Source organism: Dioscorea cayenensis, unplaced genomic scaffold, assembly GCF_009730915.1.
Source record: "Dioscorea cayenensis subsp. rotundata cultivar TDr96_F1 unplaced genomic scaffold, TDr96_F1_v2_PseudoChromosome.rev07_lg8_w22 25.fasta BLBR01000566.1, whole genome shotgun sequence".
In the NCBI taxonomy this organism is placed as follows: domain Eukaryota; kingdom Viridiplantae; phylum Streptophyta; class Magnoliopsida; order Dioscoreales; family Dioscoreaceae; genus Dioscorea; species Dioscorea cayenensis.
In genome coordinates this window covers 17,434-89,513 of record NW_024086957.1, presented here as the reverse complement: position 1 = coordinate 89,513, position 72,080 = coordinate 17,434, and the positions used below count along the sequence as shown (strand labels likewise).

Sequence of the window (72,080 nt, the reverse complement as noted above, 5' to 3'; positions counted from 1 at the left end):
GAGACAATTAATTATATATAAAAATTTTGTTTTTAGAGATATATCACCAATTTTTCGGTGTGAAACTTTCCAATAATAAATATTCATACAAAATTCCTCTACAAACTTATATAAATATACTCAACATTTTTCCACAAATAATATACATAAAAACCAAACAAAACTAAACTCAAGCAATATATTTCACTCAGAACAACAAACTCACAAACTAATCAAACCCTCACATAAAAAAAAATTAAGGGTGCTCAACAATCCTTCAAAAACAAAAACAAAAACAAAAACAACTAATGACTCACTTTCTAAATAATACAGAGTCTGTGTTCACTCCTTTCCCACATCAATATCAGTGGTAAAGAGTGAAAAATAACTTATCCATATTTCTCAAAAAAAAAAAACCATCTCCACAATAGAGAGTTGAATGTTGAAGACTCTTCCACTCGGCTTCTTAATATTACTAAAATAAAAAAAATAAAAATAAAAACCCTAGCCATGCAAAACAATATAAATTAGAATGATACATTATGGAAGGCAAACAAGAAGAAGAGCTCAAGATCAGGAGGAGTAAAGAAGATGGGTCTTTGAGAAGAACACAAGAGACTACTACTACTACACACTACTCTTGAGCCTTCTTTTTCTTTAGTGTTGGAGGGAGGGCAATGAATGTTCTCTGGTATTTTAAACCTCTTTCCTTTGGGAGTAGAAAACTTAGTGGTCATTGATGATGCTTTCATACTCTTCTTCTCCTTTTTCTTTTCTTCTTCAAATGTTTCACTAGATATCTTGGAGCTTTCACTGTCATTAATGGCTTGAAACTCTTCAACTCTTTCCACTGCCATAACTCTTCTAACACTGCACTTCTTGCACTGTGCTTCCCTTCTCTCTTTTTTGCAAGATGGTGTCATGATTTTTAGCACACTCAAATAATAATAATAATAATAATAATAATAATAATAAAGAGAGAGATATTAAATGGTTGGTTGGGTAATAAATAAAGCATTTTCATTGATGAAAACACCATAAAGGTTTTTAGTCCACCTTGAGACTAAAAACAGTGGAGAATGAAGAGAAAAAGAGGAAGAATATTGAAAACAAGGAGAAGAAGTACAAAGATGCCAAAGGAGGTGGCTAGAAAAGGAAACCCTAGTTTGAAGCCTAGGGAAGGATCCAATGTTTTGCATTGTATGTATGGAGTGTGTTTTTTTATGGAGATATTTTTTTAGGTTAGAGAAAAGAGGAAGGGAAGGAGTTATATAAGTACTTGGTTAGGGTTTAGGGTTTAGAGACACCTCCAGTGAGCTTAACAGCCTTTGACTCATCCGTTGGGTTTCTTGGTCTTTTCATTGCTATAGGTGTATATATCCATATATGATATATATATATATATTTGATTTGGTGATTAGGGTTAGGGTTTTTTTTCCATATAATATTGGCATGATGATTAGTGTTATTATGTGTGTCTGCATGGCAAAAAAAAAATAATATTATATGATATATATATAGATATATATATTGAGCGTGATCCTCTCACGCGGGTTGTCGGGGCCGAGGGCCGGACTCACGTTCAGCTGAAAAATCGGGAACCGCTGTATGGGCCGTGCCCGGGATATCCCGATTGACCCGGATATTAAAAAGCCGGTGTTAGCCGGTGACTCGAGCGGTTCAATCGGGAACCGTTGACCCGACCGGGTCAATCGAGTCATAATGTTTAATACAATATTTAATAATTTATTATTATTTTCTCATTAGAAACCATAAAATCGTGTATATTTTTTAATATTAATTTATAATTTATAATCAATAAATAGAATTACAATATATATATATATATATATCATAAACATACCAACAAAAATTAACATTTAAAAATAAAATATATTAATGTGTTATGTAAATACTTTCTAAAAATTTAATTTATTAAGAAAATAAAACAATAAATGAGTGTAATTTTATTATAAAAATATAAAATTAAAGTATTCTAATTAAATAAAAAATATAAGAAAATTTAAAACAAAATAAAAACTCAATTGAGATATAAGAATTAGTGAATTAATTTTTATTTATTTTAACAAAATCAACCAATAAACAAATAAATAAATAAATAACACCGAGAGAAGTTCGATAATTATATATTAATATATTAAATTTGTAAATATTTAAAAAATGTAAAAATAAATGACATAATTAGAAAATTCTACTGTATATAAGGTCATTTATCAATTTAAATATCAAATTTGAGTAGGTTTTATAATATAATTATGGGTTTAATATTATATTTGCTCATTATTAATTATTATAATATTTTTTATATTTAATTATTGACCCCGGTTCAACCCCGGTTCGACTCGGTCGAACCCATTGACCCCTGACCCCTGGGCTTAGCCGGGTCATTGCCCGGGCCGGGTCTGACAACCTTGCTCTACCCACGTTCATAGATTTTTTTTTTAATATGTGAACGTTGCTCTGGACCGTTGGATTTCAATGCAATGATCCAACACTGTTCATTGAACAGTAACACTGTACTTATGAACATTTGCACAATGAAAAATGGAATGTGCAGTGTTTTAATCTGGACCATCCAATCAATCTCAGCACAGTAACTGGAATAATCTCAGATCGTACTAATCAACTCAACTAACCCATAATTAGCTCTCATTGTAACAAGTTAAGGATTATTGTGCTTACTTTGTGAACGTCCACAGAGTTACTTTTCTCATATATATTTATTTTGCATTTAGAGTTAAAGAAGTTAACTTTTTTCAATTAAATAAAACTATGAATTTTGGAATTTCTGGTATGAAATCAATCACTTAAGATATTAATATTGTCTTAATATAAAAATAATTTTAATTGATTTTTATATTTTCTTGAAAGTGAGAATTAATAATTTTCTTATAAATCTTATATATATATATATATATATATACACATATATATATATTTAACATTGCCATGGAGAGCATGAATAGATGTACTGTTTTACTAGTATTTGTCATAAAAAGTAAAATTATTAAGCTAAGGAATTGAAAAAAAAAATAAAAAACTTTGAGAAAAATTCTTTAAAAATATAAAATTACAAAAATGCCCTTATTTGATTAAGAAAAATTGAGATTTGGCATGGTGTGCAAAAGGTGATTATTGCATGACAATATTTAAAAAATAAATAAATATAAAGATATTGATGATAATATTTAAAAAAATAATAAAAAATATAGATGATAATATTTAAAAAATATTAATAAGACAATAGTGAGGAAACAGACATTGATGTCCTTTTAAATTGAGCTTCTTTTCTTTTTCTTTGATGAGATCACTGGGTCACTATGCTTTGTTCTTCCCCAACATCCATAAGAGAATCCAATGGAAGAGCACGTGCGGATCATGTGATGCAGAGTATAATTTGGAAATATAAAATTATTTTCATGTAAAATATGAATAATTAATACGCAAAAATACAAATATTTATATATATATTTTTTAAATAATAGGTCAGAGACTCAGAGTACGTATACAATGTAAAGATATTTATTTATTTCTTTGGGTTTAAGGATATTAAGGAGGTATATAGTTGAGAAACCAAAAATTTAATTCATCAAAATTGTTTTATTAATTTTTGTAGTTTAACTTCCGTGATTATTATGGTATAATTTAAGTTTTAAATTTTCTAAATTTAACATTGTGACAGTGTTATCATATCTTTAATTTTTCCTAAATTTTTTATAAAATAACTTATTTAATATTTATTAATATCTTTACTTAATTCATTATTATTATTATTATTATTATTATTATTATTTGACAAAAGGCTATAAGAAGGAACATGTCCCCGGAACTTTGGACTCAATCTATTCTCATGTTAACTTGAAATAATTTATTCATTGTTTATGTTTGAATAAAATAAGATTTTATTTCTGAATAAATATAAACCTATGATAAATTTAGGATAACTTTATTTCACTATATGTTTATGTTTTAATCTTTAAATTCAATGGAAGTATATAAAAGAGAGGAAGAATTATACTCAGTGAAGTGATGAAAATTATTATTGTTTGGAAAAAATAACTCACATATCCTTTATTATTTTTCTAAAAGATTAATGCATTCATTTGATTTTTTATTTTTTAATTCTTAATTTTTGAATTGTTCAAAAGTTGTGGTTTTCTTAGTGAGTTCTACCCAAATTTGGGTTGAGAATCTTGAGATTGAGCTCACCAATACACCAATGCAAGAAGAGAAATAATAATAATAATAATAATAATAATAATAATAATAATAATAATAATAATAACATAATAATAATAATAATAATAACAATAACAAATAAATAAATAAATAAATAAATAAATAAAATAAATATATGTTTTGCAAACGTGCAAACGGCAAAGGGTGGATAAGAATAAAGGAAGAAGAAAAATTATCTTCTCTATTAATTTTTTAAAATGATAGAATACAAAGTTCATTCTATACTTATATTTATATAATTACAAGCATACACTAATTATACAACTACCAAAACTAAGTAATACAATCAATCTCCTCCGATAATTATTTCTAAAATTAATTCTGCATTATTTACTTTTCAAATTTACTACTACGTGTTTTGAAATAAATTAAATTAGTATTATTTTAGTGTTAAAAATAAGTATTTTTAACTCAGACATATTATTTAATATTTCAAAAAATACAAGGATTTTTTAAATACTTAAAAATTTAGCAGTGACAAGGACAATTAAATTATGAGTCCAAACCATACTTCCAAATATTGAGGGTATAATGTGAGTTTACAATGAAACATAATAAGATCAAGGCTAATAGTTTAGCATTACTACTTCATTGTTTTGTGTACCGGCATGCACGTGTGCACTTTCTAGTCTCATTTGTTGGTACTTAATTGGATATAGTGCTGCATAGTGCATGCAATGAATTGTCTTCGCAGTTGTTATTACTAAACAAAGGTGAGTCATTTCACATCACATTGTACGTTGATCTCAAAGCTTGAGCTTAAGGAGATTATCAAAACTAATTTATATATACTTCATGCGTGATGACAAAAATGGGAAAAAAATATGAATTTGACAAAAATATGTTCTTTAGATTTTTTTTTTTTAGGGGTTTTTAATCAACCTTCTGAGTGATATAAAAAGAATAAAAAGAGGGAAATTCAATATTTTGAATGGCACAAACTAGTGAAAATATCAGAGGATTAAAAAAAAAAAATGGTTGAATTTTGAGAGTCCATGTGAAAGTGTAAAGCTGTCAATGTTTATATAGTCTAATGGTAAAGGGCGAGAGTCTTATATAAGAGATTAGGAGGTCGAATATCTTATCATGCATGATGAGTAATGTAAATAATGATTTAATTCAATAGTGGGGGATTTTTAAGGTGTGGGTCCCTTATGTGGGTATGAGTTTGTGACAAAAATTCTGTATTTACTTGGTGAGAGCACATAGGGGTAAATGATCATATTTTTAATTTTTGAAATATTTTTTAAAAATTGCCGTGTGGGACTTTTAAGTATCTTGAGTTCAAATTTAAATAAATATGACCTAGTATGAGTAAGAGTTTGCAACTCAAAACCCCACATCATTCCGAGTATTTATCACTTGTTTTTTTTTTAAATGAATAAATCACATACATTAAAAATTGAAAACAGTTTTTTTTAACATTTCTAAAAAAGAAAAAAACAAATTTCATTGAGGCCCCTGTTAAAATTCAATGCTCATTTTATTTTTTGTTTTTTGTAATTAAAAAATATTTTTGTAATGAGCAATTGCGTGCAATTTAAGCTTACATGTTTAGCTGAGTTATGTATTGAGTTCTACCCAAAGTTTGGGTTGAGCTTGAGCTTACCAGTACACCTGCATTGCAAAAACGATAATAAAAACAAATAAATATTTTTTGAGAAAATCTACAATGAATCAGTGTAATATATGATAAGGATGAATAAAAATTAAAAAAAATTATTTTCACTATTAAGGGTCAGTAATGAAATGATTGTCATTCCAAAATTGATGCGCACCCTTGTTTGGGTGTGCATCAATGGTATTGGAGGAGGCATGGGAAGGCATGGAGGATGGAATCAATTTGTACGGTTGGAAAATTCACACTCCTTTCAGAAAACCAAAAGATTGCTCATTCCTAATATATAAAATAACTATTTTATCCTTGCTTTATACTTTTTGCACCAACCATCACATGTTTAATATTATTTATCTATATTTAATATTTATTTTAAATCGTTGGTTAAACTAATATCTTTATTTATTTAGAAATATTTTTAAAAATAAAATTAGTTATTTATTATAACTAAATACTAGCTAATTAATAATATTAACAAAGATTTAGAGATTACCAAGTAGACGGGTGAGATGTTAAAGTAAAATATTAATTTCTAATAATTAATTAATTTAAATTATTTAATATTTAAAAAAAAATTACACTTAAAAAATTCATTAGATGTATAATATTTATTTGTATAAAAAAACATATGATTCATTTGTTATATTTTATGTGTTTTAATTATCGTAATTAAATTAATTATTGTGTTTAATTATAAGAACCTAAATTCTAACAACACCGATGCCAGGTTAAGAACCCCATTATTAAATATATATATATATAATCAACTTTTGAGATTTGGTAACTTATTAGAGTTAAATATTTACTTATAATAATTAATTTACGTTAATATTTAAATATTTTAAAAAATATAATTGTCACAACTCATTAATTCTGCCCAATATAAAAAGGTAGTTTATTGGGCAGAATAATCATTTTATCATATTTTTCTTTTTTCACTTTTCTCATTTCCAATAAACTAACTCTTCAATCCTTTCAACCAAATATAGTTTTCATTCTCATTACATTTCCAATCCCCCTCATTGTCATTACTGTTCCACTCCTTGCAACCAAACGGCCCCTAATTTTCTAGAACGATGGAATGCAAGATACATCCTATACTAATATTTATGAAATTATTATAAGAATCCATCAAATATAAACCTACAAAACAAAATAATAGAATCAATCTCATAATTGTCTCCAGAAATAATTCTACAGTACTACTTTCTAAATATACTTCATCATGTTTTCAAATAAATTAAATCAATATTATTTTAGAGTTAACTTTTGTATTTTAAACTCAGATTTATTCGGATATTTCGAAAGACACAAGGACTTTTTAAGTACTAAAAAATTTGAAAGTCACTGAGTATTATTATTTGACTCTAGTTGACAACAATTAAATTATGAGTCCAAACCTATTTATGAATAAAGAGGGTATAATGAGAGTTTATAACCAAACATATATAATAAGATCAATGCAATAATAGTTTAGCATTAGTATTTCATTGTTTTGTGCACCGGCATGCACGTTTGCATTTCTTGTCTCATGTGTTGGTACTTAATTGAATATCGAGTCGCATGCAATGAATTGTCTTCACACTTGGTATTACCAAACAAAGGCAAGTCATTTGACATTGTTGTTATTCTCTTAACTAGTTTTTACTTTATAATATTTATGCATAGAAAAATCCATATTCTTTTATTTTCAATCACTATAAATTTTTTATTTTTTTGAGGTAAGGCGACAAGCGCCAACCCTCAGGGACGTACGTGGGGCAGGGGTATCACTGCCACGTCCTCACCTTCTGAAAAGCGGGGAGCGCGGTTCATGGGAATCGAACTCGCGCCTCCCCAACCAATCACTATAATTTAGAAGTAGTCTTTGTACATATATTATAAATTTTGCTGATTTTTTTTTTTTTTGGTTTAGCACCCATTTACCTTTTAGTATGAATAACGAAGGCTTTATTCTAATTGTTTTTCTTATAAATATGATTTTTTTTTATGGCTATAAAATTAGGGGATGAATATCACTTGATTTGTTTTCATATTTAAAATTTCATAATCATATTTATTTTTTTTTATAGTTTGAGCTTGATCTCGACTCAAGCTTGAGGTTAAGGAGATTATCAAAACTAATTTATATATACTCCATGTGTGATGGAAAAAAATGGAAAAGTATATAAATATGAATTTTCACCAAAAAAAAAAAATGTTCTTTAGAGAATTTTTTAAGGTTTTTTAATGAATCTTTTGAGTGATATAAAAAGACAAAAAGCAAATTCAATACTTTAGATGGCGCACACAAATAAAAACATCTTTGAAAAAAAAAATGGAGTTAGAATCTTGAGAAAAGAAAAACACCACTAATCATATGTGTGAAGAAATAAACCTGTCAATGTTAATATAACTCAATGGTAAAGTGCAGGAGCCCATATAAGCAGTGATAGAGTTAGGGGTAGGAGCCTATATAGCCATGGCCATCACCCTTTTTTTTTCCTCTCTTATAATTTTTTTTATTGGAAATATTAATTTTATTTTTTGCAAATTAATGCATAATATAGTTAGTGCATTTGTATGTAATACATGAATTATACATGTATGTATGAGTTAATTTTTTTTTTGGTAAATCACTAAAGTTTGATCAAATATCATTTTGATCACTGAAGTTTGATTTGTTTCTAAATGCTCACTAAAGATACTAATTATTTCAACTGCAGGTCATCGAAGGGATTACCGGCTTCATTAGCTGACGTGGACACATGGAAAAGTCCAGTCAACGCACCGGGGCCACATCAACTGTGCCACATCACCTTCATCATCATTAAAATAGAATCTCTTGTCTAGGCTTCTTTCACTTTGTTTTCATCGCCCGAGTAGCACAACGAGTGAGCGCAGTTGTCTGGAGGGAAAGCAAATTAGTGTTGAAGGCGAAAAGGAGCTTGGATGTTTTAAGAATGTCGGTGAGTTGGGGGATTCGACAAGATGGTGAAGAAGGTCTGGAATATTGTAAGTGCCTTCAATTTCGGTGAAGCCCTGAACCTTGGATCTATTGCCAAGGTGTAGATTTAGCTTTTAGATCAATGTTAGAGTTTTACTGATTTATTTCAATTACTTTATATGTTATCATGTTAATTTACAAAGAGACTTGTCCATTATTCTTTTTTTATTGTTGAGCTGTGAAGAATGATTTTTTTCTTCACATAGTGAGATAAGGGCTTCTTCCTCTCAGATTGAGTTTTAGACTGGAGCTTCATTATTTTGATTATTGTGATGGTAGATTTCTTTGGTGGTTTGTTTGGAAAAGTTTGTTTGTTTGTTTGTTTTTTCTTTTTTTATTCTTTTTTTTTTTGTGTTCTTCTTTGTTCTTTTGTATAGAGTAGAGCAAAAACTAGATAAAGGCTCCATCTATGTTTGGTGGACTATGGAGGATGGAAGGTGGTTGTTCAATTTTTAAATTGGAGATTGGTGATTATGATGTTGTTGGAGAACTTCTATTTATGCTTATGCTTACTTTGTATGCCTTGAAACCCTCTGTAATGGATGAGGATTTGTTTTGTTTGTTTGCTTTCATTGCCTTGGGTATACATATTTGAAAGTCAAGCATTTTATGGGTCCTCACTCAATTCAATTGTGCAATTTGATTATGTTTCCTTATTGTTTAGGTTTTTTTCTTCAGGTTGAGGTTGAACTACCAATAACCTAAAATTGGAAGTTGAGAAGATACAGGATTTGACTTTATTTCTTATTGATCAGTTTTTCTTCTTCATGTAATCATATGAACAGCTTTGAATACTGGACACAGATCTCTCCTAGAATATATTCTAAAAAGGTGTTTAGTTCATATACCAGCAATTTATTCCTCTTGAAATTTACAAAGAGACTTGTCCATTATTTTTTTGATTGTTGAGTTGAAAAGAAAGGACTATGACGAATGGTTTTTGTCTTCTAAGCTTAATGGGGTTCGAGTTGCATGCCCACTGAAATTGAGATTATGTAGATGATTTTGGTAGTTTTTTTTATTTTTCTTTTCACATCTTTATTATTTTGAATCACTCTCCAATCCATTAGAGATACTATTTTTGTACATTTTGTATGGGTGTATTTTTTATTGAATGATTTTGAATTGTGCTGAAGCTTAACTTGAATAATCATTCAATAAAAATTAAAGTAACACTTTCATAATGTTTATCTATATTGAATTCAATTATCTCAAGTAATTTGTACAAGCCTATTAGTTGCCTTAATATGATCAGGCTTATTTATGATTAGGCTTCTCATTGACTGCAATTTTTTTTGTTAAACCTTATTCAAGTCAAGAAATTTAATTTTGTATGGGTGTAATTTTATTGAATGGTTATGAATTGTGCTGAAACTTGTTAGTGTTAATCATTTGTATATTATGAAGTGTGGTGAAGCATATTTATGTTAATAATTGCCTTAGTATGATTAATTATAGTATTCATTGGCTTAGTATCATAGTACTAATTCTATGGGTTTAGCAAACTATAATTGCCGACTTTAGAGCAACCTGAGCTATGAGTTAATGAGGTTGTTGAGCCCTAACACTTGTCCTAAAAATGTTCGGTTTCTAAATGATTTTTTGGAATTCCTAATAGAGTTGGTGTTAATTTAGTAGCATAGCTTTTTGGATTTTCTAAATGTTTTAAGTCTGGCTTTGTTGAATCAAATTTTAGTACCCAATGCAAAACTATTCACTATATGTATGCAGTATATGGTAAGTGGTGTACAAGAATTAGTAGGATATGTAGATCATGTATGTGCAGATCAAATATCAAGCTTAAATTACTCAGCATAGCCAGAGAATTTAATATGGAGGTGGAAAGGTGCATTATATAGTATATGGATGGCCATAGTGCAAACAATGGCCTAAAAGAGATCGTAACTGACCTAGATGCCTTGACAATGGCTGATTTTGTTGACTCTAGCAGAGAGATTTTAGTATGTATCAAGACTACTAGAATACATGTGGTTCATGAAGATGTTGCAGGTGGCATTACTGATCATCAGACTATCTCACAAGCAATTGGGATTGAAGACTCCTAGGGAGAGTCAGATGCTCCTGAAGAAGATGATTTGGAGGACATTCTCATTGGGTGTAATAGTATGGGAAAAACATGGAAGAAGTTGAGACATTTAACTTAGAATACAGCTTTGGTAGGGAGTCAGATGATGATGGCAAAAATGAGTGTGACAGTTCACATGCCTTAGTAACTGTGGAAGGAGAAGCCCCCCCAAGTTGACTTTGATGGGAAAATCTTGTCTGATCATGGAGAATCTAATAAGTTACATTCTTGCTCTTCAACAGATTTAGAAGAAATTAAGCCCTTTAGACCAAAATTCTCAGAGTTTAATGAAGACATTGATATGGGTGACCCTTAGCTTCAGATAGGTTACATTCTTGCTCTTCAACAGATTCAGAAGAAATTAAGCCCTCTAGACCAAAATTCTCAGAGTTTAATAAAGACATTGATATGGGTGACCCTCAGCTTCAGATAGGTATGAAGTTTAGGGATTTTCAACAATTCAAAGTAGCTATGAAAAATTATGGCATAATGAACATATATGTGATGAACTTTAGGCCAAATGATAGCACAAGATGCAAAGCTATATGCACAAGAGGGCACCCTTTTTATTTGTAGGCTTCCCTTATGACTAGGGGTGTTAGTACAGTGCAAATCAAATCGGGGCACCTTAAACATGAATGTGCAAAGGAACACAAGAATAGACATGTGAATGCAATGTGGATAGCTAGAAAATACATGGAACAGTTCAGGCCAGACCCTTCTTGGAAGCTCAGTGGAATAATGCAAGCTGTTAAGTTAAATCAAAATGTTGAGATCAACTGACTAATAGAGTACAGTGCAAAATCAATTGCTTTGAGGTAAGTTTTTACAATTGTTGTTATGTTTTGGGTTATTTTCTACAGGAAAAATTATTTATATTTAGTAATGAAACTAATGTTTTTTCTCTTTGTTGTATTTGTGTTATTTTTCTCAATAAAGGGAAATAGATGGGGATGAAGCAACACAGATGGTCAGTGTGCATAACTATAGGCTAGAGTTTCTCAAGACCTACCCAAAATCAACTGTCAAGTTCAGATGTAAGGATGGAATTTTTGAAGCTATGTACGTGTGCCTTGCACCACTCAGGGCAGGTTTCTTATCTGGGTGTAGGAGGGTTATCTGTGTTGATGGGTGTTTCCTTAAAGGAGCATACGGAGGCCAACTTTTATCAGCTATAGGTGTGGGTTCAAACAATTGTAGTTTCCCAATAGCTTAGGCTGTTGTTAACAAAGAAAATAGATACAACTGGTCCTGGTTCCTGCTGTTATTAGGTGAAGATCTAAAGATTGAAAACAACCATGGTTGGGCATTTGTCAGTGACATGCAAAAGGTATGTTAGTCTTTGATTTGGTTTTAACATATAATTAGTTGAATTAAATTGGTTGACATTCTGATATTGAATGATTGCATTACATTTTCTGTATCTTATTCTGCTTTTGAAAATAACCATTTCATTAGATTGGTTGATGTTCTGAATAAGAGTATGAGTTAGGTTATGCATCTCCTGCTTGATTTCGTAGATCAGATTTGGTTGTGCTGAATAAGATTTCCTGCTTAATTTTTTTTCCTGCTTGTTCATGGAGTTTAGATTTTTCTAGTTCAAATTCAGATTGAACAATGGTGTTGTAGTTCAGATTGAGCAATGGTTTTGTATTACAAATTCAAATTGAGCAATGGTTTTGTAGTCCAAATTAAAACTGTGTTAATTTTTTCCCCCTACTTGTTCATGGAGTTCAAATTTTTCTAGTAAAATTAATACCATTACAGGTCAGATTTAATCATGTTCTATTGTGTTCAGATTGGGCAATGGTTTTGTAATTCAAATTAAAACTGTGTTAATTTTTTCTCTGCTTGTTCATGGAGTTCAGATTTTCTAGTGAAATTAATACCATATCAAGTAAGATTTAATCATGTTTTGTTGTATTCAAACTGGGTAATGGTTTTGTATTTCAAATTAAAATTGTGTTAATTTTTTTTCCTGCATGTTCATGGAATTTAGATTTTTCTAGTGAAATTAATACTATAATAGGTCAAATTTAATCATGTTCTACTGTGTTCAGGTTGGGCAATGGCTTTATAGTTCAAATTAAAACCCTTCATTTTACTTATTTTGTTCAAAAATTTTTCTTTTCCTTCGTGATTTTGTAGTTCAGACTTTTGTAGTCAGATTAATACCATAGCATGTTAGATTTAATCATGTTCTACCGTGTTCAAATTGGGCAATGGTTTTGTAGTTCAAATTAACACTCTTCAGTTTATGTATCTTGTTCTAATATTGAAAACAACCATTTCATTTTTTGCTTGAATTGTAATGTTCACCTTCTGACCTTGTTTTTTTTCCCTTGACTTGTCCTTTATGTGGTGATGGGTGATGGTGTGCCCATCAATTATTAATCTATAGGGTTTACTCAATGCAATTGATGACCTATTTCTTATTAGTGAACATAGGTTCTGTGTGAGACACTTTCAAACCAATTTTATGATAAAATTCATGGGAAAGGGACTTAAGGACCAGATGTTTCTTTGTGCCAAAGCAACCTACCAAACTGCAATTTGATAGAGCAATGAACATCATCAAAGGAATGTCTATAGGGGCATACCAGCATATGAAGAACATAGCTTCCCAACATTGGTCTAGGGCATATTTTCAAACACAGTACAAATGTGATATTCTATTGAATAACCTGTGTGAGGGTGATAAAAGGTATAGTGTCTATGAATGAAATAATTAGGACTCAGTTGATGATTAGGATACAAAAAGAAGAGATTCAATGAAGTATTGCACAACCCAACATTGTCCAAGATTACTTAAAAAAAATTGGAGACATTCAAACAAATGAGTAAGTTCTGCACACCAATTTGGTCAAGGGGGAGGCTAAATATCAGGTCAAAGGCACTGATGGGCAATTTGTTGTTGATAAGAAAAAAGGGAGATGTTCTTGTAGGGTTTGCCAGTTAATAAGACTACCATGCAATCAAGTAGTGACAGTTATATATTACAAAAATGAGAGACTTGAAACCTATATCCATCAATGCTATAGTGTGAGCACATACCTACCAACATATGGGCACACCTTAAACCCAACCCATGGCGGGGATCAATGGCCCAAGAGTGACCAAGGGCCCATGATACCACCATTGGTAGTCAACAAGAAGAAGGGCAGGAGGACATTGTTGAGAAGAAGAGAATTTGGTGAAGAAGTGAGAGGCTTCACAAATGGGAAGGTGAGCAAAAAAGGAGGCCATGTTAGATGTAGCTTGTGTGGTGAGAAAGGTCACAATAGAAGATTTCATTCTAATCAGGTCAACTTTCCATCTAAATGAATCCAATTATTTAAATTATTATACACTGTTTACATCATCATTTCAATTTGCAGGCTAAAATTGGTAATACAACTGGGAGTTAAGTTGGGGCCGACATTGTCCAACTGCCAACAAACATACATGTAAAGTTAATTAATTTAATTTATGTTTTCTTTGAACTTGTGTTATTATATTTATTTACCCTATGGCAAGGTAATAATGAAAGTGCAACTGCAGAAATGAGCCAAACTCCAATTGAAAGAGTTGAATCAATGCAGGCAAGTCACCTACGTGGATCACGAGACCCTTTGTCACAAGTGAGGCATCTGATAATTGTTTCTGATTTTGCTCCTCACATTGTACAATTTCACATAAATTGATATCAAATTTTGTTGTAGGTGATTTCCACACCTGAGCTTCATGGGAGGACAATGGTTGAGGGTGACAACATGGACAAAGGGAAAAAATTGGCCACTAAGGGAGATAAAGGGGCTACAACCAGGGACAGGTCAAGGACCCAAATTGACTGACAAGGGCATTGATGGAGGGCCTTAAAAAAAATAGGGTATGGTTTCAATGAGGAGGACAGATGGGATGAAGGAACATAATGAAAGTTTTATATTTTTGTTTGGAAAAGTTTTGTAATAGCCAACACTTTAATTAATTCCCAAGTGCATTTTGAGTTTATGTACTTAAATGAAAGTCATTGAAGTAACTAATCTGATATAAATTTTGTACGCAGATGATCTTTGTGTTACAATTCAAATCAATGTATAAGTTATCAGTATTTGATCATTGAATTTTGTTTTTGGTTCCACCTTATCTGAGATGTGAATGTCAATGTATAGTTAGCATGAGTAGAATTTTTCTTAATTGAAATTAACAAGAGCAAAATGTTTCTCAGTTGATGTTCAGAAACTTCCACTGTCTTATGTTTGATCAGAATTTTTCATACAGAAAACTGTGATATGTTTGATTAGCCTTTTTCCTGCAGGAAATTAATCTTTCAGTTGTAATATATAATTTCAAGCACTTAATTAAATTATGTTAACATGATTTGATTGTAAACTTCTTCTTATCAGATAATTTTTGCAGGACTTCTAAAGGTTAAATTCTATCAAATTGGACTGGTTCCAACGAGTGAATCCACAACGAACACCAGCATAACCTAACAATGGTGCTTGAATTCAAATATACAAAGACCTTCCATGCATTAAGGATTCCAAGGACTGGTATAAAAGAACAATAAAAAACTGAGAAATTCTGGCCAACCCTAGGGCTTCAAACATTTTGTACCCTTAAGCAAGCTTACATGGTATTGTTGGAAGGTTTTGGGAAGCTATGGCCAAGGTTACCAAAGCATCTCTAAGATATCCGTGATGGCCACACACCATAAATCCAGCCCAAGGTTCTCGCTCAGCGGATCAGTTGATCGAGGAAGACAAAGGAGGTGACCTGGCAACTTACACTGACATGTGACACCACTCAATACAAGTGGCGTGGCACCGATGTGTTGATAGGACTTTTCCCGATATTCACGTCAGTTAATGAAGCCGGTATTCCTTCGGATGACCTATAATTGAAATAATTAGTAACTTCAAAGAGCATTTAAAAATAAATTAAACTTCAGTGATCAAAATGATATTTGACCAAACTTTAATGATTTTCCAAAAAAACATTAACCTGTATGTATAATTGAAAAAAAGGGATTTTATGTACTTTTCAATGATAGGGAAAAATACACATCTTTCTAAATTCAAACGTATTAAATTAAAAAACAATGAAAAAAAGGCTTTCTTTTTCAAAGCATACCTTATCTTAAAAATAAAAAATTTAATTCAACTTTGCTAGAATTAAGAAAGAAGTAGGACATGACAAAAAATGTAGAGAGAATAGCAATACGGTGGCAAGTTGTCTAGTCCTAGAAAAAGAAAAAGAAAAATAAGTACATCAACTTTCAATATCGGTAAGTACTCTAACCCTAGGAAAAGAAAAGAAAAAATAAGCACATTAATTATCAATTGATAGGTTTGTGTTTTTTTTTTCATCACTTTTTAGTTTAGGATTTTGAGTTAATGAAAAGATATGGATACAAAACATTAAATATGTACTCTATTGATCTGAAAAAACCTGATGGAGCTATTGGTTTGGAAAATCTACCAAAACTAGAGTGGCTAGATGAAATGATAGCCAGGAAAATGAAGAAATATTAGATATAAATGAGAAGGTTGATGATGGTTCTACGGATGATATTTAGGTGTTGTTTGGATCAGCTTATTGCTGATCCAAAAGCACTTATTTTATAAGTTAAAGTGCTTATGAGGTTTAATATTGTGTTTGGATGGCCTTTTTTGAATAAGCTGAAGCTATGAAATAAGCCCAAATACAACTTATTTTATAAGCTGCCAAAGACCAGCTTATGGAAATAAGCTGTTTTTGATAAGCTATTTGGTTAAGTGCATTTACGAAAATGCCCTCAATCAAACCAAAAAATTACTAGCTTTTGTATTACCCTAACTTCCTATCATCCCCATCTCAAAACAGCCTATCCATCACCATTTTCACTCCGATATGCCAATCCTCATCATCTCATCTCCTCTACCGATCCTCGCCATCTCATCTCCTCTGCCGATCCTTGCCATCTCATCTCCTCTGCCGCTATCTTATCAATTTGGTATGAATCTGTTTCTTTGAAAATGTATGGTATTGAGATCTGAAGTTTCCTTGGTTTCATTCTCTTCACTACCTACTCTTCATGCAAAAATTATTCAATACTATGATGAGATCTGAAGTTTTATAATGGATCATGTGAAAATACAAGTGAAGAAAGGAAATCAGAAGGAACTCACATTATATTATGTTTTTATTATCATATTTGATGTAAAAAAGTATGCTTTGCTGTTATATTTATATATTTAGAGCTGTAGAATACAAGCATTCATGTTTTTCCTTTAAACAAGGTCTTGTAATTCTGGGCCTAACATGAATATTTTTTTTTACTTTAGGAGGCTGGTCTAAATAATGACCCCCAAAGTTTAGTGGTCACTAATGAATTTGACCTCAAAATAATTGATAAAGACAATTTTATACTATCAATACCAATTTGTGATCAACATTTTTTTTTTTATGTTTAATTCACAAAAGCTTCAACTGTTACACTTAGAACTAGTTTCTCTGATTTCAAACATGGAAACAGTGTCTAATCATACATGTTACCTTTTCTTTTTATGAGTGTATAATAATCATAACTACACTGTTCTTTTTCTTTCTTTGTTTTTTTCTAAAATTATCTTGTAGCTATTAATAAACCAGTGGTTCTTTGTCCACATTGAAATTTTTTATTTTTTCTTCTGATGATGTTAATAAACCAGTGGGGAAACTCCTTTTGATGGAATAGTAGACAATTGCTTACTTCTTTAAGTTTTTAATGTTTTGTTTTATTTGATTTTTATCTCTTTCTTTTACTGTTGTATATCATCCAATGCTTATGATGTCCAGATTCGAATTGAACTTCAGATTTTTTAATGTTTTTTCTTAAATCCTCAAAATGTTTGATATCAATTTAATACGTGAATAATGGAAAGAAAAGTTCAACTCACACGGATTTCACAATATCAATATAAACAAATATATGGTCTAACAATAAGGCTAAAAATAAGAAAAGAATCAGTCTTGTATCTATAATGTACATCACTTTCCTATGCTTCTAAAATACAATTATATTTTACCAAGAATACAAACTATAAACATATTCCCCAGACCCTTGTTAAATATGTTTGCTAACTAGTTGTGCATAGGTGGGAACACAAGCTAGGTGGATGTTATTTTTTTGAATCTTGTAATGCACAAGATGACAATCAATGTCTATATGTTTTGTGTGTCTATGGAAAACTGAATAGGTGACTTCTAAACCAACTTACATGATAATAATAAGACACACCACTCATCACCGCAACAGCTAACTGCTGAAATTGTCTGCATTATCAACAACAACAACAACAACAATAATAATAATAATAATAATAATAATAATAATAATAATACACTACAAATTGTTTTAATTAATTTTTTTTAATTAAGAATATATTCTAAAATTATCTTGCAGCTATTAATAAACCTTGATATTCTGCTGCTTGTTCTGACAGCCTTACTGAAAGAAAATCACAGTGCATCTTTAAAGCTCCCCGTCAGCATTGCTTCTCATCGCCAGGTACTCATCTCCCTCTCTAAAATAGTCAATTTTTGTCTGGTTTTTCTAATAGCAGTAAAACCATATTGGACATGATTCTGTAGATTACTGCTGAATTCTTAGCCTTGATAATCAATCCATGTTTTTCCTTTTTAATGTTTATTTGCAGTAAAACTGTAAATGAAACATGATTGCCTGCTGTCTGTGAATGATGTTTGGTGGCCTCTTATTAAAAGCTAATGGCGTTAATTATATGAAGACTTTAGATTTGATTTATGTGTGCATTTTTAAGTACTGAAATTTTTTAGATTCCATTTGATATTTTTATTTCAGCTTTCTGGCTCTTGAACTGATTGTTTTGGGTCAGAATTGGTTTAGATAAATTATTTAGTGCATGTTATTATTTTAGTGCAATATATGAAGTTAATGTTAAAGAATGAGAAAAGAACATCTTCCTTGACTGGTCACATGTGGGTAACTGAGATACTGAATGGATCCGCAAATCGGTTCTTCGAGCTATTCCGTATGCAAAAGTCTGTATTTAGGTGTTTGGTGAATGAGCTCACTCAAAAGTATGGTCTACAACATACAAGAAATGTCACCGCTGAAGAAGCAGTACTAATATTCTTATACACAATTGGACAAGGAGTTACTTGTAGAAATGTGGAAGAGAGGTTTCAACATTCTGGAGAGACAGTGCATCGACAGTTTCATCGAGTGTTGAAAGCTGTGCACAAACTTGGAAATGATATCATTAGACCAGTAGACAGGAATTTCAGAGATGTGGAGGAGCACATCTGGGGTGATGATCGATATTGGCCTTACTTCAAAGATTGCATTGGAGCAATAGATGGAACACATGTGGCAATTCATGTCCTCGCTGATAAACAAATCCCATTCATGAATAAGAAAGGGTATACATCAACCAATATTTTAGCTGTATTTGACTTCAATATGTGTTTCACATATGCACTTATTGGTTGGGAGGGATCGGCTCACGACACACGTATTCTTCTTGATGTTTTACGAAATCCATCCATGAAGTTTCCTCAACCACCAGAAGGTTCGTAATTGCCTAAATTAAATTTTAATTTGTACTTCTACTTTCTTATTTTGTATTTATATTTTTTGTAGGAAAATATTACCTTGTGGATTCCGGGTATCCTACCATGAAAGGGTTTCTAGGGCCATATAAGAGTGCAAGATATCACATTCCACAATTTAAGATGTCTCGTGCTTTTAGGTATCCTAATGATGTATTCAACTATCATCACTCTAGTCTGCGGAGTGTTATTTAAAGAACATTTGGGGTTTGTAAGGCAAGATGGCGGATCCTACAAAATATGACCACTTACACAACGAAGGTACAATTTCAAATTATATGGGCATGTTTTGCCCTACATAATTATATTCGAAGAATGGGAAACAATGATTTAGATGCTCTTGAGGGCCTTGAAGACATTAACCAATTCCAAAAAAGAGAATTGGGCTTTGAGGATGATGGTGAAAGTTCATGGCAACAACTAACCAATGAAGACACCGAACAAATGATCAGAGTTAGAAACACTATTTGGAATCAACTCTCCAATCAAGGTACAAGTTGATTTTGGAATGTTTGTAAAAATGTTGTTATGGCTATTGTGGGTGTTAAAAAACCATATGTATTGTTGTTATTAATTGTTGTATTGGTTGTTGTAGTTGTTAGAGCATATTAATATGGTTGTTGTTATTATAGTATAATATGCAATCTACTTGTAAGATGTTAATGTGATTTTTATTGTACTAGAAATTAACAATATTGTTCCTCGATTGTAGAAGAAGAACAACAACAAAACAACAACATTATTCCTCCATTGTAGAAGAAGAGCCAACTTAGTGTGCAGCTGCAAAGAAAAGAGCCAACTTTGGTGAAATTTAAGCAAAGAACAAATAGCAAACTGCTAATTACTCATCAAATCTCCTCTGAACATCTAATTAGAGATTCAAAGCCTCTTTAATTTCCATGGCACTGCAATTTGTGAACTTTTGATTATTAAAAGAATATAAAAAGAAAGAAGGAAATGACTTGCATGATCTAATCATTAAAAAACTTCAAATTAAGATCTACCATTGTGGGTTGAGGTGCTGCAAATCATTCATGGAAGCTCTTATCGCAGATTTGCTAACAATGGTCTATGAAACAATGAGTATATACAACCGCTAGGTGATATGTGAATTGAGAAATAAGTAAATCTCAAGATTCTCAACCAATTCACAGACGCTCGAAAACAAATGTGTAGTTTTCCTTCAAATGATGTGCCTTATTCCCTCCTGTTAAACAATTAAGCTATAATCAATGGTTCATAACATCTTCTTCTTCATTCATGTCAACAGTATCCTCTGAAACATCAAACTTATTGACTGTTGCACGAAAATATAAAACATCAGTCCTTTATCATGCTTCAATATTTATCAGAAAATTTTGGAGGTCCTTTTCTGGAAGGGGCATAGTTTTACACTACTATATCTGGTATGTACTCTGCAATTCTGTGTTTCTGCAAGTCATAGTAATTACATTTTGTTCTCAATTACTAATTCCATGCAGAGTTCTATAGTTTTATTAAAAACACCTCCAAATTAATGGTTCTTGATATGATAAACAGTCAGCATCGGAACTCATAAACTTTTACGTTCCCTGTTGTACTGTTGGAGCTTCTGTATGTAATCAGATGATAAGATGCTAGAAATTAGTAGACTCTACACCTCCCAGATGATTTATTGCTTCAATGAACTTCTAGTGAAAATCCCGAGTCAATCTAATTCTTGTTTTATTTGCAGTAGATTTGCCCTGTGAATTGCTTGAAAAATTAATCAAAGCATCTTGTTGAATCTGTAAGTTTGTTTGGTTCACTCTAAATATTTAAACAAATTTGAAATAAAACCAAGGATGATTTCTTGCCCCCTCCACTTGCATACTTAGTACAAAGAACCAAAGCTCATTTTTCTGCAGAGTTTTTCTGAATTGTACTTGTCTTTAGGAATGGGGGTGGGGCGGGGAATCCCCGTTCCCCGTGGGGCCCCGCCCCGACAGGGCGGGGATTCCCCGAAACGTCCCCCCGCGGGGCGGGGAGCGGGCAAAAAGTCCTCCCCGCCTAGCGGGGCGGGGCGGGGGCGGGGAATGGTCTCCCCGCCCCGCTCCCCGCGGGGCACGGGGCCCTGTGCCCCGCGGGGATTCCCCAAAAAATATAATATATATTTTTAATATATTTATTAAAGATTATTTCAACATTAACATAATATTATATATATATATAATCAATAAATATTTATTTATTAATATTTTTAGTTATTATTATGGAACTCACAATTATTTCATACAACTTATTAACTATTGAAATTTATATATTTCATTAAAACATATTTATTTAATAAAAATCTTAAATTATTTTTAATAAAAATTATTATATAATATATCGACAAAAATTTAAATTCAAACTTCAAATTTTTCAAATTTCTAATATTCACAAAAAAACTAATTATTTATTTAATTTAAATGAATTGGATAATTAGGTAATTGTCTAGATTTTTTTATTCAAATATCCATGTGTTGCTACATATAAGAGAGTGCTGACATATTATTAGATCTTCATTTTTTTTTTTATTAATTATTGGATTCTAAAGTTATATTCTCTGAAACTATCTCACATGATGAAATTACGGATGTGAGAATTAAGATAATTTTATAGAGAATGTGTGTTCATATCAACCTGTTAAATTAACTTTATATATATTTTCAGATGTCGGGTTTTTCATAAAAATATAACAAATATTGTAATTTTACTTTTGCACGAAATGTGATTATAGCAAAAATTTTGTTCACTATAAAATTTTTCACTACAAAACGCCAAACGACCAACCAACCATTTGATGGCAAATCTCATGTATAATAATCCATCATTAAATATTTTTTAATTGTTTCTGATTTAAGTGATTTTATCTTTAAAATCCAAAAATCACGTACCTTCTCCTCTCCAAAATCATCCAACAAAACATCTAATCGATTTAAATATATCAATTGAATAGATACTTATAAAATTATTATTTGTATACATCACATTAATGAGAAAAAGAATGAATGGTCTGACTGTAAACAAACATGACTTTTAAGATATATACCTACAGTTTTTCATATAAATAATTTGGAGAAAGAACAAAGAAGAAACAAATTGATGGAAGCATGAAATTATTGTGCTAGTTTTGCATTATGAATTTTATTTAATGGATTTGTAATTTTAATTTAGTTTTAAACTTTATGTTATTTGTACCTTAATGTTGTTATTTCATCAAACATTATATTATGACTTGTTAGGAGAAATATTTTGTGTGAATTTTTATTTTATATATGATGTACGTATGTTGTAAAAAAAAAAACTTTGGTTGAGAATTTTTATTTTATTTCATCATACATTATATTTTTTATTTTCAATTGTATATAACATCTTTAGCATGTGTAACATAAATGCATTAGAAATATTATAGTTATTTATAGAAAATTTTTATATTAATGTTTTGGGCAGTGGGAATTCCTCGTGGGGTGGGGATCTCCACGGGGGAGTGAGCGGGGGAGGATTTTTTTCCCCATGGAAATTTTAGCGGGAATCCCTCGCCTGTGGAGAGTGGGGATGGGGGACGGGGATCCCATTCCCCGCCCGCCCCGCCCCACCCCCATTCCTACTTGTCTTTGTTATGAAAACCACATAACACAGTCAAATAGCAGAAAAGTTGGTACATATAGATTATTATAATTCAGAAATTATTATCAGCGTCATTTTATGCATTTATACTACTAATATTTATTTGGTATTTTATGAGATGAGATGACAATAGATATATAAAATATGTTAATACGTACATAGGTGGTCTTGTACGCACTAAAATAACTGCTTGGCCGGTTATAAGAGAATTGAGTAATTAATTCTTGGCATCTTAAATAAATCAGGTCTTGGTTCAATATGGTGAATTCATATATCACAATTTCTCCCTCCATTTACTATCCAAAGAGACGAGAGAAGGTCAAGCACTAGGATGGAGTAAACTGTAAATAAAAAAAGCATAGCATCATTAATCTAATCTCAACTAAATAACATATGGTGACATTGTTTACGAATTGACTTGCATGAGATGCATGTATATGTAAAGCAGATGTGATATATGATATCGGACTTGTATAACAAATGGTTTATCTAATAAAAAAAATTAATTGGCGTGCAGTAAAACTTTTATTGTGCATGCAGTGTATATTCAGAAAACTGTTGATTCATAAACCCTCCAAGAGTGAACATCCAAAACAATCACCAATTGAAAATAGAAAATGATTGAAACAAGAAAGAGAGTTTAAATTGATGTTCAACTGAAAATATAATGCAATCCTGCAGAAAACTCCAATTGAGTGAAGATTATAATATATATAAATATCTAGGTTCCAAAAGTCCTTTTGAATTATACGAAAGATGAAACAAGAATGAGTTCAATACATTGTTCTCTAGTTCATCTTTTTCAGCCAATGAGAACATGAGAAGCCATGTTAGAAATACTTCAACTTAACTCGCTGAAATTCATCGAGTGAGCTTCAATCACAAAAAATAATGCTAAAATTCAGAGAATAAATTTTTTTTAAAGAACTTGCCAATCATCATTTGCATACACAAATCATAGTAAAACGTAACTGTATGTGATCTATCAAATTATTTAACAATCAATCTGCAATTTTTTGCTTTTCAGTACAAAGTCATTTGCGGTGTCATTTTCAATCTGTTTGCTGTGTTTCAGAAATAATGATCCTTCACAGCACTGCTTTATCTTCATTTCATAATCGACTGACATTTTATGAAGAATGTTTGTTAATCTGTCCTTTTATATTGCTCAAAAGACAAATCTCCGTCAAGAGTTATTGGTTGCTCATCTGAAAGTAGGATATCGAAATTCAATGGCTCAACAAGATTAATATTTGTTTTCAGTTGTTGTTCAAACATCTGCTGGAGTTTCTTTCCCTGTGCTTCAATCCTCATCTGCAGATATTTTCTGAATCTGTTAACCCAAGTGAAAGCAGAAGAAAAACTTGATGAGCTTCTGCAAAAAAAAGTTTTCAACCATTGTGAAACTTCAGGCAAAAAGAACAAATAGCAAACCTCCAACTGCTCAAGAAGACTCCTTTGAACATCTAATTGAAGTCTCAAAGCCTCTGTAATTTCCATGGCACTGCAATGTTCAGTATCCCTTTCGGAGTTGCTTCTGCATATAATCAACTAATTAGTTGCTGGAAATTAGGAGTTAAGCTCTGCAAAAAAAAAATTCAGTCCACATACTCTCTGCACCTCCAAGGCGATTAACCGCTTCAACAAACTTCTCATGAAGATCCTGAGCCCATTGAATTCTTGTTTTATTGGTGTTTGATTTTCCTGGTGAAACCTTTTCCTGTTGAATCTGCAAGTTGATTCATTTAATCTATATTCAAACAAATTTAAAACAAAGCATGCATGAATTCTTACCCCCATCATTTGCATACTTTGTCCAACTGATTGAAGCTCATTTTCTGCAGTATTTCTGAATTGAACTCTGTCTATGTTTTGAGAAACTGCAGAACAATCGAATTGAGGAAGAGTATCAGTTAGGGAACGAGCTCCTCTGAGTCGATTATCAAACCAAGGAAATCCCATCAAAAGCTCAGTAGCATAAAAAGAAGCAGGATTTGATCTAATAGAACTAGGAGGAAATGAATCAGAAATACATGGCTGAAAAAGATGCTGCTGATTCATTTCTTCTCGTTGAACCAAAACTCTCAATTGAACATCCAAAAGAATCATCATTCAATGATTTCTGTTGATGCTCATGGCAAACAATCTTCTGAGCGTTCATTGTAAACAAACTCAAAGAAATCCAATCATATGAATACAGAAAAGATTGAAACAGGAATTAATGAACTCAAAGAAGACTCAAGAACAAGCTCAAGTAGATATTCCATTAATGCAAATCCTTGAGAAGATAAAGATCAAAGATTCCAAAAGGCTGCATAAGAATATAAGAAAGATAGAAACAAAGAATGATTTCAAAAAGAACACAATAAGAGAGCTCAAGTTGATGGCATTATTGAAAGTTTCAAACTATAAAGAAAGCTACCAAACAGTGCAACTGGTTTCATCTTTTTATAGTTTGGAGGGCTCTAAACCTCCATTGGCAATCACTAGAAACATTGAACAAGATCCAAGCTTGTCAAAACAACAAAATCATTGAGAGGATGAGCTTCTTTGGGTCCATCACCAACAATAAATAAATATATGAAAGCTCACTTCTTGTGCTTTTCAAAACTTCTTAATTAGTTGTCAATCAGTGTTTCTTTTACATGCATACCCTTGTGAATTTATATAATAAAGATATAAATCAATATCACTATAAATTATCTTTTTTTTTACAAATGTCACAAGTGCGTATACACTCAAAGATGTGAACACAGTTGAAAATTAAATATCCATAGACCCCCTCACCCTCACCCAACGAAATTAGGTGTGGATTGCAACTTGCAAGTACACACCCATAACTAAGTACCCATTGTCATCAATATTTATTTATTTATTTATTTATTTATTTTTTATTTTTATTTTATTTTTTTGAAAAGGTGGATAAACCACTTCTATTAAACGAAAAAAAACATACAGGAGAAACCACAAACAGGCAAAGAGCCAGATACAAAACCACTGAAGTCACAAGAAGTGAAACAAGAGCAACAAAACTAACCACCCGAGGATACAAGATCATCCTCCAACCCAGATAGATGTAACCCCTACTCCGTGCTCCGGTCTGGTGCCTCCTCGGCAGTACTGACCCCACTGTCCCTATGGCTCCTAGACTCAAGAAACTCTAGACTGCGCCTGACAGTGGCCATGGTGTCTTCTAAACCCTCCTTAGCGCTATTTGCAATTGCATCGAACCACGATAGAAGCATACGATTAATACTAAGAAGAATGCAGTGAGCAGGCATAAATTTAGCATTAAAGATTCTATCATTGCGTGCAATCCAAATATTCCAGACAATCACCTTGATCACTAAATCCACCGCTACCCGAATATTGGGTCTCACAGAGCCTCTCCACTCCAGCCACAGACCACGCATCGACCTCGGGGGATCCGGAAAGCACAACATCCTGCAGTAAAAGCCCCACACCTCCTGCACAAATGAGCAATTAAGGAATAGGTGATCCACTGATTCTGTATTCGCGTGGCACATAATACAAGTAGCAGTCGGTAATTTGTTGCATCGCCTAAGCTCCAAGTTTTCCATCATTAGGATCTTGTTTTTCCAAGCCAACCAGTTGAAGATGTTAATCTTCTTAGGGCATTTACTCTTCCAAAAGAATTTTGCAATCTCACACCTCGCACCCCCATCATTAAGAAAGTTGTAGAGTGACTTAACCGAGAACACCCCGTTACCATTAAGCGACCATCTCTTCTTATCCCTCACATTATTTCCAATAGTCCGCCATCTATCCCTGATTTGAATTACTTCTGCATCATCACAGAAAGGATACTCCTCCAGCAGGTAAGCCACATCCTTGAAGGTAGAATCATGTTGACCACTGCATCGGTAGAGATCATGCCACACATATATAGGAGCTCTGCCGTTGAGCCACTTGTCTTTCCAGAATAAGGTATCAGCCCCAGGGTTGATATCACTTGATACACAACACCTTAAGACCGGAAATACACTTATGACCCCTCGCCAGAAGAAAGACATCCTTCCCCTCCTTTTAGGAAATAAATCCCAACTCCTACTACCATAATTAAACTGGATCACCTCAGCCCCTCCCCACTCATGGTTATTGACCAACTTCCACCACCACTTGCCCAAAAGCACCTGGTTGAAGTTATGAAGGTCAAGAATCCCCCAGCCTCATTTCTCACTGGCACGACACAGCAATTTCCAGCTAACAAGTCGACAACCGGGTTTGTCGATGTCCGGCCCCAACCATAAAAAATCCCTTCTAATACGATAAATTTCTTTGACTACCCAAGCAGGCAGGCGGTAGATGGACATCCAGTAAGTAGGGACCGCAGATAATACAGAGTTTAACAATGTGATGCGCCCACCAATGGATAAGTGTCTACTATTCCAAGAAGTCAAACACTGACGCACTTTAGCAATAAGATCCTCCCAATCCTGCTTACGAGGCCTTCCCCCTGAAATCGGAATACCCAAATATAGAATCGGTAACAATTCCACCTCACAATTCATGGTCACTGTCGCCGCCTCCTCAGGAGTCACCCCTTTTCTCACTGAGTACAAGCGCGTCTTGGAGAAGTTAACCTGAAGCCCAGACATACCATCGAATAGGTATAGGATCAGCTTGATAATTCTGAGATCCTCCAGACCACTCGAAGTAAAAATCAGGAGATCATCAGCATAGTGAAGATTACACCTATTTTTAAAAGGCCCAAGCGCCACCCATACCAATACCCTGGATTCTAGGGCATGCTCGAAACATCGTGCTAAGGGCGTCGATTACCAAGATGAAGAGCAAAGGTGAAAAGCGGATCTCCCTGCCCCAGGCCCCGAAGGTAGCGAATGTAACCATTAGTGGACCCATTAACCAACACATTAGCTTTAGTAGAATGAAAAATGCGCTCCATCCACTCCATCCACTTGGGACCGAAACCCCTCACTTGGAGCAAGTCCAATAAAAATTCCCAGTCCACAAGGTCAAAAGCCTTTGCAAAGTCCACTTTCACAATGTACCCCGGTAGCCTTCTATTATTCAAGCTAAAAATCAATTCTTCAGCAACCGCCACATTATCAAGGATACACCTTCCTTTCAGGAACGCAGATTGGGAATTATCCACCAGATCATTCATAACCTTACTCAGCCTAGAAGCCAGTATCTTGGATACAATTTTGAGAGATGAATTAATTAGGTTGATAGGCCTGTAGTCGCCCGGGGATTCTGGTGACGCCACCTTGGGAATGAGAACGATGTTTGCCCAGTTGATCCTCTCCAGATTCGCTCTACCCGAATAGAAATCCTCACATAGCTTGAAAATATCCTCATTGATCGTGTCCCAAAATTTCTTAAAGAAAAAGATTGGAAAACCATCCGGCCCAGGGGCTTTGTCTCCCCCTAAGCTGAACACCGCCTCTTTAACCTCCATCATGGTAAAAGGTCTATCCAACCCAGTTAGATCCACCTGACGCTTGTTAGCCAGCAGCTTAGAGAAGTCCACCTTGAATCTCGACGTACGCTTACTTCCGAATTGCTGCTTAAAACGAGAGACAAACACCCGTCCCACCTCTTTAGGCTCCGAAATAAGACTCCCCTCATGATGAAACCCAGAAATCAGATTTCGACACTTCCTCCCATTAGCCACAGTGTGGAAGAATTTAGTATTACCGTCTCCTTCCTTCAACCACTGAAGCCTAGACCTTTGACGCCAATAAATTTCCTCTTGCTTGCGAATGTCCTCTAAAGATTTAAGGAGTTGGCTCTCTTGGTCTAGCTCAGTAGGAAGCAATCTCCTGCTTTCTTTGACTATATCTAACCTCTCCACCTCTTGGAGAAAGTTTAACTTTTTAAGATTGATCGAGCCAAAACTGACTTTAGCCCATCGACGCAGAAACTCCCTAAGGCCAGCCAGCTTCTTGGCTACCACAAAAGCCCCACATCCCACCGGTCGCATCTCGTTCCACCATTGCTGCACAATATCCATAAACCCCTCCTCCGTAAACCATACTAACTCAAACCTGAAATTTCGTGGAATAAAACAATGTCTCCCCACTTCCAGCCGAATGGGGACGTGGTCCGACCCTAGCCTAGGAAAGCTATTTTGAACCATATGTGGGAAACACTCAGCCCAGGCAAGATTCACGAAAAATCTGTCCAATTTCACCCAAATTGGATCTACCTGCCCGTTAGTTCAGAAAAATCTCCTTCCAACCGCCGGCGGTTCACAGAGATGGAGGTCTTGGAGAAAAAGATTAGCGGACCGAATTTCCAAGAGATTCGGTGCCCCCGAAGGTTTGTCCTCAATAGAAAAGATGGCGTTGAAATCCCCACAAATGACCCATGGAATTAGAGGGTCGCCTCCACAACCTCTTAACTCCTCCCAGAACCCCTGTTTTTGGTCGCGTGCAATAGGCCCGTACATCGAAGTGCATCTCCAATGGAAATTGTCTCTTTTGTCGTGAAACTCCAGTGTGATACTAAAGTCCCCCACCTTTTCAAGCTTCCTAACAAGGTTCACGCCATTCCAGCCTACAATCATCCCTCCTGAAGTCCCTTTAGCTGGGGCGACCGCAAATTGGTCCAGCCTAGATACTCCACTCTCCCTCCAAAGCGCTTGAGAAACTGACTCCAGCTTGGACTCTTGCAAGCAACAAACCTCAGCGTGGTGGAGACATAGAAAATCTTTAACAAGGAATCTTTTGGCGGGCCTCCCCAGGCCCCTCACATTCCAGGTGATAATATTCATAAACACTGTTCTGCTTCGCGGACCTCCGAAGAGGTCTCTGCCTGACTGACCCTGAGTTAGTACGAGCTAACTCTAGCAACCGCAGACTATTCAAGCTAACACTAGCAGAATCGGTGAAATCAATACCACAAGCATTGCAATATTTAACCAGTTGTGCATTAGTCCAATCAGAAATAAGAAGAGGAGTGGACGGCGTACCTTTCGACGCCACTTTTTGCAAGGACTTCTTCTTCGTTGATCTCGGTGGTTCAGGAATGAATCCTGCTTCGGCATTAAATCTGGATGACGGCTTCTTTTGTCTCTCGCTTCTTCTTGATACCATAGGGGGGTCCTTGCCACCAACCGATCTGCTCTCCTGCAATCCCGGTAACAGTTCCCGGAGATTCTGTTCAAATTCTGAGACTGATTCACCGAGTCTTCTCCCCCTTCGGAGGTCAATTTCTCCGCCAGTTTCGAATCCCCCTTTCCCTCCGACTGATAGCCTCCCAGCTCCAGTTCACTTGGTCCACAACCCTTGTCTCCCCTCAGGCCGACCGGAAATAGGGCCCATACCCCCTTCGAAAATTTCCAAGTAAAACCTGGAGGTGGGGCCACCTCTGGTTGCACCGAGAAGTCACCAAGATTAACCTGTTACGGGATATCGAGATCAGCAAAACGATCCCCCACCCATGCATTTAAAACAGGCTTATAACAATCCACCCTTGACTTTGAGCCCACATCACGGCCCACCAACAATTCGGCCTTGCAAGGAGGGCCCAACAAGCCCCTATCCACTTCACACAAAAGGAGTGGATCACCCAGCCCACCAGCCATTCCAACCAACCCACCACCTTGATCCAGGCCCAACACCTGGCCCACCTCATCAGCAATTGGATCTGAGCCCACCATGAACAACTCAGATCTGGACCCACTACCTGACTCAATGAGATGAATCCACATAGTCCCGTTTACCTTAACGTGATCTAGCAGCCCTTTCTGAACCACGTCAGCCTTAGTCAGGGCGTCAACCTCATCCGCTCCAAACGAATCCACGTCTTCCACGACCGCGACAACCTCGTCCACAACATCCTCGTCCGCGACAACCTCGACCGTCCTCCGCTTGCCACGTGTCGCTACCCGATCGGAGACAACAGACGGTGGATGCCTCACCCTCCATTCGACACGTGCCTCCATCGAGCCACTCCCCTTCACTAACTCACGTCCCTTTAGCCCCTCATGCTCGGAGACCCGAGCCCCACCCGTCCTCTGGCAGTGACCAACGGTCCGTCCCTCGTCTGCCGGTCGTCGGAGATCTTCCCCCGCAAGCCACTACTAGGGTTATGGCGAGGTTCCTCTCCACGGGAGCATTGCTCAACTAGCGAAGTACCACCAGGACCTTCTCCGCGGGAGCCACGCTCAACCGACGGAGATCTTCTGCACGACGTTGCAGTATCACGACACCACCAGCGTGACGTGGCCTTCCAGCCTGCTTCGACCATCCCTCGAGCTCTCCTCCAAGGTAGCCCGCCTTCCCTCGTCTTTACCGGGCCGATCAGCTGAAACAGAGACTGCCAGCGACTTGCCTTTATCGACCGCCACGCCCCGGAGTGGAGCTTGGGGCCACATCGTAGCTGCCACCCCATCCCGTACCGTCCCCGACAGCACATATCTTCCCAAAGTGCGGTAAAAATCCGGCAAAGACCCTCTCTCCTCCGTGAGTAAAACAAGATATCTACGCATACCGAAGGAGAAATCGAGCTCCAGCGGCATCACCACCCCCCGGTAACGTCTCACCAGCGCCTTTACCACTCTCTTATGTGGTTCAGTCAACTTCGATAACGTGATGAGATCCCCCACCGGCCTCAGAACCTGTTCGATAATGTTCCAGCACCAGCCGTGGAGCGGGAGGTTCCAAATCGAGACCCAATGCCCCTCCCCTTCCGCTCGGCCGGAGGCCCCCAACTCCGCCGTCCAATGAGCCAGTGACAACCTACATTTGCCTTCCTTAGTTATAGCGTCGAAGGTCCCCATCTTCACCACTTCCCGGACGACGTTCCTGTTCTCAAACGGTAAGAGAAAAGAGTTTTCGTTTAAAGGAACTGCCGGGCCCGCCAATCTGTTGTTGAGAATCGAAGGAAGGATCTCCAACACGCTCCCTTCATTCACATGCCCGCCCACCACCGTGAGAAGAGCCACCTTGGCCAACTCCTCCCGCAGCTCATAACTCTCCGGTGAGAGCGACAAAGAGAGAGAAGCCCGGGTGACTTTCGGTCTGTCAACCACCACCTCCTGCACCCCCTACCAGCGTGCCCTGGGCTAACCTCTCCTTCACCTTGTCCCTCTCCTCCACCCGTTCTGGTCCCGACGCGCCACCCTTGGTGCCCATCAGCTTCGACCTCAGGTGGACCTTCCTCCGCCTGGGGCTCCGTCTGTCCGCCACAAGGCACCGGGCTGCAACATGGCCAACTCCCGAACATCGTAAACACACAACTTGGTGTCTACAATCCGCCGTGGAATGCGACGTCCGGAAACACCTGCCACAAGCTCCCTCACACGGCGATCGAGGTCTCTTCGCTCCTACCACCACTTTCCTTTCCAGTCGTATCTCGTTCCTCGGCTGCCTAGATGAAGATCGCTCCACCGAAGACGAAGAGCTAGCCGCCTGTGCGTAAGTGAAGCCCGGTCTGGTACCACCGACTTCGACCGTCTTCTCTTTTCTCTCCTTCGCCGTGGCCTCACAACCCTCTAAACTGGCTGGACCGCCGCTCCACAAGTCGCCCAAGAGGCTCCGCTTCTCCATATTGTCATCACTATGTCAAGAGAATTTTGAACTTGGGCAATAAAATTCTCTCACCAACACTTTCACTGAACTAAAAACCCAATGGTTATTGTTATAATTTGGGTTTTAACTTTTATATAACATTTTCCATGGTTTTATTATAAACTTAATATAAAATTGAAAATTGAACCAATTAAATTGATTTTATTAACTCATCATATAATAAATAAATCTCATCTCATCTTAAAATATATATATATATATATATCAATTTGTTTATTTTATTTTATGTAATATTTAAAGAAACAAAAAAAATTAATCAAGCCTAGTTAAAAAAAATTACTGATTAATGAAGTTAAAAAAGAATTATATCTTTTTTTTTTTGGATTGAAAAAAATAAATTTATAATAATTTTGTAAAGATGGGGAGAAGCATAGTTATCATCTTTGACTTACATTGAATTTCTCGTTTGTTCTTGCATTAATGTCTCTAGTTATGAGACCTTCCTTTTTTTCTCTGCTTCATTCTTTAGATAAGAATCTCAAGTTAATGACTTTTTCATGTCCTCATTGTGGCACATTAATGAAGTGATAGATTCATATAATATACCTTTTGGCTAGCTCATCTGATACTAAAATTTATTTTATAGTTTATATTCCACTATTATATATTCTTGGTGAAAATCCAATCCATATATAAAGTGTAAATGTTAATTTTATAGTTCTCGAACCATCTTGTGTCGTTATTGATATCATACTGTCTCAATTTATTATTTTAAAAATATAATTAAGCCATTAGAAATTATTTTTTTAATTCATATATGACAAAAATAAGCCATTGAATATAATTTAAATTCAAGTTAAACTTTCACAAATCATCATTTAATTTAAAATAAACATTATATTATACATTAATTTGTATGTGTTTTCCTATTTTCACTCTTGAGATTTAATTAAAAAGATTTTACCGAAACGAAAGATATTTATATATATATATATATATATATAAAATTGTATACATACTAATGATCATCATACGTAGAAAATGACTTCTTGTGATACCAAACTGAACTAAAATTCTTCATCATCTTAGTTTATCAAATCCAGTTATCCTTGATGTTTGACACCAATATATAGTTTTCTGATGAAATAAATAATAGTACGTTTTATTTTTTAACATTAAACTTTAATAGTTTCAAAGTCTAAACCAGCTCAATTTAGCTTACTAACAACCCTAATCATATATAAATAGTTTCAATGCGATTTCGATTGGATTAAGCAAATATGTGGCTACAAAGCTATGCCAATACATGATAATTAAGATATTAACAAAGTTAAATTAAGAGTGTTGTGAAGCACAATGAATGAATGAGTAAAGAATAGATTTAGTATTTAAAAGAGATAAGCATGCAACAACAAGGGGATGCCACCATGCATGAAGAGTTGGAGTTTTGAAGAGGTTCTCTATTGCATGTCCCTTTGAGATTTCAAAGGACAAGTCCTTGCATGGCGCCTCACTCTTTAATATTATTTACCTCTATTTACCAATCTAGATATGTATATTATAATATTGATTTGTTTTTTTATAAAATGAATAAATCATGTATTTATTAAAAAAAAAAACTGCTTAGGAAGATTAGAAAAACAGAAAAAACAAAATGCATTGGGTGTGGAGCCTGATCAATAAAGCAAACTAGTAAAATAACAGTAAAAAACATGAAAAAAATGCTTATAAGGTGAAAAGAGACGAACAAAACATGAACAACAAAACATGAACAACTACAGTTATAATAGATTTTTTACTTTTACTAGAAAATCATGGATGGTCTAAGTGTTGGACGTCAGGTCTAGTACATGAGAATCAAGGTCACATATCTCATGTAAGAAAATCCTAAAATCTGCATGCTTCTCCTTACGGCATCAATGGTTTTTTATTTTAATATAATCTAATATTTTCTTTTAACAATATTACTTTAGATTTGTATTAGCTTTTCCTTTTCAAATATTATTTTTATAAGCATATATACTATACTTTATAAAAATTAGGGTGATTTGATAATAATTGTTAAATTATGGTTTAACGGTTATTTTTTATAGTGGTAGTGTATAAAGTTTACTGTGCTTTGGTACTATTAGGTGTTATGCATTAATGAGCAGCCTTGTTAAATACAAATCTAATAGGCACTATGAGGTGTCTCTAAATTTAAAATCTAGGACTTCCCTAGAAAACACATCCTCATATGTGTGTGTATATTAAAGGTTGAAAGGATGTGTTTTGCTATATATATATATATATATATAAAGAAACATCAACTGCGGATATTCGCAGAACGTCCGCAGTTGAGCATAGTAATAATTAAGCTGTTACAGTGTCTACTGGGTTTGTTTATTTTAGGTTTATGCTTTTTAGTTCATGTAGGTCTAGTAGAAATAGAGTTTAATGGTTGAGATTTATTCAATTATTGTGTTAAAATTAATTGAATGGTTGAGGCCAAAATGTTGTGATATAAAATTATTAAGATTGGCATTTAATTAGGTGACAATGGTGGAAAACAATGCATTTAAATAGATTAATAAAAATAAATATAAAAATAGTTATTAATTAAGTATATGAACAAATAATTTAGTTAAAAAAAACATGTAGAGGTGAACACTTAATAATTGAGATTGAGGAGTAATCAATATATTTTTTATGGTATATATATATATTTTTTTAATTTGCTTTTATCGTTATGATTGTATGGTTATTTCTTAACATGATCTAAACTATGATAATTTTTAAAATACTTTTTTAAATAAATTTTGGAAGATGTTGAAAGACAAGGTAGCACACATGTTGCTTCATTGCCAATTATTGAAAATTAGCATCTTACAAAATTTCCTTCCCAAATGAGAATAATAAAAACAATTTTTAAGCCATGATTGTGGTAACATGGCAATATAAGCCGCATGAGCAATTTATGTAATAATAAAAAAAAATTATATATAAACATCTTAAAAAGAGAAGATAACTAAAAATATATTATGTTTGAGATCATAGGCCAAGTGATAACCACAACATTCTACTCCCTGCAATATAAATTAACCAAAAATAAAATAAAATATAGATATTATATTAAATATTTTAAATTTTCAATAATAAAATTAAACATTCAAATTGAAAATAAAGATGAAAATAGTAATATGTCCCAGCAATACATAAAATTAAGTCTGTTTTAATCAAACGATATGTGTAATTATTAAAAAACAATCTACTTAATTTTTTTAATAAAAAATTATGATACGAATTTGACTTTATCTTAGTTAACTAAGCATTGTTAGTCTAAAGTTAATGAAGAGGTTAACTTAAGGGAACCATTGTCCGTCAATGTCTATAATAATCCACCAAAATTGAATGCAATAAATGTATTTCATTATCATAGAAATTCTCCCTGCTTTATAGAAGAGTATTTCCATGAGAATTTGGTATAGAACTATTCTACCTTTTTATTCTCATAACATTAAAAAAATAATTTTTTACTGATATTATGTATAATTAAGAATATTATTTTTATTAGTGTGTCTTGCTACATTTGGTTCAACTCATTCAAATGGAAAAACAAAAATGCTTATTTTAAGTGATTGAATTAGATTCTTGAAAACAAGTTTATAGGAGAAGGAATGTTCCTATCTTTTCTTGAATGAAAAAAAAACTTTATTCATAACATGAACTTTTGAAAAGAATAATGTGGACCTTATGAAATCCCATTAATAAAACATTCTCAATTCCTTCATCACGTTTCAATGTGATTTTTCTAATGAACTTCCTCAAATAATGTAGTTATTTATTATTTCCACCGATATGATTTGTAGTTTAGAGGACACTCAACCACTCATAGAAATCTCACACAAACCAAACAAGTAGGAGACACACAAGATTGGTAATCCAATTCGGCATCCACTCGCCTACGTATGAGGGGCCAAGCCTGGAGATAAACAATCCACTAAAAGAGGTGAAAATAGATGAGTACAAACACTTGTCACTCTCTCCTAGATTGTCTAGTGCTCACACACTCTCCTCCACAAGAGATACATCCAATCTCAGAGTAAGGTAGCTTATATAGACGCCTCAACGTCCCAAATATAGACTCAACGTCTTCAAGTTGTAACATATTACCAAAATTAGCTTCTCCAAGATCTTCAAGATATTTTCCTCTAAGTCAAGACTCCTTGCCATGTCACCATGCTTTGCCATGTCATCAATAATGCCACATCACATAAGTTGCCACGTCATTTTAACTATGTTTCAAATCATGTCAATAATAGTGCAGTTGCACTAACAATCTCCCCCTTTGGCATAATTTGACATAACTGCTTTTGCACCCAGACTGACTTCTGTTACAACATCCAGTTACAACACTGACTGGGACATAGACTAGACTTACACTGTTACAACATTAACTGGAGAACAGAAACTAGACTTAACAAAACATATCATCTAGTTGCTTAAAGTACTGAAAATTACATATTGCAACTAATGAGACAAATGCAATTAATCAAGCATTAAATTGTCCAACACAATAAGACCAAATGACAATAAGACCAAATAATAAAAGAAACAGTCTAGTCAGTCTGGTGTTGTAACAATGTTCTTCTCCTTTGTGACACAATTGATGCCGAAGTCTTTATTAGATGTTGCAAGTCTTGTTACATCTTCTTCAACAACTCTCCCTATCTTCAAGTTTATGGTCATCATCTCCCCTGACTCATGGCTATCAGCTCCTCTCTTCTTCTTCTTCTCGAGAATTTCCAGTCTAGATAGGATCTTTTAGCTGTTCCTTCAAAAGCTTTTCATACTCTTCTTCAACAAGCAGACTTACCTCTTCAGCATCTTCAGACATTGATGGTGGTGACATCCTTCCTATAGGTAGATCAATTTTCTTATCTAGGGTAAATAGTTTTTGAGAGATCTTCAGCTTCTTCACTACTGTGACTGCTTTTCTCTTCCTGAGTTGTACTCCATGTTGCAATAAATAAAGCAACAACAATGTAGGATACCCAAGTGATGTTGAGGAGCTTGTACATTCTGCTTCTTTCACAATGTTTTTGAAGATCAACCTTCCTAGATTGAACTTCTTTTCAGTTCCAATAGCATACAATAAAATTGCAAGCTCCTTCACTATGCTAGAATTATGTTGGACGGTAGCCAATTCAAAATGCCAAGTCTAAACAGAACGTTGTACTTAGCTATGAGGGTGGAGGTTGGAAGTCTTGTCTCTTCTCCCCATGACTCTGTCCTTCCTCCAATAATCTCTTTCAGAACATCCTCATTCAATTCAAGCCCTTTTTCATAGTTTTCTTTCACTTCAGATTTGAACTCTAGAAATCTGTTCAGACAAGTTGAGGTAAAAGGAATCCACTTTCCCCAAATGTAAACTTTGGTGATGCCCTTGTCAGATGGTAATAGACTGCTATAAAATTCCTGTACTAAAGGTAAGCTGTAACTTTCAGCAAATGTCACAGACTTGTATGGACTCCTCTCTTGCAGTAGCTCAGTCAACACATACTTCTTAAAAGCAACTTCATCTATTACCCTTTCAACGATGAGTCCTCTCTCAGCAACAGTCTTGAATTTCTTCTTTGAAGCTTTATTCAAAAACTTGTCTTCATCACTGTCTTCAGGACTCTAAGTTACATTCTTCTTCTTTTCCTTTTTAGAATTTGATGGCGGTTTCTCCCCCTATTTTGCTACTTCAATGCATTTTCTTTTAGGCCTTGGAGAGACTTCTTCTTCTGGTTTTGAGACAGACTTCCTCTTGGACTTGTTAACATTCTCCTTCTTCTGGGACTTCTTTCCGGACACTACTTTTATTCCTGACATTGCCTTCTTTCCAAATGGTTCCTTTCTTCCCTAACACTGCCTTCTTTTCTCTAATGATCTTAGAAACACGATCTTTGAGTAGGATCTCATCAGAACTATGTGAACTATCTGATGTTGCAGGAGATGTTGTAACTTGTGCTGTGACAGGGTCTGTATCTACAGGTGCACCAGTATGCTGGTGTATATCACCAAAAATTTCACTTAGAATAGCAGCAACCTCTTCTTCAGTACTAGTGGGAGCATCTGTATTTCTTTCCCCAATAGCCTCTTCTGCTTGAGCTGAACTTGCTTCTTCTTCTACATCATCTTCTACCCTAGCCTATTGTTCTTCTGAACCTTCTTCATCTGAACTTGTGGTTGAGTCCTCCTATTCATGTTCCTTGTTTCTCTAGACGTATACTCTTGGAAAAGACTCACACACCCATCTTAGGAGATCATCTATGTTCTTGACACCTGTGGGCACATCCTGTGATGATGTTCCTTCTTCCACTATTTTAGAAGATGAATCAGTATCCTGAATAGAAACAAAGGGGATGATTGCTTTCACCAGATCTTCTGGTTCTTCTTCTCTAGATGGACTCCCTCTAGAGATGGTCCCTCTCATCCTTACTTCTTCAATATGGGCATCAATTTCTTGTGGGGTTGCAGGAGCACGGCCGGCCATCCTCTTCGTCCTCATCTTTTCTCAGAATCAAACACCGTCTTCTTCTTTTTCTTCTTCTTCTTATTCTGATTTCAAAATAGTTAATAAATAAATTGGGATATTAGGGTTTTTTTGCCCCTTTAATTAGTTATAACTTCCAAGGCACACTTTCATATTTTCAAAAAATCTCTTCTAAAAAAAACCCTCCTTTTGTTTGAATTTTTTTAAATTTTCCCCCTTTTTATTTCTTTTTTTATTTTATTTTATTTTATTTTGAAATCTGTGAGAGACATCAAGAGACTTTCATTCGTTGGAGTGTTTTGTTTGTTGACTTCATAGGTCCTTGGTCAACACATCGCTGGTTGTAACATGATGTTATACATGTTTGATTTTTCACTATCTTCAGATCAGAACTGGCAACCCCTACATCTTCTCTTGGCTTTTTATCTTTTTGGATCCATAATTTCTTGATTATAATAGTCTTTCCTCTGACTTTCCTTTTGATGATTGGCTACTCATGTCCAACTACTCTTCCACTTTTCAAGTCTTCTTTCAATTTAATGCACTTGGGTCTTTCGTGGCCAGTCTCTCCACAATGAAAGCATGTAGGCATTTCTCTTTTAGATTCTTACCTTACTTTGACTTGCTTTTCATCATTGTTTTCTTGAGTAGTAGATTTGACAAACACAACTCTTGTACATAAAATCTTGAGACTTGAAGTTTCTCCAACATAGCTGATACCATGTCTGGCTTTGCTTGTTCTTCCAACAGATAAAATCTTGTCAAGCTTGGCTTTACCCTTGTTCATGGAGTCCAAGGTCTTCTCAGCATTGCACAATTTTTCTTTACACACACTCAACTCTTCTTCCAGGCGTTGGTTTTACAACATCATATCATTGAATTTGTTTATCATAAGTTTATACCCTATAAGAAGATCATTTTCTGTTACCTCATTGTACTCATTATCAGTTTCAGTAGATGTTGTAACTGATGTTGCAATATATTCTGCAACAAGCTTGGATCCATTCATCACAGCAGAAAAAGATGCATGATGGTTGCTCAGACTTCCTCTATCGTCTTTTTCTATGCTACCATCTGAATCATCACTCCATCTAGCATTGAGCGACTTTCCTTTCTTCTTGAGAGTGTTAGCACACTTGGCTTGGTAATGTCCAAATCCTTACATTCTTTACACTTGACTTTCTTTTGATGATCTTCTACTTCTTCTTTTTCTTTACCAAGGGGATCCTTTCTCTGGAATCTTTTGCCTCCTGTTTTGTATTTTTTGATCATGTTATGCAGTTTTCTTGATAGAAGGACAATTTCTCTATCTCATTCGTTTTCATCATCTGTGACAACAGTCTGTTGTAGCTCTTTCTGCTTCGTTGCCTCTACTTTAAAAGCTACATCCTCTACTCTTCTTTCAGGATTAAGATTCATCTCATATGCTTGCCGAGACCCCATCAACTCGTCAAGTCTCATAGTTGAGATGTCTCTTGCTTCTTCTATTGCATAGACTTTTGCATCAAACCTTCTTGAACGAGATCTAAGAGTCTTCCAGACTAGCTTTTTATCCGAGTACTCCTTGCTGAATTGGAAGGCTTGATTTGCTATGTCTATCAACTTTGCATTGAATACGACTATCTTCTCATCTTCTCCCATCCTGAGATTCTCGAACATAGTTGTAAGCACTTGAAGTTTAGAAGTTCTTTCCAAGTTGGCGCTTTCATGAAAAGTTTGAAGAATCTCCCAAGCTTTCTTGACGAACTCTCATGTTGCAATATACTTGAAAACTGGTTCTCATCAACTCCTCCAAAAATTGCATTGAGAGCATTCCCATTAGCATTAGCTTTATGCATATCTTTGGTACTCCAGTCATTTCTCTTCTTTATGGTTTCGTTCTTTTCTTCATCAACTAGAGTCAGAGGAGACCATCCTTATTCTACGGCAATCCATGCACTTTCATCAATGGATTTCATACGTGCTTTTCAATATAGGTAATTGGATCCATTTAGCAATGGTGGTCGTGTGATAGAAGCTCCTTCTTTTTCGGCCATCAATAGAACTTGTTAGGACCTCACCGACTTTGAAACCAAAGTGAACACGAAGACCAGAGCTCTGATACCACTTGTTAGTTCCGCTAATATGGTTTGTGGTTTAGAGGACACTCAAACACTCATAGAAAGCTCACACAAACCAAACAAGAAAGAGACGCACAAGATTGATAACCCAGTTTGGCATCCACTCACCTACGTCTGGGGGGCAAGCCATGAGATAAATAATCCACTAAAAGAGATGAAAATAGATGAGTATAAACACTTGTCACTCATTCTCCCAACAATAAAGATCACTACCCTCTCTAGATTGTTTAGTGCTTACATACTCTTCTCCATAAGAGACACACCCAATCTCAGAGTAAGGTAGCTTATATTGATGCCTCAACGTCCCAAATATAGCTCATATCTCTTTTAGAATCTCCGCTGCTACTAATTTAAAACCTTCCGAAATTAGCTGTTGCAACTTCTATTGTAACATGAATTGCAACATGGTCCTAACTGCTGACTTGACTGTGTTCTGGTTACGCTATGAAAGACCTCAAGACCCATCAACCTCCAGGTCATGCTTAGTCCGAATCGATGCAGCTAAATCTTTCGATCCTGACTGCTGGCAACTAGCCTACCTCCTCAATTCCTCACCATGCAGTCCCCTCGCAAGGGGCGCACGTCGTTTGTGCATCTTCATGAAACTTACCAAACTTGATCTTCAATTCTCCCAAGTTTGGCCTTTAAATCTTCCCAAGAAAGATCTTCAATCAATCAACCAATCATGCCAACAATAGTCTTCAATCAAATCACCTTAATATGGTCTTGATGTGATCTTGTCTTCAAGTTGTAACACATTAGTAAAAATAGCTACACCAAGATCTTCAATATACGTACTCCACCCATATTTAGTCTCCAATAAAATCTTTCTAAATAGGTATAATCACCAAAATAGTCCTTGTACTTTTCTCTGTCTTTCTTTTTGGTCCATCTACTCAGAAATACTCCCGACTAGTCCCTCTACTTTTGAAAATGTGCCCACTTAGTTAAAAATACTTCCAATCAGTCCCTCTACTTTTAAAAATGTGCCCACTTAGAGGGACTAAGTGGGCACATTTCTAAAAGTAGAAGGACTGGTTGAGAGCATTTTTAACTAAGTGGGCACATTTTCAAAAGTAGAGGGACTAATCGGGAGCATTTCTGAGTAGAGGGACCAAAAGGGAAAAGAGAGAAAAGTAGAGGGACCAACTAGGGTATTATACCTTCTAAATATGGTCTTGATATGATCTTGTCTTCAAGTTGTAACATATTACCAAAATTAGCTTCTCCAAGATTTTGAAGATATTTTCCTTCAAGTCAAGACTCCTTGCCATGTTACCATGATTTGCCATGTCATCAATAATGCCACATCACATAGGTTGCCACATCATCTTGACTATATGTCAAATCATGGCAATAATGGTGCAGTTGTACTAGTAGTAGTCAAATATTATTCACAATAATTGATGAACTAATATGTTTGATTTCACAACAAACAATAATGAAAGAAAACAATTATTTGAGTTTTATTTATCTTTAATTATTTTTAAAAAATTCATAGATCTATAAATTCTTGATTAATTATAAGTGGAATCTATTTAAAATAATTTAGAAGTATAACCTGATGGTAAAGACACAGGAGTCCACATGAGAGATTCAATGTTCAAATCCCAATTCATATGAATAATGTGAATACTGTGGCTTGTTCATTTTCTCAAAACAATAATAAATAAATAAATAAAAACAAAAACAAAATACATTGATTGTGAAATAATGAATAAAAACAAGCTTTAGGGCAAGGTTGTGAATAATGAGGTGATCCTGTAAACAGTAAACTGCTGGAGGATTTGGATATGTTTAGTTTTCTGATTAAACTAAAAATCTCAGGTAGATCCTTGTAAGTAGGTTAGGTTGCTCCTTTAGTTCCTCTATTACAATTTGTCCTCAGAAAGTTCTTCTATTTTTTCAATTGGGCAATGTCAATCCAAACCTTAACAGACGTTAGGTTTTCCATCGGGTTGTACTGACATGGCTTTCTTTATCATTAGAAAATTATTAAAATAATCTAACTAAACCACGTGGGACACTTAAATAAGTAACACACAAACTTAGCTTATCATATCCGGATTCCCATTTCCTTTTCACCTCGTCCCCCTCCCCTTGACACCACCCCTTTAACCCAACCACTAATGAAATCCAGTCGCCGGCCACCACAAAAAGCCAACACCATCCGTCGTCATCCATTGTGGCTCCTCCATTACTAACACAATCGTCCTTCATCTCTGGCAAAATCCTCAAATCGAGGCTCCTCCATTACTCATCTAGTGGCTGGCAACCACAAAGAAGTAGGATTCATGATTCTCCATATACTTTGTAGTTTTTAATCCATTTATTTTGTACTAGTTGAAGTTTGTATTATTGATTAAACAGATGTATGTAGGGATGGCAAAAACCTAACCGACCGGTTTCTTCTGACTCGATCCGCCCTAACTTTTGGCGGGGCGGGGCGGGGCGGGTTTTGATTTTTCCACGCTCGGCCCCGGCCCGCCTTGCCCCGCCCCGCATCGTCCCTCCCCTGCCAGCCATTAATTTAACTTATTATAAATGTTATATAGTGTAGGGGTAAATGATTTTCTTTTTTAAAATTTCAATAAATTTCTTATGAGCTTGTTTTTATAAGTATATGTTTTATAAAAAAATATATTTTAAAAATATTTTTATGAATTTTAGTTACTTATTATGAGTGGTATAGGACGGGGCGGGGTGGGTGATTTATGAATAAAAAAAGGGACAGGGCAGGGCCGGGCGGGGATGGTAGAGGCGTGCCCCACCCGCCTTGCCCCATTGCCATCCCTAGATGTATGTAATTGGAAATGGTTTATTTATCTTTAGAAGCTCACTCTAGTTTTTGTATTTGTATTCCATTTGATGTTTTGATTACAAAATTAGCACTGAAAATATAAAAATTACCAATTGTTCACAAATAAGAATTCATTATCTTTAAAACCAATGCTTTCAACTGAGCAAAATAAGTTTGATTACACTCGAAATTTGAAAATTACAAAATCAGTTGCACAAAATCTGCATTAAAGTCTGGTCACAACAAAATCTGATGGCACAATTAACATATTGATTTCCACTGACTATTTCCCACCGTATATATTGTAAATACCTCCATAGATCTCCCTCTTTGTTGTTATGGAGTATGATTATTGAAGGACCTCAACGTTGATGATGTCATCCTCTCAGTCACGACGATGAAGCTTAAGGAAGTTAGGTCCTCTCAATTGCTGAATTTCACTCATGGGGGTTGGTCGAGAGGAGGAGGACAAGGTGAAGAGGAAATGGGGATTAGGTTTACCTGGTGAAGAAGAAAGGTAATGGGGACTTATGCTTATAGGATCCAAGTTGGATCCGGATCTAATAAGCTAAGTTTGTGTGTTAGTTAGTTAAGTGTCCCACGTGGCTTAGTTAGATTATTTTAATAATATTCTAATGATAAAGAAAGCCACTTCAGCACACTCCGATGGAAAACCCAACGTCTGTTAAGGTCTTGAGTGACATTGCCCAATTGAAAAAATTGAGGGACTTCTTGAGGACAAATCGTAATAGAGGGACTAAAGGGGCAACCTAACCTACTTATAGGGACCTACCTGAGATTTTTACCTCTGATTAATGGATTAATAGAAAAATTAGAGGAAATAGTACCTCTTTATCCCCTAAAATATATCCAAACACATGGGATTTAAACCATGATAGGCTATGCTTTATGTCAAGTTTATGAGAAGAGAAATTTCATTTTATTGCTAAATTGAAATTCTGGGTTAAATTTTCAGGAGGTCACCCAACTTTACTTTATTTGCATTTCGGTCACCAAACTACAAAATACATAAAAACGGTCACCTAACTATGATTTCTTTTTATCGGTCAGTCACCTAACCAATTCCAGCTATTATAAACTTATGTGGCAGCCGGAATGACTCTGTTAGCAGGGTTGTGCTGACTCAGAAACCTGATGTGGCATGTCCATGTCTCTTTTGTGATCCCCATCAGCAGCAACCAGCCACGTCATCTTCACCTCAAAAGGGAAAAGTAGATCGTTGAGAAGACAGTGAGCTTTTCCTTCTCACATTCTTCTCATTTTCACCGAAGCAGTGCTTTGTGATGACGGTCAGAAGCAAAAGATGAGAACCTTACTGTTGGTGAGGTAGCAAGGCGAGCAAGACTTCAACTACAAATGGCGGTGAATTGGGAGGTCCGTCCGGCAGGCGAGGGTCCACCAGTAAGTGCCCTGAAACCCTAATGCCCCTTATTGGATTATATGTTTAGTTTATAGGTTGTGGTGTCTATTTGAAGCAAAATAAGGTTAGAGTATACAACTGAAACTTTGGGTATGTGCTCCTAATGGCGAGGGTCCACTAGAGTACCTTAATTTTTTCTTTTTTGTTACTGTGGTCCCTGACTAGTAGTTGAAGAAGTTTTGTTGTTGAGTGGGTTTGTTGGGTTTTTTTTTTCTAATCTGGATGTCCTAGGTTTTTATGTTGAATGTGGTCCCTAGCTGTTAGTTGTAGAAGTGTTGCAGTGTTGTTGTTAAGTGGGTTGTTTGGGTTTTTTTCTACTCTGTATGTCCTAAATTTTTTGTTGAATGTGGTCCCTAGCTATTAGTTGTAGAAGTATTGTTGTTAAGTGGGTTTTTTTGGGTTTTTTTCTACTTTGGATGTCCTAAATTTTTTGTTGAATGTGGTCCCTAGCTGTTAGTTGTAGAAGTATTACTGTTAAGTGGGTTTTTGGGTTTTTTTGCTACTCTAGATGTCCTAAATTTTGCTGTTGAATGTGGCCCTAGCCGTTAGATGTAGAAGTATTGTTGTGAAGTGGATTTTTTGGGTTTTTTTTTTACTTTGGATGTCCTTGTTTTTCTGTTGAATGTGGTTCCTAGCTTCATCTCATTATTAGTCTATTTTATTTTAAATGTGATGTTATTTGATCTCAAACAATTGTAGAAGTTTTATTGTCAAATGGGTTTTTGTTTGGTTTATACTATGGATGTGCTTTCCCTCAACACAATTCATGTGGTGCTATGTTACTAGTTTGAGTTAAAATTTTTAAGAAAGTGTTTTCCTTACCACAAATTCCCTATTTCTAAATAAGGGTGTGGTAGAATTGGGTAAATTTAATTATGGTTTGTATTAGTTTCCCTCAACACAAGTTTAATTATGGTTTGTATTAATTTTCCTCAACACAATTTGCATTGGAAAGCTTGAATGCAGAATTTTGGTCTATGTTATTTGCCTCCATATAACTTAATTTTGGTTTGTGTTATTTTCCTTGACACAATTTTTTTTTAAATAAACTTTTAAAGAATTGGTTCAAAGGACCTGTCATTGCCTATTTGATGGTTGCATTAGGCAGTGAAATTAGTTACATTAGGCAGTTTTATGTATATTGTTATAAAGAACACATAAAATAATGAATTAACTGTGTATATTTCCTTTTTATTTCAGTACCTATAGCTGAGTTGTTTAGTATAAGGATGCACTACATGGTTGGGGGTATAGAGGGGCTTGGCTGGTTTGTAGAATATTGCTGTGGAGATCAAATATCTAGGCTTGAGTTGCTAGCTATGGCCACGGAGTTTCAATTAGATGTTGAAGGGTGCACTGTATGGTGGCTAGATGTGGGCAGTAAATATAGGGGTTTAAGGGAGATATGCACTGATATGGATGCACTATCCATGGCTATGGCAGTAGGCAGTAACAGGGAGGTTCAGGTTTGTGTAAAGCTTGCAAGAAGTGGACAATCAATGGATGATACAATAGGAAATATTTTTGAAGAAGTGGAAGGAGGATCAATGAAGAAGATAGAGACTTGGAGGAGGAATTAATAAAAGGAGATGGTAAGAATAAGGATGCTGAGGAAGGTGCATTTCATGATTCTGATTACAGTTTTAGTGATGTTTAGTGAGTACTTCAATAGCCATATCCTTGAAACTAGGATAAAAGGCATTGTAACAATGAATGAGATGATCAAGACAAAGTTAATGGTTAGGATTCAGAAGAAAAGGGATGCATGAAAAAATGCACCACAGTTCATTGCCCTAGGATACTTAAAATGTTGGAAAAAAACAAGCAACTAAGCTGGTTGTACAATTCAATTTGGTCAGGTGGTGATCAGTATCAAGCGCTTGGGCCTGATGGCCAATTTGTGATTAACAAGAATGAGGGTACTTGTACCTGTAGGAAATGGCAACTGACAAGAATTCCTTGCAGTCATGCCATTTCAGTTATTACAACAACAAAGACAAACCAGAAAATTTTTTAGATGATTGCTACAAAAGCAGTGCCTACTTGGAGACATATAGACACACATTAAACCCCACACAAGACAGGGACTCCTGGCCTAAAAGTTAGCAAGGGCCCATGATTCCACCTGAGCCAATCACTAGGAGAAGGGAAAGGAAGACACTACTCAGGAGAAGGGAAATTGGTGAGAAAGATCAATGCCTTACAAATGGCAAAGTCAAGAAGATAGGGATCACCATGAAGTGTAGCATATGTGGTGCCCCAGGCCACAATAAAAGGCACCATCAACGACAACAGGTAATTGTTTTGTACTAAGTGTTATGTTAAAATTTGTTGCTTGTGTCCTTATGGATTGACTATTTATAATAGGGTGAGGGACTAAATAGCAGTCAACAACAACAAGAGCCCTCAAGTGAAGCAGGGCAACATAACCCAATGGATGACATTGATCCACATATCCTGGAGGAGCATTTTGCACTGGTAGGGACAAATTGTTCTGGTTATTTTTCTATTAGTATAGTTTTATGTTAGAAATTCATTATTAACTCTTGTAGAAATTAGGTTGATGCTTTGTATGGACCCAGTCACTCAGCAACTACAACTTAGACACAACCTAGTGTAGAACCTTCTTCATAGGTAAAATTTAATTAGTGTTTACTATGACTATATATATATATATATATTGCTAAATCATTGCTTGAACATGGGTTACTGATTCTGTCAATGACAGGTGATCAATGCACCTCAGTAGGCTTTTCCTACAACACAAACTGGCACTCAATCTGGGATGAGGATGCAAAAATTGCCTGTATGGGGAGATAAGGGTTTTGATGTTGCCACAAATATTGCCAAGGCTCAATATAAAGATAAAGGTACTGATCGCAGAAGTAAAAAAGGAACTCATACAAGAAGGAAAAAGGCATGGGTACCCCCAGGAACATCTAGTGGACATTAAAACTAGTGTTTTGCAAATTTTATTTTGATCTGTAAGTGCATACAGTGCACCTTTAAGTCTTGTGATAGAAATTAAGTTCAATTACGTATTTTTGGCCTTATGATTAATGTTTACAATCATTTCCATGTAATTGACATCTTCAGTTAATCTAAACTGAATTTTTTTTGTTTCAGTGCCTTATTTTGTAAATCTGCAGATTTGAATTTGTGTGACCATTTCAACTTGAGGATTGATTGTTGTCTGTAGCTTATGTTCACCCAAGGAATAATGGTTGTGTGCAGCTTATTGTAGTCTGTAGCCTATTGGAGTGATTGTTTAAGTATCTTATTTTGTAAATCTACAAATCTGAATTTGTATGACTATTTAAACTCAAGGCTTTTCTTTTTGTCAATATTTTTGAACTGAATGTATGCAGATCTGAATTTGTGTGACAAGTTGAACTCAAGGCTTTTTTTGGTTTCTCTATTTTATTCTTGAATTGAATACCTGCACATCTGAATTTGTATGACTATTTAAACTCAAGGCTTTTCTTGATTTCAATATTTTTTTACCCTGAACTGAATGTCTACAAATCTGAATTTGTGTGACAAGTTGAGCTCATTGCTTTTTTTGGTTTCTATATTTTTTTTCTGAATTGAATATCTGTAGATCTGGATTTGTGTGACCATTTAAACTCAAGCCAATATTTTTTTTCCTGAACTGAATGTCTGCATATCTGAATTTATGTGACATTTAAACTCAAGCCTTTTTTTGGTTTGAGTATTTTTTTTCTTAACTGAATGTTTGCATATCTGAATTTGTGATCTAATCTTATGACAATTTAAACTTCTTTTAGAATTGTGAATTGTTACCATTTGTTTTACTTGTCCACTTCAACTGAATGTCTATAGATTTTATTGTTGTTTATAGCTTATGTTCACACAAAAGTCAAACAAATTAAACTAACAAATTATATCCAATGAATTTATGATCAAAAGAAATCATCAATATTTGAATTTCTTTGATTTAGCAATGCAGGGAAAACCAAAATCTGATGAAATATACAAACTTTAATGTAATCAAAGGAAAATAGTGCTCCCTTCATCTACACAACCATAACAAAACTTTAATTTGAAAGTAAACCCTAACTAAAGCTTTCTCCTGAAGCTCATTCCTTCCTTCATACTCGCACGATGCAGCTAGCATCTACTTTCCTTCCTACAAGGATGACAGAGCTGCCATCTCCTTCCTTTCCTCTCTTTCCCAAACATTTGGTTCTTTGCGACGAAGGATGAAAGATAAAGATGAAGATGAAGAAGAAGGTGAAGATGACATGGCTGGTTGCTGTTGACGGGGATCACAAAAGAAACGTGGACATGCCACATCAGGTTTTTGAGTTAACACAACCTTGCTGACAGAGCCGTTTTGGCTGCCAGGTAAGTTTATGAGGGCTGGAATTATCGGGTGACTGACCGGTGAAAAGAAATCATAGCTGGGTGACCGTTTTTATGTGTTTTGTAGTTTGGTGACCGAAATGGAAACGAAGTAAAGTTGGGTGACCTCCTGAAAATTTAACCCTTGAAATTCCCATATGATTCTTTTGCCAAACTTGTAACCTGATCGTTATTATATAAACTGAGAAATAAACCCATCTGGAATGATATATCAGACCAAGAAACAGTAAGCAACAGCCATATATGACGAAGAATCAAATAGCCGACATAGTGTCACCTCACTGATGGGGTAAGTAACAAACTCCAGACAACAACAAAGCGCTGGTGACACTAGATCAAAGGAGCAGCAATAAAAAAAAGTAGGATAGAGCAAAAGATGGCCAGTAGGGACACCATCTGTTCAGCGGCCGCTCCTTCAAGCGGTGATGGTGTAGCTGAAAGTATCGTATTCACCTTTGCTGTTGTTGCTGTTGTCGGCAATAAGAATACCAATAGTATCACCGACAAGATAACACTACAAGAAAATTTCCAAATTGGCACGGTAAAATTGGCACGAAAACAAAATCATGACAAATTTGTTACAACATTTGATACGGAACTAACAAACTGTGTCAAATATATGATTTTGTTAAAATATTTTTTAATTTCGTGCCAAATACCATGCCAAATATATAAATTTAATAATTTTACATGACAGTGCCAAATATATTTTTTTAAAAAACATAATTATATTATTACCATGCCAAATACCATGCCAAAAATTCAAATATAATAATATATTAATATTGTGCCAAATGTTGTGAAAAAATACCAATATAATACTAAATTAATATTGTATCAAATACCATGCCAAACTTATAAACATAATATTATATTACTTCCGTGGCAAATACCGTGCCAAAAATATAAATATAATAATATATTAATATCGTGTCAAATGCGGTGCCAAAAATATAAAAATATAATAATATACTAATACTGTGCAAAAAATATAAATATAATAATATATTAATACCATGCCAAAAATACAAATATATTTATATATTAATACGGTGCCAAATATAGTGCTAAAAATATAAATATAATAATATATTAATACCGTGCCAAATACGGTGCCAAAAATATAAATATAATAATATATTAACACTGTACCAAATACCGTACCAAAATATAAATATAGTAAATTATTAATACTGTGACAAATACAGTGCCAAAAATACAAATATAGTAAATTGATTAATGTTGTATCAAATACAGTGCCAAAATTATAAATATATTAATATATTAAAACTGTTTCAAATACGGTGCCAAAAATATAAATATATTAATATATTATTATTGTGCTAAATACGATGCTAAAAATATAAGTATAATAATTTACACAATTCACACGAAGCAAGCTCTAAACCCTCTTTAATCCTTCCACTAAACCCTTGTTATCTCTTTAATCTCCAAATTATTATAGAGTTAATAAAACCAAGTGCCCTAATCCCCAGCCCTAACTCTAATCCTAATCCTAATCTCTCTTTTTATCTTTACACTTCTTCTTCTCTCCCCTGTAAAACCCTAACCCTAATCTCTCTTCTTCTTCTTCCCTCGAACTCACCGACGTCATCTCCCTTTTTCCTCCCTGACTCTTCCCACCTCTTCGTCTCCGAACGCAACTCCTCCTTCAACCTCTACCTCTTCCCTCCTCCCTCTTCCTCACCTCACCGCCGCTCCACTCTCCAACTCCTCCTATCCTCCCATCTCCTCCCTTCCAATCCCTCCTTCATCGACCACCCTTTCCTCTTCAATGACAACCTCATCTACGTCTCCACTCACATCTCCGTCAACTTCAATGGCTTCTTCCTCCCTGACTTTGTTTACTATTTTCTTATGCAAACTGTTATAACCCATACAATCTATTGCCTATGTTATATTGATAGATTTCTAATATAAGTTGTTTATGCCTCCCATTCGATTACCAATTTGAGAAGTTCTACTGGATCTATGAAAAGTGATTTATTGTCAAGGATGTTCGTAGGATCTTTTCCTTTGTTATGTTTGTGATGTCTATATAGAGCTTTCTTGTGAGTGAGAGATCAGTTTCCCTAATGATTTAGGGCCTGTTTGGATGGCCCTAAATTCCATAAGAATAGTGTTCATTCCTATGTAATTTAGTATTACATAGGAATTCGTAATAATGGGTGTTTGGACATTGTTTTCATGGGGTGAAATTACTATGTAAACAAAGGATTCCATTGGAATTTTTTAAAGTGGTGAGACCAAAATATTTTGGTCTTCCTTTCTTTTTCGGGTTGGGTTGGGGGCTGCAACCTTGCGCCAACCATTGGAGAAAGGAGAAGGTAGGGCATTTGGGATGGCCTGCACATCTCCATTCCGGTGACGACGCCTTCGTTCCGGTCACCACTCCTCCGGTCTGGTCACCACGCCTCCATTTTTTTCCACATCTTTTTGTTTCCATTTCTGCTGTGAAGGTTGAGGTAGTGTATTGTTGTTTCTTTGCTTTATTTTGAGTATTTTTGGTGTCAAGACGTTTGGATCTGCTTCATGGAGATCTGGAACTGAGAATTGTGCAGTTTTTACACTGTTAATTAGTTTTTTTTTTCTTTTTCAAGATGATATGTAGTTTGGTTTCAGAATGACATTCTATATTTTCCAGAAACATTTGATATGTCCATGATGATAGACATGTTATGTACATGTGATTGACATTGATGAACCTTTTTGAATTCTTTTGTCAGTGAACTTCAGGAATAGATGAAATTAGAGGGGCAAAATTCATGGTTTTATTCAATTGCTTTGCTCTGATAAGCCAGACTTCATTGAACTTGATTATTATTTTAAGTCCTTTTTTTCTTTTTCTTGTTGGAATGAATTATTATGTGTGATAATGGATGTGGTATGGACTTTTCATATGGTTTTCGAAATTTTTTTATTAGTGGCATTATAGACCATATTTGTAACCAATCATGTATTATTATTATTATTATTATTATTATTATTATTATTATTATTATTATATTTGTCATTGAGTTTTATCTCTTAACCCTAAATTAGTATCATAATAGATTTTTTTATATAAATATAGATAAAGAGAGGAATAAATATTGAGGTAGACTATTTTTGTATATGTTTTTAATTATCAAGTGTGATTGGAAATGTATTCTCCATTTGTACAAATAATGTTGGAAATAGTCTGATAGAAATTAAATTTGAAATGCTTTTAGTATGTTTATGGTAGTTCATGAATGTGAGTTTTTTTTTGTAATCAATGTGGATAAGAGAAGATATACCAGGAAATGCGTGCAGGGTGAATAATTCCATAGCTGACGTAGGGTTTTAAGAGGGTTGTATTTTTGTATGATGCATGAAGAGAGACTCCTTGCATGCCTTCAGACTTTGGATGTGTAATACTAATGCTTGGAGCATTTTTCTATTTTTGTTTTTTGTTTTGCAGCCACTTGGAGCATTTATTTGGTGTATTGGACCTTTATATAAACTAATTTTAGTTCTTATAAGGAGATAATTAATTCTTTCTTCTAGGTAATGATATTGCTTTCTACTTGTTATTTATTTGGTATTTAATTGATTATAATATTTTGCTACTTGTGTATTATTCTGCAAAGCATTGTTTTCCTCTTGGATTCTTAATCCAGGAAAATTCTGCTTCTAGATTTTTTATTTTCTTAACTTGGTTAGAAAGTTAAACAAGTTATATTTTAATTTGTGGAATTTAGTTAAATATTATATTCTAATCATTATGTTTATGTATATTATTAAATTACCTAACCTATGAATTATTTTGGTAATCAAATTCTTATCATTTGTATTGCTTTGTATAGATGGCAAACCAAGAGAAGACCGAAACACGGGCCAAATGGAATGAAAATCATAGGGCTCATCTAGTGAAATTATTAGGTGATTATAACGTTCCCGCATACCGCTCACAAAATGGATGGACTAAAGAGGCATGGAATAGAATATTGTGTGACATGGTAACGAAATTTCCTAATTTAAACTGCACTGTTGTACAAGTTAAAGCATTAGAGCAAGAGATAAAAAAACTTACAAGCTTCTGAAGGGGTTTACCGAATTGAGTGGCTTTGGATGGGATTACGAAAAAAATATGGTCGAAGCCACTGAAGAAGTTTGGGCACCACTACTTGAGGTATATCTTTCTATCACATAATTTACAAACTTTATGTCATGATTTATCTTAATCATTTTCATCAATATATGCAGAGAAATAAAGAAGCTAGAAGATGGCATAAAAAACCCTTTCCATATTTCACAGCACTACAGGAGATTTATGAGGGTAAAAAAGTGTTGTTTACTAATGTTTGCTTTAAATATTTGTTCATATATTTTCTAATTATTTGTACATTTATTACACAAGGAGATATGCAGAAGGAAGACGCTCTCGTGATGAAGATTATTATGCAAATGTGCCAATAGACACTCCATCTCCTAGCATTCCGACTCTAAATGATCCCATCCAATCATTGTCTACACCTGAAATAGAGACAGAGGATCATGATTTTACACAAGTGGAGCCTACATGCAGTCAACCAAATATTTGACAACCCCAAAACTCTTTTAGTGCAAGCCGGCAAAGGTTAGGAGATGAAGTGCAAAGAAGGAAAAAGGACCGAAAGCGAAAAAATGTACAAGAGTCATTCTTAGAACAATATATAGATATGCGTCGAGCTGAGATGGATAGATATATTGATGCTATGAAAATAAACCGGGTAGAGGAGAAGTACACCATAGGAGAATGCATGGCGGCATTTAATGTGTTGTGTGATCAATTTCCAGATGAAGATTTTGTTAAAATTACAACATTGTTTAAAGATAAGGATAATCGTGAAATTTTCTTGAGTGTCATCAATGAAGATCGGAAAGTGTTGTGGCTTCGGCAAATGATTAATTAAAAACAATGTTATGTTCTATGTTTTTTATGTTTATTACATGTAAGACGTTATGTTTAAAGTACTTGAATCTTTTATGTAAGACATTATGTTTATGAGATGTATTGATTTGTTTGAGATATACTTGTTTATTTGCTAGCAGGTTTTTGAATTATTTGTGGATATTCTATTGGTTAATAACAAGAAAGAGGGTTTTATAAATATGGCAACATTGATAAAGTTACATATTGATAATTGTAGCCTCAAAATAAAACAACATCGATAAACTTACACATGAATTAAATTACATTTCTACGATAGTTATAATAGTCATTCCACATTTGCATTGTTATTTCATCTCTTTTGCGAGCACCTGCAATACGATCAGAGTTTAGTACATTGACATCATTTTGATATGTATCATCTCCATTTGGGACGGTAACTTCGTCAGCTCCATTACTAATTTCTTCGATTTCATCCGTGCCATTGTGTATATGTATGAAATTATGCAAGACACATGCGGCAACTACTATATCAGTTTGGGAATCTATTGGATGAAAGGTTGCAACTTTAACTATAGGAAATCTCATTTTCAAGACACCAATAATGCGTTCAACATGATTTCTCAATGAAGCATGTCGTAAATTAAATAGTTCTTTGTAATTACGTGGTCTACATCCTGCCCATCCTTGCTCCTGTAAGTGATAAAGCACACCCCGGTATGGAGCAATAAAATTTGGAGTATTTGTGTATCCTGCATCCACTAGGTAATATTTATTGGGAGGGACATGGAAGCCTTGGTCGATTGAATGCTGAAGAACTCTAGCATCAGAAGCAGAACTTTCCCAACCAGCCCGAACATATACAAAACGTAGGTTAAAATCACATGCGACCATGGCATTCTGGGATAATGTTTGTTTTCTATTTCTATAAGGATCTTGTAAGGCCAAAGAAATAGTGATTGGAACATGTGTTCCATCAATAGCACCAATACAATCCTAAAATAAAAAACCCATAATATTTGTTAAGAGAATATATAAAAAACATAAATAATTAATAAAAAGACAGTTTAAAGATTTCTGACATTGAAATATGGAAAAAAATGTCTACTATTCTGGATAACTGGTGATATAGTTGTTCGTGGCAATTCTATATATGTAGTCGCAAGAGTAGTAATAGCTTCAAGCACTTTTTTTAAAATAACGGCTAACCGTTTCTGCTGAATGTTGAAAACATTCCTGCACGTCACAATTACTAGCGTTGTGCGCAAGAGTGTACATAAACATTGCTAGTTGCTCCTCGATTGTAACCCTTTTCGAGCTTCGAAGAAGTGATCTTTCTCTTAAACAATTAGCAAGGCCTTGAAATATACGAGACTCCATTCGAAAGTCACGCTTACAACATACCTCATGACCTTGAAGAATTTCTTCTACATATGCATCGCCTGTTAATATTGATGTATGACAAGGCCTAGTTTCTGAACTTGCAGAAAATAAACTTGGTAAAATGGTGAACATGAATTCGTCATCATCTTCATTAATCTTTCTCCAATGATCCAGATCCATTTTGAAACAAAAGACTTTGAGATGTAAAAATTAAAGCTGAAGAGAGATAAGTTTACAAATGGCATAAGAGTGTTGGCTTTAAATAGAGAGAAATTGTTAACAACTAGTTTTTCAAAAACTCCAACGGCTAGTTTTTTTAAAAACTTTAACGGCTAGTTTCATTTTCAAAATTAAAAATTTCTATGGAAAAATTCCTGTGCACACCCAAACACTGATTTCGTAGGAATTTTTCCTGCAGTAAATTCCTAGGAATCATTTCTGAATTCTATGGAATAAAATTCCTACAGAAAAATTTACTATGCATCCAAACAGGCCCTTATGCTTTATAATTTTGCAGGTCCAGCCAATTCAACTCCTAAAGAAAAACAGCAAAAGAAACAGAAAGATGAAGGTTTGACATGCAAAACACATTATAAATTAATTACATTTATGAATGCACTTTTGCATGTTTTGTCTTACTTTGCCATCAGATTCACGTGAATTACTGGAAAAGGCAATTTCCTGTTTCGGATTCTTGTATAAGACTAAAGATTTATTCCTTTCTTTTGGTTGTTTATGAATGAGAAATCAGTTTTGTAAGTGATTTATGTTTCAATGGTTTAGCAGGTCCAGCTGAGTCATCTCAGAAGGAAAAGCAGCATAAGAAGAAGAAAGAGGAAGGTTAGGAAATGCATTGTATGTTATTCATCAGTTTTCTTTTACCAATGTAATTTTGCAAATCACATCCTGCTTGGATATCAGATTCTGATGAATCACCACCAAAAGCAAAAGGTCGAAAAGGAGGTGGTTTCCTTGCTCCACTCCAACTTTCAGATGCTCTAATTAAGTTCATTGGTACTGGAGAAAGTGCTCTATCAAGGTCTGATGTTGTGAAGAGAGTATGGAACTACATAAAAGAAAACAAGTTGCAGGTATAATCGGTTTTAGTTTTGATCTGTGCTTTAGCTACTGCTTAATTATGGGCCTCATGGAGGAGTTTGATTTTATACTTGATGTTTGCTTCTTGTCTGAAAGCACTGCAATCATATAATTGATGGTTCAGTTGCCTTTAGTTGTGTGCATCATGGGCACTGCCTTTACACTTGATGTTTGCATCTCGTCTGAGAGCAATCAGTCTGAGAGCACTGCTCTGATATAATTGTTTGTTCAATTTTCCTCTAATGGCTAACAAAGGCGTGGGTTTTCTCTAATTAACAACCATTGTGGCCATCTTGCAATCCCTACTTCCATGTGCTACACAAACAGAAGAAAAGAAAATGCAAACATTCTCTTTTAATTTTCTAGGGGATGTATCAGAGGCATTCCATTGGATAGTTACACATTTTGAGATATATCCTTTTGGATGTTCTAGGAAGTATAGAAATTACCTCAAGTAAATTTTCTTTGATTCTTTATCCCCTCAATAGCTTAAGAGTCATACTATTAGCAATGAAATTTAGGATGTGGCCTTTTAGATTTTTAGAGAAGATCTTTACAATTCAAAATTAATAATCTGCTCTCGCCAGAAATTCTAATTTCCTTGTTTCATTCTTTTTCTACGGAATTGTTTGGCCTTTGTTCAGGATTTGATGTTGGTGTCACTTTTTTCTCCTTTTCCTTTTTATTTATGTTATTTATTTATATGTTGAGAAAGGTGTATAAGCCACTACGTCATATACAAGACACAAGCCCTCGACCTCCAATTGGGGATGAGATTGTTATACCAACTCATCATTTTGGAGATGATATGTTGGTGTGACTAAGAACCCTTGAGTTTGAGGACATTGAATATTCTAATAATTCTTGGAGTGATAATTGACTAATGCTATACATATTTAACTTGAATTGAGCATAAATCCCACTGTATAGAAATTTGATGGCTTCTTAATTGGGCTTAATATGTAGGTTCAATTGAGTTAGTCTTGCAAATATTCTATGATTGACTTTGTTGAAGAGGCCTAATTTGAAAAACTAATCATTGAGCAACTTTGTCAAGAGTACCCTGAGGCTAGCAAACTGTGCTACAGGACATTTATCTCTTTTGTCTTTTTCTATCAGCCCGACAGTGTGACGCATTGTATCTGAATTTTACCAAGTGTTTTTCAGTGACTTGTAACATTTAGGGATTCCACCCTGGCCATGTAGAATCCACACCTCATGGTGACCAGGGAAAGCCACAGGAAGGTGCAGAATCTGCTCTAAATGCTAAAGATCTAGATTCAACATATGTCCAGTGAATGTGGAAATCCTGCTAGATCACTGACTAGCTGTACAAAGTTGGTGAAAATGGCAATTTTTTATTCAAATCAAAACATGTAATCTTGCATTGATAGCATGTGTCTGGTAAACAGTTTCTGTTCCAATTATTTCTTTGTCCTGCAATCCCACCTTAGATAAGGTTAACTAGTATCATCGAGAGCCTGCAGTTTAGTCCTTTGCAAAATGTGAGAACTTCATGATTTAGAGGGAACTGGCAATTTTACAATGAACTTTGATATGATTTGATTTATCTTCATGCCACTATTTCATTAGATATGATGGGATTCACCTACTCACTTATATAAGTGAGTAGGTGAATCCTGCCATTGCTTCCGCTCATCTTTTTGTAGAAATATATAGATAGAAAAAGAGATGAATGAACTTGGGAGATGGTTCTGTAAGTAGAGGATGTTTTTAGAGTATAAGCTTAGCGTGAAGCCAACGCAGGGACATGATCCAGCTGCTGTGTTTGTGCCAAAACAGGTATGCAAAGCACATTAGCATCATCGTGAAGAACATCCATCTTTATCATGTAAGGTTAACTGAATGGCGAGTGCATGCTTATATTTGTTTTTTTGTTATGGAATGAAGTGTGGTTGGGCATCAATGGCTTGAGATAGTTTGAGTTGATTGGCAGGTACTTGGAAAAATCAGGCTTTTTTTTGGATTGGAACCAATAGAGGGCCATAACATTTTGGGTTTAAAGCGTGGGTAAAATTTGAAACCAATTTTGTCCAAAATTTGATATTGTTAAAATAAATAGTTTAAGATTTCTATTTTTTAATTAATAATCAGTATTTATCAATATTGATAATCTTAATTAAGAATATTTATTTGAATACCTAATTAAATTAGCAATTAAGACTTTGCCACTTTGGCATTAAATTGAATGATCAAACAGACTCGGTTTCAAGCAAATCCTATTCTTAAACTCTAGCTTTGCCTTTCTTTTTCTTTCATCCTGTTCTCTTTGCATTTTTGTATTCCTTTGCATCAATCTCAAGGGCATTGATATATATATATATATATATATATATATTTAACTACAATTTAAGAGAAAAAGGCAGGCTAGAAAGAACGTCTAGGCTACACCAAAATAAAGATGCAACCTAAACGGTATGAAATTTTTAAAAAGTTTGATATACAGTCTTTTAAGTTAGGACCATTAACATAGCTAGCCCAATTTAAAAAGTAAAATTGATCTGCATATGAAGAAGGATTGGTAGATTATGGGTATCTGAAATACAATGGCCAGCTGATGATGTCAGATGGATACACGCTAAACTGCAGCGCAGGCACCAAGCAAGACAGCAAGGAATTATTACTTCCCCCTAAAAAATGAAAATGAAAAATCTCAATGATCCAAAATCTTAGTAACCAATACAGAAATGAAAAAAAAAATCATTCCAGGAACTTTAACAAGTTTGCTTTCGTGTTCAACATAAGGGTTATGTTGTCACCTTTCAACAGGATCCTCCCTGAACAAAAAACCAATCTCAGACAACAAAAATCAAGATATATCTAGTCCAACCAAAGTCCACAAAAACACACAGAGTAGAGATAGAGAGGAATGAATAAATATGTTGTCTGTGGGCCCTCATTAATATGTCAAAAACCAACTTACCCAATTGTTTTCTTGTATTCTTCTTGACCCTCATTAATATGTCAAAAACCAACTTACCCAATTGTTTGCTTGTATTCTTCTTGACGTTCAATTCTTCAGCATCATCCAAAACCAAATTCATGTATTCATCAAAGCCCTATTATTAAGTTCATGTAAAACTGGAGTCAACAGACATGCACTCAAACCCAAGAAAAGAGACTTTTTAAAAAAACACATTAAACCCCTACTGATTACGACAAAAGGCTCATGCTATGCACATCAATTTGTAATAGTATGCGCCGTAAAGTTGCACAACTTGCAAAATTTTGAACACAGCATACATCTTGAAGAAACAGAATTCTCTAAATGAGAATAACACAACTTACAAAATTGCATTCAATTTACATGCGCCTAACCAATGAAAAAGAATATAAAATTGGCAATATTGGTAAACTACGTGTAACCATAGAAAGTTGAAGGTTTATCCCGACCCTAAAAATAAGCAAACATCACCATCATCAGGACGGCAAAAAGAGCACCTTGCTGATTAGTGCCTTGTGATTGAACATAACACATAGTTGGCAAAGCTAGAACCGAATGGTGTTACGCTGCCTTTGCTAATGGTTGAGCAAAAAGGAGCAATGTTGTGACAGAAAATCTAGAACTATTTAATGTCTTCAATTCATACTTCAATTTTAAGCGGATCATATAATATCTCCAAAGACAAACAATAAAATCAATGAGGCTGACATATAGGTTTAGCTATCAACATAGGAGAGTAATGATACAATAAGTAATTTTTACACGAGTGTTGACCACTGGACATAAATTTGCAAATATAAATTGACCAACGATGAGCATTTTGTAAATAGGTTCTATATCAATATATCACAGAGTTATATTTTATAAAAATAGATTAAACACAATAGTAAAGGACTTGCCATTCCAGGAAGATAGTTAGAACTGTTGGAATTAGTTCAAATTACAAAATTGCAGAAAGTTAATGGGTTAATAGTGTAGGGGTTAAGGAATATGAAGAGACATAAGTTAGAGAATATGAAGAATTAGGAGTTGAGGAATATGAAGATGAAGAGTCATGTGTTACATGAGTTAAGTATGGGAATTATAGAAGCTCAAAGGTTTATGTAAAGCCTATATAAGAGGCTAGCTATGAAGTGTTTTGATGAAGAGGTTTTGATATTTGAATAAAATTTATATTACCGAGTGGTATTCTATCTTCCACTTCCTACTATCTTTTTTGAGCATATTTTGGCCAATCATCATTTCCAATAGTGGTATCAGAGCTAGGATGAATTCTGTCCAGCAACATGTTCCTAAGTTATCAAAGGATAACTATAATTCATGGTGTATCCAAATGAGAGCTTTGTTTGGATCACAAGATCTTTGGGAAACCATTAATGATGGTTTTGTAGAACCCACTAGCAAGCAAGAAGCTGCATATAATGCAGATGAGAAGAAGGCTATTAGGGATCAGAGGAAGAAGGATAAAAAGGCTTTGTTGATACTTTATCAAGGGTTGGACGAAGCTATCTTTGAAAAGGTTGCTAAAGCAACGACAAGCACAAAAGCATGGGAAACTCTTGTTTTCCATCTTCAAAGGAGATGATCGAGTAAAGCTGGTACGTCTTCAAGCATTGAGAGACGAGTTTGAAGCTCTCCACATGAAGGATGGTGCTGATTATTTTTCACGGGTGCTAATAATCGTGAATGGCTTGAAGAGAAATGGTGAGAAATTAGATGACATCCGTGTCGTTGAGAAGGTACTCCAATCTCTTTCCTCTAAATTTGAACATGTAGTTGTAGCTATCGAAGAGTCTAAGGACTTGGAGATACCTACAATTGAGGAATTATTGGGTTCACTACAACTACATGAGCAAAGGATGTAGAAGAAATCTAATCTAGATGTATTGGAACAAGCATTAGAATCAAAATTGACTCTAAATGATCAAAGAAAATCTACTTCTAATCGTGGAAGAGGTAGAGGCCGGGGGTGTGGTACTCCTCAACAATCAAGCCAAAGTCAGCAGAAGAATTAAAGCTTTAGAAAACGAGGATGAGGAGGTAACCGAGGTAAAGGAAGATCCTATGGACAAGGAGCCAATAGGAATGTCCAATGTTATAAGTGCAATAATTTTGGACACTACGCCTCTAATTGTCGGTTCATATTTGATGAACAAGCCAATGTTGCAGAGGCATCACATGATGTAGGTAATGAATCTATCCTACTTCTTGCACATGATGATTCTCATATTTCAAATGAAAATTGGTATCTTGATTCTGGGGCAAGCAATCATATGCGTGGCAAGAAAGAATTGTTTGTAGAGCTCACAGAAAACCTCCACGGAAATGTGAGCTTAGGAGATTCCTCCAAACTATCTGTTGAAGGCAAAGGAAAGATAAAAATCTGTCAAAAGGATGGTAAGAAATGGTATATATCTAATGTGTATTATATACCTGATATGAAAAGCAATATTCTTAGCATTGGGCAGCTTGTAGAAAAGGGATATAACATACATATGAGAGATAACTCTCTCATTTTGAGAGATACAAGTGGAAGAATCACTGCACATGTTCCCATGACCCAAAATCGTATGTTCCCACTACATTTTAACACAAAGTCAGAGAAATGCTTCTATGGAGTCAAAGAAAGTGAGTCATGGAAGTGGCATCATTGCCTTGGGCATCTCCATTTTAGCGGTCTAAAAATGCTATCTTCATCAAGCATGGTACATGGTTTACCCATGATTGAGCTCCGAGTAACGTTTGTGATGTTTGTGTACTTGGAAAACAAGCACGGCTTCCTTTCCTAGCAGCAAATCATGGAGGGAAACGGCATCACATCAACTGATCTACACTGACATATGTGGACCTATTGAACCAGAGTCGCTAGGAGGTAATAGATACTTTATTACTTTCATTGATGACTTCAGCAGAAAATTATGGGTTTATTTTCTTAAAGAAAAGTCAGCTGCTTTTGATGCATTCAAAAACTATAAAGCCCATGTAGAAAAAGAAAGTGGTCACAAAATTGTAACTCTCCATTCTGATCGAGATGGAGAATACACCTCAAAAGTATTTGATGAGTATGGCTAGAAAGAAGGCGTAAAGCATCAATTTACTGTGGCTTACACCCCACAGCAAAATGGGATTGTTGAAAGAAAGAATCACACGATTCTTAACATGACAAGAACTATGCTCAAGGAGAAAGGATTGCCAAAGCAATTTTGGGCGGACCTGCAAAACAAATAACTTGGGTTACCTCCGAAGGAGCCCTTGTTTAACGTCACTAGCTTGACGTACCTGTTGTGCACAAAAACGTTTAAGCATCGAGTATGCCATACTAAGCCCAGACACAATACCTTCATCCCGAGTAGCATAATGCCTCAAGCGATGCCCATTAACCTTAAACGTGCCCTTCTCGGGGTGTGAGATCTTGACAATGCCATGAGGATATGATTGTGTGACCGTAAAGGGTCCCAACCAGTGGGATTTAAGTTTTCTCGGAAAGAGTTTCAATCTTGAATTGAATAAAAGAACAGAGTCCCTTTCATGAAACTGCTTATTATCTCTAATCCTCTAATCGTGAATTCGTCTGATTTTCTCTTTATATAGTCGTGAATTTTCATAAGCATTAAATCGATGTTCTTCTAGCTCAGATAGTTGGTACTTTCATTTTTTCTGTGCATCATCCAGATTCAAATTTAAGAACTTGATTACCCAATACAACCTATGCTCCAGTTCCAATGGTAGATGACATGCCTTTCCTTAACCTAGTCGATATGGTGCGTAACCTATAGAGGTTTTATATGCCGTTCAGTAGGCCCAGAGTGTATCATCTAACCATTTTAAACAGTCATGTTTATTGTAATATGCAATCTTCTCCAAGATCCTCTTTAATTCACTATTGGTGACTTCAACTTGACTACTTGTTTGAGGGTGGTATGCAGTAGTAATCTGATGATGTACCCCAAATTTCTTCATCACTTTCTGGAACTGGGCATTGCAAAAATGGGTCCCCCTGTCACTTATGATAGCTATGGGGGCACCAAATCGGGAAAACAATTTCTTCAAAAACTTCACAACCACGCGAGCATTCTTTGATGGGAGTGCATGTGCTTCTGCCCACTTGAAAACATAATCGACAGCCACCAATACAAACCAGTTTCCATTTTAGTTTGTCTCGGAGAAGTTTCCTCTCCATTGACATTGGTCACAGGTTTGGACAAAATTGCGGGCATTTGCAAAAAGAGTCAGCCAGAAAAACCCTTATTCCAATACGTTTCCAGGCGTACGACTTGCACTAAAGTGGTCACCCACAGGTCCATCATGGTAATGCCTCAGGAGTTCCCATCCCTCAGTATGCGAAACACAACGCCGCATCATTTGGTTAGCACAGAACTTATACAAGTAAGGGTCCTCCCAAAAGTAGTATTTAGCATCCGATAGCAATTTCTTCTTTTGCTAATAGGAAAAATTGGAAGGGATGAATCTTCCGGCCAGGTAGTTCGCGAGATCAACAAACCAGGGGTGATCAAAGTCTTGAGCAAATTCTGAGTGGATTGCAAGCATAGGTTATCTAAAAAGACATTGCTGATGTTTATGCATTGCTCATCAATGTCCTCAGTACAAGGCAGACGCGAAAGATGGTCCGCCACCACATTCTCAGACCCTTTCTTATCCTAAATCTTTATGTCAAACTCTTGCAGCAGAAGAATCCATCTGATCAGTCTGGGCTTCGGATTAGTCTTAGTGAGAAGGCATCTGATTGCAAAATGATCAGTAAACACTGTGACTTTAGACAAGACCAACTATGATCTGAATTTGTCAGAGGCATAGACGATAGCAAGTAATTCTTTTTCTGTGGTGGTGCAATTTCCTTGAGATGATGTCAATGTCTTGCTTGCATAATAAATTGGATGGAATTTCTTGCCATATCGTTGTCCTAGCATGGTTCCCACTACCCAATCACTAGCATCACACATAAGTTCGAAGGGATGCTCCCAATCAGGAGACTTTACATTTGGGACATCAAGAAGTTTTTCATTCATGGTTTGAGAAGTAAGCAAGCAGTCTTGATTGAAATTGAATAGTGTGTCCTTTTACAAAATATTTGTCAATGGTTTTGATATTTTTGAGAAATCAAACTGTGGACATCCTTGGTGGATTTAGGGGGAGTTTTCCGATAGCATGAAGTTTGGCCTTGTCTACCTCAATCCCTTCATGAGAAATTTTATGCCCTAAGATGATTACTTCTTTCACCATGAAGTGGCATTTCTCCTAGTTTAATACCAAATTTGTTTCCTCGCACCCCTGGTAAGGACATGGCTCAAGTTCTCTAAACACCCATCAAAAGAGTCCCCGAAACTGAGAAGTCATCCATAAATACTTCCATGAAGTCTTCAATAAATTCATTAAAAATTGATATCATGCACCTCTGGAATGTTGTAGGGCCATTGCATAAACCAAACAGCATCTTCTATAGGCAAAAGTACCAAAGGTGCAAATGAATGTAGTTTTCTCTTGATCTTCAGCAGTAAAATGAATCTGAAGGTAACCGGACATCCCATCAAGAAAACAGCAATATTGGTGTCCAGCCAACTGTTCCAACATCCGATCAATAAAGGGTAAATGGAAATGATCCTTGCGGGTGACGTCATTCAACTTTCGATAATCAATGCCAACACGTCACCCTATAATTGTACGAGTGAGAATCAATTCATTGTGGTCATTCGTAATTACTGTCATCCCACCTTTCTTTGGTACAACCTGAGTAGGGCTCACCCAAGGACTATCCGAGATTGGATAAATTATTCCTGCGTCTAAAAGTTTCTTTACCTCTTTTTTTACCACCTCCATCATGTTTGGATTCAAACGTCGTTGAGGTTGAATCTTGGGCTTGATATTTTCTTCCATCAAGATCTTGTGTGCACAGAAATAAGGATAAATTACCTTTATATCCGAAATGCTCCAAGCGATAGCCCCTTATGCTCTTGTAACATTTCTACCAGTCTCCCCTTTTGGGATACATCAAGTGTAGAAGAGATGATAACAGGTGAAAATGGGTCCCCATTCAAGAATGCATATTCCAGATGAGCGGTGAGATCCTTAAGCTCCATCCCTACAGTTGGCTGCTCTATTGGTTCAATGACTATGTCATCTGATTCCATCCTTACAGAGTTTGTACTGATAGCACACACATTCTGGTTGCAGGAATTTGTCAGAGAGTTGTTTCCCCCACTGGCCTTGTCACATGTGAACTTTGCGAATAGCGTGTTGACCACCCATTTGGCTAGTATGGGCGAATGCTGAACACATCCCTCACGCTACAGATCTCGGCATGAATGAATCTTCCCCATTGTGCCATCTGCTCACAAAAATTTGACACCATTTCGGACAACTCATGCCGCATACTAGGAGGATTATGGTAGTCAATTGTATCACTGACATCTTGATATTCTTTTCAGGGCATTTAAAAGATCCTTCATCACGAATATCTGTAAAAAAGAAAAAAAAATCAAAATATATACAAAAAGATTAGTCTGAGCGGGAGAAAAATTAGAGTACTTATCAACCATAAGGTTTATAAATGTCACTACAAAACCAAAATGATGAAGGAGATAAGTACAACTATGCACACAGTAAACAAACTAGAACACCAGATTATAAGCTTTCTTAATAGTTGCCAGTCCACGGCAACAGCGTCAAAAACTTGATGTGTTCTTCGCAAGTGCACAGGTCACACACAAGTAATATAATGGTACCTCGCGAGGGGTAGGGTTGTTGAACCTCAGGGACTGGACTAAAAATACTCGCTTAACACTAATCTCTAGTGATAAATGAATAGGTGATGGAATTAAGAAAAATAAAAGAGTAATTGGAAGAAAAAAGGAAGAGAGGAAAAAGTGGAGATAAAGACAATTGGATTGAGTGTTGATGGAAGAGAGCAATGCCCCGGGATGTTCCCTCTGGACTCGTTAATGCTCACTCACTCTCCAGGTTTACCAGGTACATTCTTGGGTTCTAGTGTGTGCTCAAAAGCAATGCAGCATCTATGGTTCTCAAATACACAAAGTTTTGCTTAGGTAACTATGGGTTTATACACATCGAGTTTTACCTAAGCAACTGTGCAGATCAAACAAATCAAGTTATACCAACACAAGATTAAACACAAGAACCAAAAGAACTCCGTAAATCATAAAGAGTAAAAGTGTTTAAGCATCCAAAGTACAAAGTTCCCACCCCCGGGGCACCGTGGCCGGTTAGCCCCTCATGGGTGGGTACAACATGGAGGAGATAAGACTAGATCTAAAGAAAGAAGACATGGCTCCCTTCTCTTTAAGATTTGCCTCCAATGTCGAGCTCATTGTGCTAGCACCACTTCCCTTGTGCCACCAACTCGTTCCTTTATGCCTTAGAAAGTGTGGATAAGCTTGATCTTCGCCCTCATCAAAGTCCTCCGGTGGAGAAGAAGATCTCCAAACAAAGATGATGAAGAAACCCTAAAAGCTGGAGTTAAAAAGAGGGATTTTGGGCTCGACACGGTTTGTGCACGATCTTGTCCAGACCATGTCATGTAAGGAGGAAGTTGAGTGCAATGGAGTGTCTCTGCCTAGAAAGTTCCATGGAAGGCACACGATCGTGCCCCGACCGTGCAATGCTGTAACACAGTCGTGTCAGGGGCGCCTAGCACGTGTCAACAATTTTTCAATAAAATCGCCCCTGGCCTAGGATTTTTGAAGGCATGGACACGATCGTGTCCAAACCGTATCAAGCTTGAAGTGTCCTTCTACATGGAATTCTTGCTGGATGACATTGGGTTGAGAACTTCAAAGGGTGTGACACGAGTGTGTCCAGCCCGTGTCAAGCTTGAATACTTAAACTTCTTTGAAATATCTCCTTGTTTTCTTCCTGAATTCACTCCAAATTGTATTGGGACCCTTATTTCTTCACATATAACAAATATACCCATAATAGCACTGCTCGTGTATAAAAGTGAACTTGAAAACAAGTAAAATGATGAATTTAGGGTATGAAAACATGTATGCAAAGTGCACTCATCACTTACGATCGTAAGTCAAGTCCGTAATATCTTTTGTTTGTGTTACGGTCCAACATATGACTGTAAGCACTAGACCATAAGCTTTTCTGTGTTGTCTCTTGAGACTGCCATTGTGAGCGTAAGCTATGGTTGTAAACTCCTCTAAGCCTTACCCGTAAGGTTCTACCTCCAATACGATTGAGAAAGGGGTTTTTGTGTTTATATTCATTCTCTTCATTTCTTGTAAGTTGGATGATTGTCCTCCATTAATATATGGCTAATTTCTTATATGTTTGGGCATAGTTGAACTTTTGGATTTATCTTTTGACATTGGTTATGGATTTATGTGATTTACTTGTTTTGTTTATTGTAATCCATGTTATTTGAATCTAATTACATGTTTAAATGCTTGATTGATATTGTGGCGAAAACCCTAGTTATCATACTCAGTGTGCTTTGTGATGAGTATAAATACACACCTAACATAGGCATACCATGATTAGAGAGAATTGTGAGTAAACCTAAAAATAGGCTACTTTGGAGACGGCGTCTTCCTCAATTGTCCTGAGTGAGTTAATGAGTATTTCTATGCTCTTTGCAATCATGTGAAATATATTTTAGGAGAAATCACATTTTAATTATGTATTCAGATGAGGGTAATCTCTCCTCATAAGAGAGATTACCTATTTAAGAAATTTTTGGTAATTCAAATTGTGGTTTCACTGAGTGTTAATGCGATTGTGTAGATGACTGCATCAACTCTACATCGATTTAGTTACTCTTCAACCTTAAAAGAGGGGTTTAGTATGATTTAGGAAACCTCTTGGTTCAAATGGGATTGCATTAGATCCTCCTATGATCGCATTAAGTATCGGGAAATCTTTCATTAGGATCAATACTCAATGCCTAGGTCCAATCCTAAACATTGGAGGGGTACAAAATACCGGAATCCCTTGGTATATTCGTGCATGGGTCCCTTTCAAATTAAGTGAATCTAATACAAGGATGTATCCCGCACATTCAAGCACAACCTAAAAATCGAACAGCAGAGTTCTCATGCAATCTAATACATCAATGAGCACAAAGCTTGAACCATAAACCAAACCAAATTCATTAAAAATAATCAAAGCATCCAAACAAGGAAGTTTATCCCAAGGTTCACTGCCATTTGGTGACCTTGGGGTTTAGCCATCCATACAAACAAATACAATGATCAAAGTGATGGAAACAACTAAAACATGTGTAATAACACTTCCTCAAACACAAGCAAGATGGCGAGCCGGATCACGTGGAAGGCTTCCACGTACGGCGCAATGGGGTGGCTTCCCTCATCGTCTTCAAGTTTTCCCAATATGAGAATGATGAAGGATCTTGCTAAGATGATGTTCTCCACTTGATTTCCACCTCAAATCTACCTCAAATATGGTTCTCCTTCTTCAATTTTACCTTAGATAGTTGGAGCCCCAAAAGCAAATCAAAAGTTCCCTTCAAGAATGCCCTAGGAGTGACATAAATCCTTCTCAGGTTTACTTCAAGGCCTGCCTTGTGAGTACAATGATGCCCGCAAGGCCCTCAGGATTTTTGCCAAAATTTCAAATAAACTTATTACAATAATCTTACTATAATAATTCCTGCTGCAATACCGGTCTGAGAATCTTTAGCTATCTTGTAGACATCCTTGCTAGCTTAAGGTTGCCCGCAAGGAGAACCCGAGGCCTTGCCATTTTTTCAACCCTTCGTGCTACAATACTTGCTACAGTGTTGCTGTAGTGCCCGGGGCCCTAAAACGCGTTTTTGGTGATGATTTGTTCCTAAGTTACTTTCTCAAGCTCACCTTGGCTTCTTAAAGGCCTGCAACACAAATAAAACCAATTAAACTACAAAAAAAAACATTGATCCAGAAATATATAAATGAATATTATCGAACTTATATGTATAAAATACATACATTTTGGCACTTATCAGACTCATTCCTCTTCTCACCATTACATTTCCCCAAAAACTAGAATCAGCTTTGTTCTGATTATTTATTGACTAATCATCTGTTACTCTTCTAATAGTTGAAACCAAAATTAGGATTTAATTTTGGTTAAATTGATCCTACATTTTCTTGTATCAAGTATGTTATAAGAATAGCTTGCAAGTCTCATTCTGTGGTGTGTTTCCTTTGTGTGTGTGTTTTATTTCATTTTGTTTATTTATGTTAACTTGTCTATGGTTGATGGCATCATTTTTTTTGTTTATATGTGATTTGAAATGCATCCATTTGATCTTCTGAGTTCAAGTAAACTTTGTTATAGTGTTTGCATGGCTGTGACTAGAATTTAGATAGTCAAATCTCATAACTTTGATTTATTTTTTTGTAATTTTGTCCTCTATTGTTTAAACCACTTATTTTATAATTTTAGTATGTGTGGACTTGGGTTCTCTTTGTTGTTTAAAGATGTTCTAAATAAGTTGGCTTGGTACTTTGTTATTTCCTTTTTTCACCAGGAAAATTAAAATAGAAGTGCACTCCATGCATGAATGAAGTGAATAACTTGAAGGAAAAAAAAACAACAGACACTTCTTAAAAATAAAAACCATATGATTTTTATTATTTATTATTTTTACTTTTTTAAAGTGAAATATATCCCAATATTTTGAAAAGTAAAAATTCTAAATACATGGCGGTTCACCATGGTTGTTGCTAGACACTGTTGTTGAATAATGGGCTTTTCTGTAAGGCTCCAGCATATAGGCCTCTTACTTCATCCTGTCCCACATAGGCTCTCATTCCATCAACCACATTTTCTAGGGTTTTTTTGTTTCTTTCTCCCGAAACCTCATCGAGTCGTCTAGAAAGTGAAAACAAGAGCTTGACCTCGAAGAGGAGGAAGAAGAAGAAGAATGAGCATCCATTCCCATCGTCACTCCTTTTAGCGACGACGATGAGAATGACAATGGGGTTGTGAAATCGGAGGTCGAGGTGCGCAGGGATTGCCCTTTAATTGGATACCATCAACCGATCAGTAATGTCATCACCAGAATCCCCATCCTGTTTGTTGTTCTTGTTGATTGATTGATTGATTTAGCTATCTTCTAATGTTGCATGTCTTGGATTTTGATTTCAAGAAATTTTGCTCGGTTTCCCTGTCTAATTCGAATGTCTATGCTTGTTTAGTATGTGGCAAGTACTACTAAGGTAGAGGTTTGAATTCTCATGCGTATTCTATTAACTGGTGTGAGAATGTCTAGTTTTCTTGCGAGCATTCATGTAGGTGTAAGGTTGCCCCCAAGGAGAACCCAAGCCCTTGACATTTCTTCAACCCTTCTTGCTATAGTTGCATTGCCCGGGGCCATGAAACGCCATTTTCATTGGTGATTTCTTCCTAAATTGCGTTCTCGAGCTCGTCTTGGGTTCTTAAAGGCCTGCAACAAAAATAAAAATAATTAAACCACAAAAAAGAACATCGATCCAACAAAATATAAATGAACTTTACTGAACTTATGCGTATAAAATACATATATTTTGGCACTTATCAAACTCATTCTTCTTCTCACCATTACAGTTCCCCGAACACTAGAATCAGCTTTGTTCCACTTATTTATTGACTAATTATCTCTTACTCTTCTAATAATTGAAACCAAAATCAAGAATTAATTTTGGTTAAATTGATCCTACTTTTGTTTGTATCAAGTCAGTTATAAGAATAGCTTGCGAGACTCATTCTTTGTTGTTTTTTCCCTTGTTTGTGTGTTTTATTTTATTTTATTTATT

At 35.2% G+C, this 72,080-nt stretch overlaps 4 protein-coding genes and 1 pseudogene across 6 annotated transcripts; 2 read left to right on the top strand and 3 right to left on the bottom strand.

Annotated features, from left to right (window-relative positions):
- Positions 1-16,803: 16,803 nt before the first annotated feature.
- On the top strand, positions 16,804-19,492 carry LOC120254661. The gene is made up of 3 exons (XM_039262724.1): positions 16,804-16,906; positions 18,378-18,442; positions 18,845-19,492. Exons 1-3 carry the CDS (start codon positions 16,804-16,806, stop codon positions 19,490-19,492), a joined length of 816 nt encoding a protein of 271 aa, XP_039118658.1.
- Positions 19,493-24,125: 4,633 nt separating this feature from the next.
- LOC120254664 (protein PHOSPHATE STARVATION RESPONSE 2-like) lies at positions 24,126-25,608 on the bottom strand. 3 transcript variants are annotated; one of them, XM_039262725.1, is made up of 5 exons: positions 25,577-25,608; positions 24,949-25,465; positions 24,766-24,883; positions 24,589-24,691; positions 24,126-24,487 (listed from the first exon to the last, which is right to left on the bottom strand). In XM_039262725.1, the coding sequence occupies exons 2-4, from the start codon at positions 25,264-25,266 to the stop codon at positions 24,633-24,635; spliced, it is 495 nt and encodes a 164-aa protein (XP_039118659.1). In that variant the 5' UTR covers positions 25,267-25,465; positions 25,577-25,608; the 3' UTR covers positions 24,126-24,487; positions 24,589-24,632. The 3 variants fall into 3 exon arrangements, with proteins under 3 accessions (XP_039118659.1, XP_039118660.1, XP_039118661.1); XM_039262726.1 differs by having other exon boundaries at positions 24,126-24,468; positions 24,949-25,607; XM_039262727.1 differs by having other exon boundaries at positions 24,766-24,874; positions 24,949-25,607.
- Positions 25,609-36,961: 11,353 nt separating this feature from the next.
- Positions 36,962-39,195, bottom strand: LOC120254660. The gene is made up of 6 exons (XM_039262723.1): positions 38,953-39,195; positions 38,481-38,850; positions 37,882-38,296; positions 37,769-37,834; positions 37,531-37,657; positions 36,962-37,045 (listed from the first exon to the last, which is right to left on the bottom strand). Exons 1-6 carry the CDS (start codon positions 39,193-39,195, stop codon positions 36,962-36,964), a joined length of 1,305 nt encoding a protein of 434 aa, XP_039118657.1.
- A 15,465-nt stretch (positions 39,196-54,660) lies between these two features.
- Positions 54,661-57,345, top strand: LOC120254659. Its single transcript, XM_039262722.1, has 4 exons — positions 54,661-54,811; positions 56,758-56,811; positions 57,024-57,080; positions 57,162-57,345. Exons 1-4 carry the CDS (start codon positions 54,661-54,663, stop codon positions 57,335-57,337), a joined length of 438 nt encoding a protein of 145 aa, XP_039118656.1. The 3' UTR covers positions 57,338-57,345.
- An 8,361-nt stretch (positions 57,346-65,706) lies between these two features.
- The window catches only part of LOC120254662, a 19,662-nt pseudogene continuing 13,288 nt past the window's right edge, over positions 65,707-72,080 (bottom strand).

What these genes read in the sequence shown, in the direction of transcription:
- LOC120254664 (XM_039262725.1), bottom strand. Translation starts at nt 25,266, where the DNA reads ATGATGATTCTTTTGGATGTTCAATTGAGAGTTTTGGTTCAACGAGAA. An exon ending in AAAGTATGCAAATGATGGGG is followed by an intron (nt 24,884 to 24,948) that starts GTAAGAATTCAT and finishes ATCAACTTGCAG; the next exon opens with ATTCAACAGGAAAAGGTTTC. An exon ending in TCGCCTTGGAGGTGCAGAGA is followed by an intron (nt 24,692 to 24,765) that starts GTATGTGGACTG and finishes GATTATATGCAG; the next exon opens with AAGCAACTCCGAAAGGGATA.
- LOC120254661 (XM_039262724.1), top strand. Translation starts at nt 16,804, where the DNA reads ATGCCAATCCTCATCATCTCATCTCCTCTACCGATCCTCGCCATCTCA. An exon ending in GCCGCTATCTTATCAATTTG is followed by an intron (nt 16,907 to 18,377) that starts GTATGAATCTGT and finishes TTGTTCTGACAG; the next exon opens with CCTTACTGAAAGAAAATCAC. An exon ending in GCATTGCTTCTCATCGCCAG is followed by an intron (nt 18,443 to 18,844) that starts GTACTCATCTCC and finishes CAATATATGAAG; the next exon opens with TTAATGTTAAAGAATGAGAA.
- LOC120254659 (XM_039262722.1), top strand. Translation starts at nt 54,661, where the DNA reads ATGGATAGATATATTGATGCTATGAAAATAAACCGGGTAGAGGAGAAG. An exon ending in GTTTAAAGATAAGGATAATC is followed by an intron (nt 54,812 to 56,757) that starts GTGAAATTTTCT and finishes ATAATTTTGCAG; the next exon opens with GTCCAGCCAATTCAACTCCT. An exon ending in AAAGAAACAGAAAGATGAAG is followed by an intron (nt 56,812 to 57,023) that starts GTTTGACATGCA and finishes TCAATGGTTTAG; the next exon opens with CAGGTCCAGCTGAGTCATCT.
- LOC120254660 (XM_039262723.1), bottom strand. Translation starts at nt 39,195, where the DNA reads ATGGCCGGCCGTGCTCCTGCAACCCCACAAGAAATTGATGCCCATATT. An exon ending in TAGATGATCTCCTAAGATGG is followed by an intron (nt 38,851 to 38,952) that starts GTGTGTGAGTCT and finishes GAAGAACAATAG; the next exon opens with GCTAGGGTAGAAGATGATGT. An exon ending in AAGAAGTTCAATCTAGGAAG is followed by an intron (nt 37,658 to 37,768) that starts GTTGATCTTCAA and finishes AGTACAACTCAG; the next exon opens with GAAGAGAAAAGCAGTCACAG.